The following is a 72089-nucleotide window of genomic DNA, read 5'->3' as shown; positions in this document are numbered from 1 at the left end:
AAAGGCCACTTACAGAGCTCGTCATGGCTCTCTTTTCTCCCTTCATTTCTGAAATAAAATGTTTGATAACCCAGTCTTCTGAATCAAAGAAACACACAAACAGAAACGGTTATCAGTCATGTCTGTAACCTCCACCTAGCTCAATTTCTTAATCACCGTTTTTTCAGTAGTCCTACTGCTTAACTTCCTTCCAGACACAGCGAATGAGTCATGAGGCGAAGGAGTCTTAGCTGGAGAAAGGGGACTGGGTTCTCCACCCATTCACTCTAAGCCTACAGGGTCCTCCACTAGAATTTATAAAGCCTCCGAAATCATCCCATCCACAAAACTCAGTGGGAGGCAGCACTTCCTCAGAACCTGGCCTAGTCATTTGTTGTTGCTTTGGCCCTCATCGAATGTACTGCCATAGTTGGGGAGAGCACATAGCAGGCACTCAGTTAAGATGGAACATTAAAGGATATGTGAAGTTTAATTTTAATTAGTTTTTAATGTATACTTTTTAGTAGTTTAAGTGGATAAAATCCTTTTTATTTTTCACTTTGCATTTAGACCCATATACTCACCAATGAAAGTCTCCATAACTGTTAATATTTTGATGCTAATGACTGAAAACTATTTTTAAATAAACATATGAAGTGCATTAAGTTTTGTTGGATATGATTTCCATGCTATTCACATACCAAGAAGTTTAAAAGGACAGGTTCTATAGTCAGAAAGCCTAGGATTGAATCCCAGATCTGCCACTTACGAGTTGTATGATCAGGAAAAGTTACTTCACCTACTTGTATTTATTTCCTCATGTGTAACAAATGGGGATGAAAAAAATAGTCTCTATTGATAGATAGCAAGTTGTCAATAAACTTGATTGTATATAGCAGAAGGCATCAAATGTGTAGAATGGAAACTCCGTTGCTGTACATGTGGAAAGAATTCCAATGTTATAATTAATCTCTGCATGTGAATGAGGCTTAGACTTTGGAATAAGTCTAATTCAGTTTTGCACAACCATATAGAACTAGGTAAAATGTCTTTAACTGGATTGCATCAAATAGTCTGATCATTCATTTGGCCTGCTGCAATGACATTACAATGTGAGTATAAAATTGTAGGATCAATCAAAAACCAAAATCAAACCCCCCAAAAACAAAAAAACAACAAAAACAAACAAAAAACCAAACCTTGCTATGCCAAGGACTGGTGACCTTCAATGTTATCCCCTTGTGAGATATTTCTATACATATTCTATGTTACTATCTGAATGTTCTTGTGTTCTTCTGATTGGGAAAGGCTGTCAATTTAGAGGCTATTGGAAAAAATTAATTGAGTCCATTTTAGTTTCCCATCACATCTGACACTGATTGGGACTATTCCCCCAAATCATATTTAGCTTTAAAAGAAATTCTTAACACTAATAGAAGTCCAAAGAATGAATATCTGGTCCTGAAAACCATGAATGAACTCATTCCTCATTCATCCATAAATATTTATTTCAATGCACTACTAAAGATGCTTTTACAATATCACTCTCATTGGCTTAAGTGAAATATTTCCTCAAATGATTTTTCTGAGAGAAATGTGTATAAATTCCATCATGTATTTCATTAAATAAAAGCTTATTGTGGTGATCATTTTGTAATGTATATAAATGTTGAATCCCTACGTTGTACAGCTAAAACTAATATAAATTGTTCTTAAAAAGCTACTCAAATTAGTTTGTAGATACACACCAAACTTGAAATAATCCACAAAGATGTTACAGCTGAGAATGCCACATCCTGATAAGCATACGACTTTTTTTAGTAGCAGTGAAGTTTTAGGTGTTATTGAAGTGGACATTATTTGAATTTATTATCATTTAGTGTTATTTTTAAGATCCCTTTTGGGTTAGTTTCCTAGGACTGTCATAAAAAAAAAAAAAAGCCATGAACCAGGTGGCTTAAAATAACAGAAATGTAATGTTTCTGCTTCTGGGGGAAGTCTATAATCAAGGTGTTGGCAAGTCCATGCTCCTTCTGAAAACTCTAAGGAAGGATTCTTCCTTGCCTCTTCCTACCTTCTGGTGTTTTTACACCAATTCTTGGTATTCCTTGTCTTCTAGGTACATCGCTTCAATGTTTGCTTCCATTATCACATGGCCTTCTCGCTATATTTCTGTGTCCAACTTTTTATTGTCTTACAAGGCACAAGTCTTATTCACTTAAGGACCCACCCTACTCCAATATGACCTCATCTTTATTTGATTACATCTTCAAAAACCCTGTTTCTAAACCAGGTCACATTCACCAGGGGTTAAGACTTCAATATTACTTTTTGAGGAACGCAATCCAAATCATAAAGTTTTATGTGTCAATTTAGCTAGGCTATCGTCCCCAGGTATTCAGTCAAGCACTAGTATAGATGTTGCTGTGAGGGTATTTTTGTAGGTCAGGACTAAAGTCTGTAATCAGTTGGCTTTATGTAATGAGGACTAGCCTAGATAATCTGAGCGAGCCTGACCCGATCAATTGAAGGGCCCAGAGAACAGAATTGATGCTTCCCTAAGGAAGAAGTTCTACCTATAGACCGCAGTGTCAGCTTCTGCTCCAGAATTTCTGGTCTGCCCTTCCTAATAGCTTGTCCTCCACAGTTCTGCTTTGCCCAGCCAGCCCCCACAATCACCTAAGCCAATTCCTTGCAATAAATCTCTTAATATATATATTTTTTACATATTTTATATTATTAATATAATTAATATGTATATGTATGTTGCTAGTTCTTTCTCTGTTGGAACCCTGACTGAGACAATACTTACAGGAGCAGTCACTTCTTGAAATCAACATTTCCTTATTCAGGACCAATTTGCCGAGCGCCTGCATTACCACTCGCAATACAGTGTAGGGGTTAAGTGTGTGGGCTCTGCTGTTCAGCTGCCAGGCTCAAAACCCGGCTCCACAGCTTACTGTTTCTTTCACCCTTGGCAAAGCAACATAACTTCTCAATGCCTCGGTTTCCTTATCTGTATTAGAGTGAATAACAACATATCACTTGATAGAGTAACTAACCCTTGTTAATACTTAAGGCAGTTAATACCAGTTAATACTTTTGGCCAGCAGGATGCTGGCTCAGGAAAGCCAGCTGTAGTCATCTCTTCTTTATTCCACATTTACTTTCAAGAACTTTGGTAGCTTGAACTTGACCTTGGGGGAATATTTACACCATGGAAATTGGCAAACACTGCAATCCGGGGCTTCTTTTTTCAGAGCCGTATTATAAGCACAACACTGCTTATACTAATATCTGATACAAAGTCAGAACCCAGTGAAATAGCCGTGATTACAGTAGGTAAAGTGCACTAAGAAAGTAGTTACTGCTAGTTCATATGGTCCTTTTCCACAAAACAGAAACAGGCACCCTTCCTTTAAGACACTTGACTGCCACTTTTCAGGAATCCTCAATTAAATTAAATCTATAGTGTGGATGGTGACACATAGAATTTTGTAACGTATAACTTAGAGAACTAACTACACTTGGTGTTCTGATAAGAAACCACACCTATAATGACAATTTCATTATTCTGTCATTGTTTTAAAGGTGATTCTTCTCACTCAGTAAGTATAGGAGTGGTTTCCTTATCTGCATTTTATCCTCAAATATACTTGAATGCTGATGAGGAAATTGCTTGAAAACAAAGATATTTCTTAAACAAACCAAAATATTTTCTATTCCAGGACATTTTGAAACATATTTGCTGTAGAGAGAAGGATCTCAACAGGAGCATCGGAAAGAGAAATAAACAGTCACCGGAAACAGTAATGCTGAAGGAAAGGGCATGTATAGAATACCATAACTAAAGCTGGCTAATGTGCAAGGACAGCAAAAAAAAACAAAACAAAACAACAGTGAGGATTTGGCCATGAAGGGCTCTTATGATGTTGTGAGAATTAATCTCTTTTGCTAGTGCCCACATCTGCATCAAGATGCCTGGGTTACCCCCCAACCCCAGCCGGGCTCCAGTTACACAGCCAGCAAGTTTTCACAGGCCCAAGGTGGCCATTCTTTCAGGGAACCACAAAGATAGCTTCCCTGGCACGTTCCTGCTGCACTCACAGCGTTGGCTGCTTCCCGAGTCTCAAAGATGTGAAATGAAACCCAAGGGCTGCATTAACAAAGGCCAAAAGCATGCACAGCCCAAGCCAGCGGTTATGGTGAAGCATCCTGGATTCCCATGAGAAACTCTCCGGATCTGGTTCATCTACGTCACATGAGTCTGCAAACAGGAGGCACAACAGTTTAAAAATACTGTGACTGCTGGAGACTTCCCTGGCCATATTTAGTTCACATGTCTCACAGTGGTAGGAAAGAGCTAGAAAGAGACAAAGGGAGTTGGAGGAAGAGAAAGAAGGCAAGTAGTGTTGCCTGCATTAAAGAATCGGGACATAATACCGGATCACCTTCTTTCTCCCCACCCCATCCCCCCACCCCAAGGCTCTCTTGAGTGCTTGTTTTCTGTCCAAGGAAGCTACAGCCCAAGTACTCCTCCGCCATCCCTGGACATCTGCTTGGCTTGTCTATTTTCTGCTACAGGCACAGGACAGGAAGGAAGAGTTTGTTTCCTGTAAATAGAGGGAGAGAAAATTACAGCTATTATTGTTTTGACAACGGAAGCCCTCCCTGAAGCTTGTACCACGGTTCATTCCTGACAAGCATCAGGTCTGAGTTGCCGGCTCTCTGCAGAAATTCCTCTAGAGGGGTCCCCGGGGAAAGCTGAAAGCCTAGATGGCTTTGCATTAGATGTCTAATGGCATAAAGATGTAATTCTGGGCAATCTTGATATTGGGCTGTGGAAATGGAATGCAGCCTGTGTTTTGATGAATGTTTTGATGCAAGCTTCTGCTACCCCAAATGAGCATGCTGGAGCTTGACCCTTAAGCACACACACACTAGTTTATGCAAACACACCCCAAGGTTGAAAATGCATGATAACACAAATTATTTATGCTATCTTTTAACTCTCTCCCCTGGTCCCTGCTCTCCCCAAATTCTTTTTTTTTTTTTTTTTTTTTTTGAGATTCCCGAGCCTTTTAAACTGTATCTAGCTACACACATATTTGATGAAAAGCTGTCAAACTACCAACTACATACTGGCATGCTGCGTTCTACCTTCCACGTTGGATGAGTCCACATGTTCTTGGGAATATATTGACCATGACAAATATGACAAAAAATAACAAAATGACATTTGTTATTTTTTAGATGTCTGGAATCAATCTTTTACCTAATCAGTGTTTGAAATCTAAAAGAAAGGAAGAAGGAACCAACCAAGGCTATGGATTAAGAGCTGGAGGAAATTCTACTACTGTGTCCACTAATTAATGAGAATGAGATCTGTTACTCAAAGGGAGTGATAATCTCCTATTGGTAGCAGAAATAAATTTAAGTTTGATAGTCAAAGTAGGATTCATATTTTGTCAAATACATTAAGAAGGGCCTGGTTAGATTTCTTTGCTGAACTTGCAACAGTAATAAAACACCCACAGCAGAATTCAGTTAATGGGGATCATTTTTACTCTTGGCTTTCTTGACCCCACACCTTTCGGTCTTCCTCTTTTCACGAGCAGCTCCTTTTAGCATTCTTTACCAGTCCTTTGCCCTTGGCTTCACCTCCAAATAATGTTATGTCCCAGAGCTCATTTCTAGTCCTTCATGTTTTATCTAGACATGTGGCTTTCATAAAATCTATAGTCTGATGGTTTCCCAATTTGTGACTCCCGAGACCTTTCAGCTAGATTCCAAACTCTTAGAAACCACGGCCAGCTTGACACATCACTTGGCCATCTAATATATATCTCAAATTTCACATGTCTGAAACAGAACTGTTGTATTCTCCATCTCCAAACCTGTTCCTTGTCAGCATCCCCTATCTCAATATTTGCTATCACCGTTCGGGTAGATGCTCCAGCAAAAAATCATCCCTGAGTTTTCTTTCCCCTTTATCTTCCATGTCCAATCCACCAGCAATTCCTCTTACCTCCACTTCCAATGAACATCCTCTGTTTATCTTTCTCTAACCCTGTAGCTACTCTCCTAGTCTGAGCCACCACCATCTTTCACCTGGACCATCACAGTAAGCCCCATCTGATGACTCTACTTAGATGTCTACACACCTGAAATCCTTCTACACACAGCAGCTATGGTGCTCTTCTGGAAATATAAATGGGAGGAAATAGTGTTATTGCTTAAAGCCCATAACTATCTTCCCATTACATTAGAAATTAAATGCAAACACTATAATTTGACCTGTATAATCCTCGCCCAGATTATCTCTTTGACATAACCTAATCCTCTTTATTCCCATACCCTAGTCATCTTTCTCTTCTCCAGAAATCTCTGGAATTTCATACTCGTGGCTTCTTCTTGACACTCACGTCTAAGTTTAGATGTCACCTTCTCAGAGAAGCCTGATGCCTTACTCAGTTTTATTTCTACCATTGAGCTGATCATTACCTGGTGTTTTCTTGTTCATTTACTTGTATATTATCTCTTCCTCCAACTAAATCATAAGCTTATGTGAGTAGAGACCTTATCTTCATGCCCAGTGATGAGCATAAGGGCCTAGTAGAGTGCCTGGCATCTAGTGATATTGACATCTGTTTAATGAATCAGAGAATCAATAAATATACTCTCAGGGGCCCTGATCTGTGGTGGGACATCAGGAAAGATTTTCCTGAAGAAGTGTTGTTTGAGTAGAATCCTGAATGATGAGTGGTAATTAACTGGAAGTATTCGAGGAAGGGAAGAAGGGAGAAAAACACTGCAGACAAGAGAAACTGTAGGTGTAGAAACCCAACATGGGAGGGACACAGCACATTTGTTACACCGTGAGAAGGGACCGTGTTTGCACTACAAGGAATCAGAAGGGGACTGTCAACTGAGACTTAAAAACTTCTAGACCAAGTTAGGAATTCCAGCCTTTACTCGAGGGCTCTGTGAAACCATGGTACACTCAAGCCGGCAGATAGCATCTTAAGATTGGCTTTCTAAAAAGATCATATGGGCTGCAATGTAAAGAAAGGCTGGGTGTACGTGACGTGGCTACTATCCTTCCTGCCAGTAGGAGGCTGCCTCAGTAAGCTACAGGAACGATCACGGTACCCAGACGAAACTGGCGGTAGAGGACGTGGCAAGATTGGAACAGACTCCAGAGATATTTAGGAGGTAAAATAAATAGTGCTGTTTAATTAGATAAAGCCAGAGTGATGGTGGTTGGGGAGAGATGGACATACTAAGCCTGAAGTGTAGGTTTTTGACTTGCAATGCATACTTGTTCGGGTGGTGGCACCAAAGGGATGAAAGAAATTAGCGTGACAAGAAATATCAAAAGCTTAGTTTCCTGTGTGTTGAATCTGAATTCCTTTAGATAGCCATGTGGAGATGTGGAAGTAGACAGCTAGACTCAGGAGCAGGAAGCTCAAAGGGAAAGTATGATGGTCAGGAGTACACTGTGGGGAGCACTAACTACAGCCTAGGAACACTCTGATGACAAGGACCACTTTGTATCATATATACTTGCCATAGAGTCTAACACGTACATATGAGCTCCTGCATTCATTGCAATTAGTAAATATATAAAGGCACTGTACAGGTTATCTTAAAGAAGCAAAGTAAATGTTCACTTGGAAAAGTTTTTAAGATATAGCAAAGAAACAGTGAATGACAGGGAAATCAGATATTCTAATTTTGCTCTGAATATTCACATTTTTCTCCTAGCATTTTAAACTGGTTACAATTTGCCACATTAGAAACTCCCCAAATGGCTACTTTCTTTACTGGCAAGTTTATTGGGGTTCCAAATCTAGGTTAGTAATGAGACAAACACATTCTAAGGACATTACTTTGTTAGTATTTTTCAACAGGCTCCTCACTCAATGTGGGGCTTGAACTCATGACCCTGAAATTAAGAGTTGCATGCTCTACCAACCGAGCCAGCCAGGCATCCCTGAGACAAATATTTTTAAATGAATATTTGTAATATAATTCTAACACCATTGTTTTCTGAGACGAAGAATCATAATGAAAAGGGTACCTTTTCCTTACTTCCGGAGTAGTTCACAAAGTTCAGAAGGTGCCCTCCCTGCAATTCTAAACTCACCTTTCATCTTACAACTGGACAGGCTGACAAGATTGATTGGACTAGGAGTGCATAAGCTTATTGCATTTTAGTTTAAATTGCCTTACATGAGACATAGACATAAGTGTGGAAGTGTATCTGAAGATGCACACGTGAAGTACTGTGAGTGTGAAGGTGTCCGTTTTCTAGAAGTCAGTATTAGTTTCCTAGGGTTGTCATAACGAAATACACAAACTGGTATCTTAAAACAACAGAAATTTATTGTCTCACACTTCTGGAGGCCAGGAGTCTGAACTCCAGGTGTTGGCAGGGCCATGTTCCCTCCAACCACCGCCCCACCCCCACCCAAGGCTTCTCCCTTGCCTCCTGCTATGCCCCCAAGCACTCCTTGGTTTGTGGCAGGATAACTGTAATTTCTGCCCTTCTCAGCACCTGGCCATCTTCCCTGTAGGTCTGCGTGGCATTTTCCTCTCTGAGCCTCTTTTTTTTCCTTCCTGTAATGACCCCAGCCATATTGGATTAGGGTCCACTCAAATTGAGTATGACCTCATCTTAACTTATTACATTCGCAGACAGCCTATTTCCAAATAAGTTCACGTTCATACGCATTGGGAGTTAAAACTTCAACATATCTTTGAGGGGGCACACAATTCAAAGGACAGAGTGAACTATGGGAGGTAGTGAAAATGCATGCACAAATGTGCAAGAGAGGGCTCAGTGTGTGTGTGTGTGTGTGTGTTGTGTGTGTAAGTGTGCATGCACATAGTAAAGAACTATGACCAAGTAACCAATTCGTTGATCTCTATTCTGCTTCCTGGTCCTTGCTTTCACTGGTTCCTTGGATAGCTTTTATGCTGTCCCATGACTCCATTCACAATGAGTAATGGATTGTTTCCGGGCTCTCACTCCCACTTTTAATGAATACCAACACTAATTAACTGACAGTAACATGTAGCTGCTCTTGGCTGCACGCATTTCTCACTGAGGTCATAACGGCTGTTGGTAATGTAATTTATTACTCTGTAAGGCACACTCTGGGACTCTCAGTGTGAAGACCGTTTTGGCAAGTGTGCCAAAGCAGTATAAGGCAGGCCTTTCTCGGTAAGGTAATATGTTCCATAGCTCTGGGCCTTGGTATAGTGACGCATCAAAGGCATAATGGTTCCACTGGAATGCTGTAAAGATTTCCAACCACAGTACCATCTGCTGGGAGGGACAGAGGACTACTGTTTGAACAAGGATTGCTGCTTATATCAGGATATCAGGATCAGCAACAGAACCCCCGAAATTATCAGAACACAGTATATTTTGCTATTATTAGTATTGTTAGCTTTAGAATTGTTCTGGGAGTGAGTGACAAAATGCCATCGCAGAAAGAAAACACCATACAAGCAATATCAAGGATTTCTGATTAGGAGAATGGCAGACACCCAAGCCCTTGTGTGCCCTGCAGGGAGGTCACCTGGACAGCCTACTTTAGGTCCCAACTCTGTGCTCCCCATGAACTCCACCAAATTAGCTTTACACGAGGAAGCCACCTTGCTTCTCTAGAGGATCAAAGTAGCTGGACCCATTCCCAGAGTTCTGCAGATAACCAGGTCACAGGGTACATTTGCACCCTGTTCTGCTCCTACTACACCATGCTGCAGATTCCTCTGTATTTCCCAGTTTATATCCATAGAGGGGAACTTGGGTTCACATGCTTCCTTCTATTATCGGCACTAATCTGGTAACCTGAGATCATTTATGTACCCTCCACTCTCGTTACAATGCTTCTGGAACTGTGTTACATTTTTCTCTCATGTATGGGGCTACTGTTCCCAACGAAGTACTTTTATCCTTCCTATAATAACCTTTGTAATAGTAACAGCACCTCCTTGTAACACTTAAAATGCTTGTCTCACAAGGGCAGCATGATAAGGGAAACTATGCCAATATAGTTTTTTTTAAGTGACATCTGAATAGTGAAAAATCAAAAGACTGTCTAGCCAAAGTAATAAATGACAGTGAAAAAGATGCATTAATAGGACTAAAATTAATATGATGAATAAAGAATGGAAGAGAATGATGTAAATTAGGATGAATTTTAGCTGTCCCATGGTGGGTGTTATTGGTCAATACACCACATTTGCATTCATTCTTTTTCTGCTGCTCAATTCACATATAGAAAGACCGCTCTCAACATACATCCATATATACAAATACATAGTAAATGTGACCATAGAGTGTTGAGACTGACTTTTAAAAAAAATGTTCAGAACTTATATTCCAAATTATTATTTTTCTTAACCCTGGAAGTACTACTGGAACAGTCTTATGGAACTAGGCTTTGTTTTTGTTTTTGTTTTTTTTTAGAAATACCATTGAATTTAATTTCTGAAAACTAAAAACAAAAACACATGCATTATTTTGTAGTTACATCTTAATTTAAAAAAAAAACTTAACATTTATTTATTCTTTTTTTTTTTTAAATTTTTTTTTTCAACGTTTATTTATTTTTGGGACAGAGAGAGACAGAGCATGAACGGGGGAGGGGCAGAGAGAGAGGGAGACACAGAATCGGAAGCAGGCTCCAGGCTCTGAGCCATCAGCCCAGAGTCTGACGCGGGGCTCGAACTCACGGACCGTGAGATCGTGACCTGGCTGAAGTCGGACGTTTAACCGACTGCGCCACCCAGGTGCCCCAACATTTATTTATTCTTGAGACAGGGAGAGACAGAGCATGAATAGGAGGGTCAAGAGAGGGAGACACAGAATCTGAAACAGGCTCCAGGCTCTGAGCTGTCAGTACAGAGCCCAATGCGGGGCTCGAACTCACGAACTGTGAGATCATGACCTGAGCCAAAGTTGGACGCTTAACCGACTGAGCCACCCAGGCGCCCGTTACATCTTAATTTTTGATTGAGATATAATTGACATACATTATATTAGTTTCAGGTGTACATCACAATGGCTCAACACTTGTATTCACTATGAAATGATCACCACAATAAGTCTAGTCACCATCCATCACCATAAAAAGTTACAAGAAATATGGTTTCTTTCCTCAGGATGAGAATTTTTAAGATCACTCTCTCACAACCTTCAAATATGTACTACTATTATACCATTGACTATGGTAACCACTCTACACACCACATCCCCATAACCTATTCATTTCACAACTGGAAGTCTGTATCTTTTTTGCCCATTTCACCCACCACACAACCTCCTCCCTGCTGGCAACCACTACTCTGTCATCATATCCAAGAGTTTTCTTTTGGTTTGTTTGCTTTTTAGATTCCATATATAAGTGAGATCATATCAACTTTCTCTGTCTGAATTATTTCATTTTAGTATAATACCTTCAAAGTCCATCCATGTTGTTGCAAATGGCAAGATTCCATTCTTTTTTATGGCTGAGTAGAATGCCATTATATATCGCATCTTTTTTATCCATCCATCTATCAGTGAACACTTAGGTTATCTCCATATCTTGGTTATTATAAATAATGCTGCAATGAACACAGGGGTGCACCTATCTTTTCAAATTAGTGTTTTTGTTTTCACGGATAAATACCAAGAAGTAGAATTGCTAGATCATATTGTAGTTCTTTTTATTTTTTGAAAAACCTCCATACTGTTTTCCATAGTAAGAAGGATACTCACTCTTACCACTTTTATTCAACATAGTATTGAAAATCCTAGCTTGTGCAATGAAAATCCTAGCTTCTGCAATTAGGCAAGAAAAAGAAATAAAAGTTATCCAAACTGGAAAGGCAGAAGTAAAATTGTTACTGCTTGCAGGCAACATGATTTTATAGAGAAAACCCTAAAGACTCTACCAAAAACCTGTTTGAACTAATGAATAAATTCAGTAAATTGTGGAGTACAAAAGCAACATAAAAACACTTGTTGCATTTCTATAAACTAATAACAAACTATCAGAAAGAGAAAATAACAAAACAATCCCACTTATAATTGCATAAAAATAATAAAATACCAGGAATAAATTTAACCAAGGAGGTGAGAGACCAGTACACTGAAAAACATAACACATTGATGAAAGAAATTGAAGATACAAAAAAAAAATGGGAAGATTCTCCATGCTCATGGATTAGAAGAATTATATTGTTCAAATGTCATATTATCCAAAACAATTTACAGATTCAATGCAATCCCTAAGAAAATTCCAATGGCATTTTTCACAGAAATAGAACAACAATCCTAAAATTTGTGTGTAACCACAAAGGACCCTGAATAGCCAAAGTAATCCTGAGAAACAAGGGGCAAAGCTGGAGGCATCATGCTTCCTCATTTTAAACTATATTACAAAGCTATTAATCAAAACAGCACGGTACTGGCATTAAAAACAGACAGATATGCCAATGGAACAGACTAGAGAACCCAGAAATAAACCCACCTATGTATGGTCAATTAATTTATGACAAAGGAGCCAAGAATATACAATGACTAAAGGACAATATATTCAATAAATGGTGTTGGGGAAACTGGAAAGCCACTGGAAAAAGAATGAAACTAGACCACTATCTTATACCATACACAAAAACTAACTCAAAATGGACTAATGACTTGAATGTAAAACCCAAACCATAAAACTCATAAAAAAAACATAGGTAGTTCCATGATATCTGTCTTGGGGATTTTTTTTTTTTGGATCTGACTGCAAAAGCAAAGGTCACACCCTAAAATTGTCATCAAACTGTTTCATCATCTTTGAATATTCATCATATTCAGAGACTTAGTTCTAAAACTCTTTGTCTTTAAACCAGCCTCCTTGAATGAACATTTACCATCACATTTTAAACTCTATATTCTTAACAATAAAAGTGATAATGTTCATTATAACAAGTCAAAGATATATAAAAGAAAAGAATAATAAACAGCTGTGTGTATTAACCTGAAGAGATGCCCAAGGTATATTGTAATTAAGAAAGAAAAAGAAGGATATGTATCATATAACTCTGTTCTTAATTTTGTCTATAAATGTATATATCTGTAGTGTGGATATACCATATTTTGTATAAACGCTGCTCTGCAGATGGACGGTTTGCGGTGAATACAAGCAATGTTCCAGGAAATTTCCTTAACCATGAGGCTTTGTAGAGAGGCACCTTTATATCTGTAGAAGAAATTACCTTAAGCTAGAATTTCTGGGTCAAAATGTATGTATCATATTTCTCATTACTCCTGGAAAGAGGAAAAAATCCATAGAATTGGTAAGGTATCATTGAAAACCAGTTCATAGAAAAATTCAAAGTCCTATCTGTTTCCCTGTGCCAATGGCCACATAAAACTAGCCAGATGATTGTTTTGATATTTGGTCAGAACATAGTTATATTGTGCAACAAATCCATCACAGTGGTAGGCAGCTATGTTTGTTCAAGCTGTCATACTTGAATTATTTCTCATTCTCCAAGGATCTAAAGCCAAATTTCAAGATGAAATGATGGTGATACAGGCATTAAAAAAATACCATAGTTATAATATTAGATATAACCTGAAACAAAAAAATATCCAGGAAATAAGATGTGGATTTGGTCATCCTATTTTACGACCACAGTGGATACAATAATCCAAGCCTAACATATTATTAAACCATTGTAAACTCTGCCTGAAAAAAGCAATAATTTCATCCATTTGTGACATTCTTTAGAGTCACATGATACCTACCATAGCAACGTCTATGTTTCACTGCTGAGTCATTCCCCTAGCCTTATCACCTTCATAATGTCATCACAGTGACTTGTCAGCACGTAACATGCACACTGATAAAAAATGCTGCGTGCCAGTCTACAGAGTACCTTCTACAAAGACCATCAAATAATGTCCCCAACAGTCATGAAATATCTTCTTTTATCTGTATATGTTTATTATACTTTAGTGTCTTCAATGTTCATGATATTCTAGTGTTCAGGAGAGAGGAAATACATACTCTTTGTAATGTATAAAATAATAAAAATCAAGGTCATGACTGAAGAAAAGTTCTAGTGTGTTCTATAAAGTTTAAATTGTTATTTCACTTGACAAATATTTATTGAGTGCCTCCTTTCTACCAGATATAGTCCTAGGCATAGGTGACTTAGAAATGGACACACTGGTGACTGACCTCAAGGAGGCGAGAGACAAACCAATTACCACATTTGCACAGTGTGCGAGGAACTATGACGTAGATGTATGTAAGTTGCACTAGGAACCCAGATGTCAGTCACCTATCATACTTATCTAAAATACCCGGAGAACCACCACATGTGGCAAGCTGAATATTCAGTTTGCTAAATAGTACTGAAAGCTCAATAATTTTTTTAATGTTTATTTATTTTTGAAAGAGGAGCGTGAGTCTGTCTGGGCAATAAATCATACAATAACTGACCATCTACAAGGTTTATATCTAAGCTCTTCACTTTGAAAAACTAAAGGACAGACACATATATTTATAGTGGAACCTTAGGATAATGTTCATTGGGATTAGGAAGAAACAAACTTTCTAACTTATGAAATCAATTTATCAAATAAAATGATTCTTTGGCCACCAAGGTATCCAAATCCATGTAAGGATAAGCCATTACACAATGAGATTTGACTATATTTATACAATCTTAATAAACAAAAGTCATTGAAAATAAAAATCTTATCTTTTGATTTAGTGTTTGTTGACAGGAACAGAGTTCTGTGTGACACAGCCATTACAGCTTAAATCAGCTTTCAAAGATGAGCTATAAAATAAAGGAATCCCAGGGAATCTATAAAATAAAGGAATCCCAGGAAAGGTTTTTAAATTGAAGATGTGTTAGCTTTAGAAACATCTGCATAATCCACTTAAAAGGAAATAGTAAACTTCATAAAATATTTCCATCAATGTTTACTTTTAATCTAAAAACACGGTAGTCTATAAAAGCACAATTTTATAGACTTTCTTCTGAAAAAGCTGGTTTTCTCAGTTTTTCCTCCACAGCAGAGGGTTATTTGCTGATTTTGCATTTGTTTGTATACCATGAGAGTTCTTAAGTCGTTTGCTTAAATAAAATATTGCTACCTTCATTTAGTGTTTTCCTGCAAGGGAATAAAAAAATAGGTTATTAATTTTTTTCCTTAAGGCCATTTTGCAAGGACTCCAGTACATCATCACTTAGCACTCATCTATATACCAGTAAATAAGAACTCCTTCCTCCCTCTCTTCCTTCCTTCCTTCCTTGGTCTCTCTTCCTTCAACAGTATTGACCAGCAACAATTACATGCTTATCATGGCATTATCTACACAGATTCCAAGATCAACTTTACAATTATATCGCAACTATTCCATTAAAGGGTTTCATAAAACAGTGTAGTATTAAATTGCAAATATATATGGTTAAGTTTAGAAAATTGAACACTTCTGATTCAGCATTGTGTAATAACTTCATCAGCAGGATGATTGAATATTTGAATATAAGCCTGCGTATCAATCCATAGGGCCCCAAACCATTTTTTTACTGCCTTTGAGGATGAGCTCTGAATTCCAAGTGATCATGGTAACTTAGGAATGCGGTCAGATAGAAACTGATTAAAATCACGGAGAAAAATTGCATGCTAATTTAGAAGTAGAAAAAATGCATCGTGCAAATAAAATTATTGAGAATGATTTCTTATGTGAAAGAATGACAGAAAAATATCACCCAGTCTGGAACTCGGAGTGAATAGAAAATGGCTGTTACAGCAGTGCAGAAATGTCATTTCTCGAAGTGTGCATAATAGGCTCTAGAAACCCGAAGGTTAATTCTTGCTTGACACTCACATAGTATTACCAAAGCATACCATTCAGTTGGGATACACCCACTGAAAGAAACATTGACGCTGATAGCAACATTGACATACATGTCTGTATTTTGTGACATTAAGATTATTAAGTCTCTTAGAAATGACTGACAAGAGGCCTATTCACAGCATGACTCCAAAGCACCATCCTCCACTTCCACTGAGGATGGATTCAAGTACACATGGGTGAGGAAAAGCAGATGAGTGAGGGAAATGGGCAAGAAATGGTTTGAGATCAGACCAAAGTCTCATCTTCTGGAAATATTGGCAGTGTTGTCCTCCCTAGAAATATGGAGGAGCAAAAAACCAAAATACTGTCTTTCAAGAGCTAATTAATACGCAAGCAGCTTCTCAGAAATTGCAACAGCAGGGGCGCCTGGGTGGCGCAGTCGGTTAAGCGTCCGACTTCAGCCAGGTCACGATCTCACGGTCCGTGGGTTCGAGCCCCGCGTCGGGCTCTGGGCTGATGGCTCAGAGCCTGGAACCTGTTTCCGATTCTGTGTCTCCCTCTCTCTCTGCCCCTCCCCCGTTCATGCTCTATCTCGCTCTGTCCCAAAAATAAATAAAAAACGTTGAAAAAAAAAAAAAAAGAAATTGCAACAGCAGAATTACATTTCTCTTTTGACTACAGTATATCTGTATGTATGAATTACTTACATGTAACATAGGAGTTTATGAAGTATATGAAGAACTTTGTGTTTTGTTTATTTGCTTCTTTTATAACCTGCTTCACATCCAAAAGGATTGTTAAGCGGCTGGCAATGACTCTGTGAAGATGGCAGTTGCAGAAGCATGGTATTTAAATATTCCTGAATCCCCTCATAAAGAACTGGCAGAGCAACTATAACAACAAAACCCAAAAACCGACGGGCAACATGTGCGGCAACCTAGGTGCCAAGATATCTCCACAAAATACGAGGTGCCAGAGCTCCCATAGTTACGAGACCCATGTGGGACCGTATTTAGTGCGGAAGGAAGCAAAAGAAAGTCAGCAAGACATCTGGCCACCCTGAGAATGGGAGAACGCCAACAGGCTCTCAATGAAGGCCCCACAGTCATCTCAGAGAGGGGCTTAGGCTGGAGGTCTCACCAAAGCACTCCTTCAGGACAAAGCCTCACAATGAGAAGAAATTGCTAGGATAAAATCTAATTTGAGCAGGCAGGGGCACAGAAAGGAAAGAAAGAGAAGGTCCTGATAAGTGTCATGAAAAAAACAAGGGGGAGCATAAGATTCATGAAACTAGAAAAGATATCCCAAACTGCTACCACCACTCTAAAATACTAGAAAATTCATTTCCCTTAAAAATTAGCATCAGAAAAATATCAGGGTTTGATCCCAAGCAAAGTTGTGAAATGAGAGAGAAGAGAGAGAGAGGGAGAGAGAAGAGGGGGGAGCAAAATAAGGTCCTTACAAACAATAAAAATAATGGAAAAGAGATGCCCACCAAAAGATGAAAAATGTAACCTAATATTTAGAAGTGATATAGTGATATGAACAAAATGATAGAAGATAAAAGAATAACAAGTGAGAACAGGAAAAACTCAACAATGAAGTGACTGGAGACAAGTAACGTTTGAAAAGAAAGGTGACAAAAGTTGTTAAATAATAAGAAGTAAAGTAAAAATGATATAATTTAAGACTAAACCAGGATGAATGCAAGAGCAAGTAAACACAACAGATAAGATCCTTGATGAATCAGATGACTCATAAAACTAGAAACTTCCTCAACCTGATGAAGGGCATCTATGAAAACTCACAGCTAAGATCATACTTAATGGGAAAGACTGACTGGTTTTCCTCTAAAGTGAAAAACAAGGTAAGGATACCTGCTCTCACCATTTCTGTTCAAGACTGTGCACAGGGTCTAGCCATGGCAAGTAGGCAAGAAAATGAACTAAAAGCCCTCCAGACTGGAAATGCAGAAACACTATCTCTATTTGCTGATGACATGATCTTTTCTTTTTAATGCATATTTATTTTTGAGAGAGATAGAGAGAGAGAAAAGCACACATGTGCATGCACATGAGCACAAGCTGGGCAGGGGCACAGACAGAGGAAGAGAGAGAATCCCAAGCAGGCTCCAAGCTGTCAGCACAGAGCCCGACACAGGACCCAGTCTCACCAACCATGAGATCATGACTTGAGCCGAAATCAAGAGCTGGACACTTAACTGACTGAGCCACCCAGGTGCGCCGACATGATCTTGTATAGAGAAATCCTAAGCAATCCACTTAAAAACCATCAGAACTAATAAACAAGTTCACCAAGGTTTCATGATATAAATCAATATGCAAAAGTCAATAGTATCTCTGTACATTTGCGAGGGACAATCTGAAAATGAAATTAAGAAAACAATTCCATTTACAATAGCATCAAAAGAAATAAATAATTGGGAATAAATTCAACAAAAGTCCAAATTATATACTTTGAAAACTACAAAACACTGATGAAAAAATCAAGGAATACAGACATTAAAATCCCAGATGGTTTCTTTAGAGAACTTGACAAGCTGATTCTAAAATCTTTATGGAAATTCAAGGAGCCCAGGATGGAAAAAATTAAAAAAACAAAACTAAAAAACCTTGAAAAGGAAGAGTATGGAAGACTCATACTTTCTGATTCCAGGAAGCTACAATAATCATAAAAACATAGAATCATAAAAACATATATATAGAATCATAATAAAGAGCAATCGAATAGAATAGAGTCCAGAAATAGATCCTCCATTCAGTCCATTGATTTTCAATCAGGTACTAAAAGAATTCAATGGCAGAAAGAATAGATTTTTCAAAAAGTGATGTTGGGACAACTAGATGTCTGCACTGCAGAAGAATAAAGTTGGACATTCCCTAACTCAATATACAAAAATTAACTCAAAATTGATCAAAGATTTAAATGTAAGAGCTAATATTATAAAACCCTTAGGAGAAAACTTAGATATAAATCTTGAAGACCCTGGATTAGGCAATGGTTTCTTAGATATGATGCCAAAAGCAAAAACATCAAAAGAAAAACAGATAAATTAAATTTCATCAAAATTAAAACCCATTGTGTTTTAAAGGACACTAGCAAGGAAGTGAAAAGATAGCCACAGAATAAAAGATAATTTGCAAATCATAGATCTGATAAGGAATTTGTATCTAGAATATAAAAGAACTTTTCCAACTCAACACGAAAAGACAAACAACTCAATTTAAAAATAGCAAAGGATCTGAATATGCATTTTCAGTAGATATACAAATGGCAAAAAAAAAAAAAGCAGACACATGAAAAGATGCTCAGCATCATTAACCATCAGGGAAATGAAAATCAAAACCACAATGACGTATCATTTTGTACCTACTGATATTGCTATAGTCAGAAAGATAATAAAAGTGTAAATTAAATGAGGATGTGGGGAAATTGGAATCCTCATACACTGCTGGTTAGAATGTAAAATGTTGCAGCTACTTTGGAATAACAACTTCGCAAAAGGTTTTACAAATTTACCATACGACCCAGAAATTCTAGTCCTAGGTATACACCCTAGAATAACAAAACTATATATTTATACAAAAACTAGTACACAGATATTCATAGCAACATTATACATAATGGGAAAAAAATGGAGTAAACCCAAATGTTCATCAATTGATGAATGAATGGATCAGCAAAATGTGGTATATCCATACAATGGCTTATTCAGCAATAAAACTAATTGAACTGATACCCATTACAACATTATGCTAAGTGAAAGAAGCCAGTGTCAAACAGCACATATTTTATTATTCCATTTACATGATATGTCCATAATAAGCAAATCTGTAGAAATGGAGAGTAGATTAATGGTTGCCCAGGGGTTAGGTGGGTTGGGGGGATTAAGGAAATTGGGAGGTGACTGCAAATAGCCACTGGGTTTCTTTTTGGGGTGATGGAATGTTCCAAAATTGATTGTGATGTTAATGGCACAACTCTGTAGATATATTTTAAAAATGATTGTACACTTTAAACAGGTGAATTGTGTGGTATATGAATTATATGCCAATAAAACCACTACAAAATATTTTAAGAGTATTAGATTTTAAGAAGTATTTCAAAATTTAAAAGTAAATGATGGGATAAAAAAAACTCATGAAAATATAATAGGTCTATTATACCTAGATAGAAGCCCCCAAGGGGGAAAAAAATCAAGTCATGGGATAGGACAAATGCTAAATTCTATAAGTCAAGAAAGATTTCCCAATAAAAAGAAACTTGAAACTATATATTGAATCATCAGCATTGATAATTACTACTGACTTAAAGAAAATGTCTGAATGGAGATTACCTATGGGATGGAGATGAAAATGAGTGAGATCTGAAAGGAACAATCAAGGGCCACCCTGGAATTTAGTAATATTCTGTCTCCAAAGCTTGGTCGTGGAGATACAGATGTTTGTGTTGTCGTTCGTCTTTATGCCTCTCAAATATGCTATTGTGTGTTTGATATTTAGTAAGAGCAATCAAACTGACTAGTATCACAAGGCAGGATCTAATAAGTGCCTCATAAGGGCAGAATTATCCTGCAATGAGTGTGTGAGCTTTTAAATCGAGTCACATGGTGATATCTAACATCTGTAGAGCTCTTATATACAACAGGCATAAAACACTTTATATTCATTGGTTAATTTGGTCTTGTGAACTGCCCTAAGAGGCAGGCACTATTCTTTCCCCATTTGACAGATGAGGAACCTAAGGTACAAAGTTCAGTAACTTGTTTAAAGTTTGCCCAGTGAGTCGGTGGCAGAGCTGGAATCTGAACCCAGGAAGCCTGGCTTGAGGGGCCATAGCCTTCATTTACAATGCTCCACTCTCTGTGGGTTTGCTTAGGCAGAAGTGGTGTGGTTTAAGATATTGGGAGTCATGCCAGCTATTCACGAGGACAAGAGAGGGAAGGGCAGGCAGCTTCTGAGATTAGTCAGAAGGCTAAAGTGGGGTCAGCTCCAGAAATACCCTTAATGCCATGCAAATCATATATCTGATATCTAGTCTTTATTCTTTAATCAGTGGTAGGTCTTAAACATTCTTGAGCAAGCAGTAGTAAGTGGAAGTCATGTTTAAGAAATGATAGTAAGCTAGACTGGAAAGTGGAGGAAAGAACCAAATGAAGATAGAAGATCTGTTTGGAGATTCAGGGGGTGGGAGGGATGGATGAATTTAAAGGGGATGACTTTGAGCCAGGAACCAGAATCCTCAAATACTATTTTTGACCACAGTACCGAGCAGTTCCCAAGTGAAATTGTGTGCAGGGGACCAAGCCAGCAAAAGCACGTCCTTTAATACTTTGGAGTCCTGACTCCCAGCAAAGCATGTCTCCTGCTTGAAGCCTGACAAATGAATTGTATAGAGAACTCTGTCTGCCTGACTAGGGGCAGGACAAGAGCTTAGACCAAAAAGTGTCAAGAAGTCACATAATTCTTCACCCTAAGCAGCCTACCATTCTCATGGTGAAACAAGAGTAGTCTGAGAAGGGCAGCTCAGACAGGTGAGAGCAAGCAGCTGGGAGAGCAAGAGGGCCCAGAGCATCTCCTGGGATGGGATTAACGCATGCCCACATTCGACAATCCCACCCCTGCTACTGGCGCTCCTCACACTCTCATGGATAGGGACTGGAGAGAGAAGGGTTTCCCGCTGCACCTGCAGGCAGAAAGCACTCCTGCAATAGTCAAGCATAAGTGATCTAAGCACCACTAACGGTGGTGGATACGGGAGCAGAAAGAAGCGATTTGCCATGAGATCACGATGACTGGTTGGTTATGAGATGAAGGGGCGGAGTCATTAAAAATGAGACTTTTGAGCCAAAACAATGACAATAGTGGTACTGAGAGAGCTGTGGGAACCACATCTCTTTCTAGAGATGGTTGCTCAGAGTAGACAATTGTTCTCCCTCTTTCTGAGGCATCACAGTGTAGTGAAACACAAAACTTAAATGAAATTTCAAATTCCTGCTACACTACCTTCACTGCTTGAGTGAAGGCTAAAAATTCAATAGTAACTTCTCCTCAGGTTCATGTTTTTTTAATTTAGAGAGACCTTTTTTTTAGGGTAATGTACATACATCTATTCATATTCCTTTTTATTAAGCATAACAGAAAATGTTATGGGTTTCTTAATAAGAATGTTTCTATTTCTTGAGTACTTATTTTGTTCCAAGCATTATGCTAAGCATTTTATACACATTGCAGTAATAAACCCTCACAATAATGCTATGAAGACTGTTACTGTCCTCATTTTGCTGATTAGGAAATTTAAGCACTGAGGAGTTTAGAAAGCTAAGAAACTTATTGCAAAGTACGTGGCTAGTAAATAGTCAACCCATACTTCAAACCGGGTTCTAACTTCAACTTGTTTTATCCGTGGTTACAAATGGTGTTCATACTGGCTCTGATTTCTTTTCCTAGCGTCTAGCATTCTCCTGTCAAAAGTTTTGCTCATGTGGGGGTTCTACAAAATTAACAGGTTTTTTTTTTTAACTAGACCCTAATCATTGGTTGTTTAACTGAATTGCTAGTCAGTTTACTCAGCATCTTTAATTCCTTCTTTATTTGTTAAAGCATGAAGTTGACTGAACTCTGCCATGTGCCCAGCACATCAGTCTGCCACACAAAGTGAACACAGAGACTTTCCTTCTCTGTCTGAAGTTTATCATATGTGCAGAGACATACCCTGAGAAATAAGGTATAGCGTTCCAAAACTATTCAGGGCAACGTTATTCAGAGTCCCAATTAGACTGGCACGATAATAAAGAATTCTATTCTGGAGTCACCAATTTGAGTCCGGTTTGGAGAAAAGTCTATACCTAGTAGGCAAATAACAGCAATAATTGGTATAATAATCTAATGTAAATTATTTCCATTGCCAGTGCTTGCAAAGTGACTAAGGCAATAAATAACTTGAAAAACTTAAAAAAAAAAACTATACCTTGATAGATACAAACTGAAATACAAATAATTGAGATCATTTTTCAGAATCAGATGAAACAGCTATCTTTCACTGAATCATTCAGATACTTCCTTTTCCAAAATGTTACCTGGGCCTGAACGATTTGTAAATTGCTTCAATGATCTGTTTTGCTTTAGCAGCGGAGACTTAGAATGAGAAAAACACTTCAGGCTGAAGGTTTAGAAGATAAGGCCAGAAGGGAAACATCACAGAACTGAGTGACCTCTGCCTGAAGCAGGGGCAATAATAACAAGTCCACAAGTACAGGAGAGATTGATGACCACTGTTGTCTCCTTGCACTGAGCACAGCATGGTGACAGCACAGTGCCTGGAGCACCGCAGCCGTGTAAATAAGTCCTGAGGCATGAACTCCTACTTCATAACAAGATCCCTTCCCAACAGGCGCAGTGCAGGAAAGGGTAACTCTCTTAGTGAGAGTTGTCTCTTTCGTGAAGTCTCAAAACCAAGTTCAGTCCCCCCCTCCCCGACTCTGTGTAAGGAGAGCATCCCCATTAAAACTCTTGTAAGTTGAAATGACATAAAGTTGAAAAGTACTTCTAGTTAACTTCTAGGGAAAAGATTTTAAGTGTTCCAGGCCCAATAAAGAATCTCTCTTAGGCTTTCTGGTACCTTAATATATATCTTGCTAATAGATGCACAGAATGAATCAAGATAAAGCACAGATGCTCACAGACACAATTCACAGGCCTGGCCTGCTGAGTAGAGTTCCTGGGGGTGGGAGGAGCGGGACCCTCTCGCTGCTGAGCTGTGTGCTGCTTTGTAACAACCTTTGTAACAACAATTATTCAGGATAAAAAACAAATGCTGAAGGCTACTTTTGCTTTTCACTTTTTTCCCTAAACACTGAAACCCTCTTCAGACTTCTTTTGGTTATCGAAAGCAGGTACTAAAGTAGGTCTTTTGCTAAAGCAAAGTAGCATACTGCAGCCTTCCGGATCGTGGGGGACACCTGTATTTAGAATGGTTTAGATTGAGGGACGACCTTTCTTGGGACCTTTCTCAAAGAAGAGCCTGTTGTGTTCTCAGCCGTGAGTCCTACACTGCTCGTTCCTCATGAACACTGGCCAGTGTGACATAGCCACCCCCCACCCGCTTCATGCTCTGTGGTCTCAGGAGATGAAGCTCTCCTTCCTAAATCAAACACTAACAGAGGATTGTAAACCTAGGTGGTACTAAACTCAGGGGAAAGGAGAGAAAGAGGACAGTGATTCTTAACGATCTCCAATATTTTTCTCTAGTTTTACCAGTTTTCTCTCCAGTTTTATCTTAAAATCACCTCTCTGATGGGGTGCCTGGGTGACTCAGTCGGTTAAGCATCCAACTTCAGCTCAGGTCATGATCTCGCAGTCTGTGGGTTCAAGCCCCCATCGGGCTTGGTGCTGACAGCTCAGAGCTTGGAGCCTGCTTCAGATTCTGTGTCTCCCTTCCTCCTGCCCCTCTCCCACTCGCACTCTGTCTGTCTCCATCTCAAAAATAAATAAACATTATTTTTTTTTTAAATCACCTCTCTGAATTATTCAGGATAAAAGTAGAACACCTGGTAAGCCATTTCATGACTGCTGAGGCCTCTGACATTAAAAAAGTCAAATAGATGAATAAATGACTTGCTTACAAATGCAGTGACTTACAGGTGGACTCAATAGCTTACATCTGCTTAGTCTCAACCCAAATAATGCTTTAAAAAAGTGTTTCATATTAAGTCACTAGGAGAAGGTATCTTGTGACAATGCTCCATTTATTTATTTATTTATTTTTACATTTATTTATTTATTTTTTGAGAGACATAGAGAGGCAAAGCACAAGTTGGGGAGGGGCAGAGAGAGAAGGAGACAGAATCCGAAGCAGGCTCCAGGCCCTGAGCCGTCAGCACAGAGCCTGATGCGGGGCTCGAACTCACAAACCATGAGATCATGACCTGAGCCAAAGTCGGATGCTTAACCGACTGAGCCACCCAGGACCCTACAATGCTCCACTTAAATGGGAATTTATCATTATTCAGATGCATCACTAATTAAACTCACATATCACTGTAATATATCCCAATGCAGCCCTCAGATTAGTCACACAGAGAAATACAGTATGTATTGAAATGCAACCATTTTTTGCCTGTGTGGTAGGATACAGAAGCTATCTTGTTTCACAAGTATAACATGATGGTTTTTATGGAGGAAGTAAAGGATAATTTATCCAGTGGGGGAGGAATGTAATTAGCTTGAATATAGAGTATTGGAATTGGGCCAGCACAATAGGCAAGTTACTGAAAAAAGATTCCATTTTGGATACCAAAAATTAAAATAGTGTCCCCCTAGGGACGCCTAGGTGGCTCAGTCGGTTAAGCATCCACTTTGGCTCAGGACATGATCTCATGGTTCGTGGGTTCAAGCCCCAAGTCGGGGTCTGTGCTGACAGCCCAGAGCCTGAAGCCTGCTTCAGATTCTGTGTGTGTGTGTGTGCCTCTCTCTTTCCCTCCCCTGCTTGCTCTCTCTCTCTTTCAAAAATAAACATCAAAAAATAATAATAAAATAAATAGTGTCCCCCCTATAGAAGCTTTATTCTCATGGTTATTTTCTTTTTCTCTCTCTCTCTCTCAAAGCAGAAAATATCACGTAATAAGATACTAAGGGATTTGTCAAAATAACATTTGTCAAGCATCCACTGCATGGTAGGCACTGTGTTAAATAGTTTCCATTTTCACAATGACTCTGTGCCAGTCTGTGCAGCCAAACTCCTTCCACATCCCCCGCCCCCAAATGTCTGTCCTTTGCCCCTCTCTGAGCCTGAGAGTGATCCCCTAGTGATATAATGCACTTTCAGAGAAAAGGACCTGGGAAGAGGCCTGAGCAGACTGGAATTAGGCTTGGGCCCTGAGGCAGAAAATTCTAGGGTCCCTGGAACCTGGATGATGGCCTAAAAGGCAGGGTGGCCACAAAGAGCACAGGTTCTACAGGAACGCGCCCCTTGACCGTGCATACTCCTCAATCCCAACCCCAGCAGCCAGAACAGGTACGTGGAGCCTGGTACGGACCCCCCACGTACTATTCCACCTCCTGCCTGGGTCTGAGGCTAGTGCTACCAAACTGGGTCTGACTCCAAAGCTTATGCTCTTAACCACGAGGCTACATAGCTTCATAGAACACAAAAGGTGTTTGAAATTTGCTAGTTGAATGAGTGATTGTATCGAGAGACCCAGTACCTGGAGTTCAATGAGTAAGACTTGAATATTACCTATGAAACAAATTGAAAAAATGCTGGGCTATAAAAGCAAAAGAACTCTGATCATCACCAGTTTTCAAACCTGTGACATTCGGTTAGACTTTCCGTGAGGGGTATCTTGCAGCTTAGCTGTCCATGAAGGCAGTTATTTCCTAGCGCACAGGTTCCAGCATGCTGGATTTTGATCAGAGTTCAGGACTCCACATTCTCCCCATGAAGCCTCAAACAAGCCCAGAGGCAATACTGGGGTAATAGGAGAAGAATAACCCCAGGTTATGTTGCTTAACCTGCTGTATTTTTACGGGGGGGGGGGAGGTTTCAAGAAGTAAATAAAGGAAGTGAAAGTCAATCTAATCAGCACCAAAAATAGTCTCAGCAGGACTTCCTGGTAACACGTCGAGGTATTGATTCATTTATATTGTTTTTAAGTAAAATAACCCTTAGATGGATATTTAGAGGTTTTTATTAGTCTTTTTACAACAGAAGAAATTTTTTTAAAAATAAACTTTTTAATGATTCCGAAATATGGCATATGCTCTTTGTCAATAATTTTGAAAATGTGGAAATGTACATTGAAAAATCAACCATAACCCCACCAACAAGACAACAATCATTAGTGTTTATTGCACTTTTCTATGCTATAACCATAACCAGTCACTCAATGACAGCTTCTCTTTTCTCCTAACGTTTATAAGCATTCTCCCATACTATTAAGAATCTTTGGGTACATCAATTTTATTTTTTTTAAGTTTACGTATTTATTTTTGAGTGTGAGAAAGAGAGAGAGAAAGAGAAAGAAAGAGCATGCCCAAACAGGGGAGAGGCAGAGAAAGAAGAGAGAAACCCAAGCAGGCTCCTTGCTGTCAGCATGGACCCTTATGCAGGGCTCTATTCCACAAACCATGAGTTCATGACCTGACCTAAAATCAAGAGTTGGACACTTAACCGCTGAACCGAGGGAGCCACCCAGGTGCCCCTGGATACATCAATATTTAATAGCTACATAGTATCCTATCATGTAGATTTATTTAGGGTTAACAAGGTAACTCTATTTTCATTTTGTTTGGGGGCTTTGTTTCTTTCTGTTTTTGCTTTTATTTTCCCCTTGATGAATAATACTGTATTTGCCTTATTTTGCCTTCAGGACAATATTTTTCACATACGTATGTAATATATAAACACATAAATATATTTTAAGAAGTAGGATAACTGAGTCAAAGGGACAGAGTACTACTAAGATTCTGCTAAATTGCTGTGCAAATCTGTGGATCCAATTTACACACCATATTCTCCTTCTACCTCCACCGTCAGCATGGAGCACACTGTCATTTGTCTGAATATTTGAAAATTGATACGTAAATATGGCATCCCGTGACTGGAATCTGTACTTATTTTTAAAAAGGCAAGTTAAATAGATAAAATTATGCCACATTGACCATTGAAACATATTAAAAGATCATTTTATCTAATTGTTAAAATACTTCCTGACCTTTAATCAGTAATAAATACATGATACATATCTTTGAATTTACATGGTTCTAAAAAATTTTATTTCACTTATTGCTATTTTTAAAACCAGAGTTGGAGATGTTCTTGGCTTGGTCTACACAAAGGGCAGACTTTGGGGCACATATTCAAAATTCAAAATTGAGTTAAAATGATTCCACTTTATACCTGAAAACCATATTCTTCTATCTCCAAATTCAACTGCATAAGATTCACAGTGGCTTGTACCACTAGTTTCTTAACTCAGCAGCAGCCTACCTCAATTTATCTTCTTTACATTTATGACATTTTATTTTTGTTACACTTCCCATTTTCCATATTACTGTGTGCCATATGCTCATTTATCAAAAGTCGAACCTAATTTTTTTGGTAGGCATCAGTGAGAATTATGTTATCACCATTTCAGCTAAATATACTTAAACACAAACAAACAAAAAAGAAAAAGGAAACAGGTATGAGCATCACCAGCCTGGAGGGAGACTCACTCGCTAGAAAAGCATCTGCACAGCAACTTAGCAGGATGTGGGATTTTTGCCACTGACTTTTTTTTTTTTCCATTCATGGTCTCACTTGTGAACAGTAGGAGTGAAGGGAGCTGGTTGGTGGTCTGTGCCTGTCCAGTCAATGCTGGGAAACTGTCAGGATTACAATGCTCCTTTGTTGGCTGGCTTGGCAACTATGCCAAGAGCTGAATGGGCCACAGAGACTGAACTAGTTATGACGACTGCTTGGTCCTCTCAAATGACCAGAGGCCCTCCCACCTCTTTGCCCGGCCACCCTGGGATGACAGTATGGATGTGGAGATGCTCTGATTCCTCCCACAAGTTGGCTAATGGAAAATTTTGACTTCCTCACAATCAATTTCTATCTAATTCAGTTAAGAGTTCCGATCTCACTTTTAACTTACAAAAAGGAAGGAAGGAAGGAAGGAAGGAAGGAAGGAAGGAAGGAAGGAGAAGGAAAGGAGGGGGAGGGAGGAAGGAAGAAAGAAAAGCAGATTAATAATATAGAAAATGGTATGGTATAATGATGTGCTAATCTCTCTCACTGAAATTGTGTGGTGATGGTTGGCAATGGAGAGTAAAGGATAAAAAAAAATAAACTCAGAACAAAACAGAAAAAGAAGCTCCCCAGGATGATATTCATGGGAAAAATCTGATTTGACCGATTTAGGTCATCATGACTTTTCATGCTTATTTTTGTCATATCGTATTTCCTGGAGCCCCAATTTTCAGATTTAGGTGCAGCCCTCTCCCCCAAGAACACAAAGAAGGAAACTGAAGATTATGAAGCAGGTAGGACAAAAAGATTACTAAACTAAACTAAAAGTGAGTTGTTTTTAACAGCTTTCTGCAACCCAGACTCCTGGTTTTATTTAAGAAACCCACTGCCTTTGAAAATACACAGGGTCTTTTCAATAGCAAAAGATCAAATGATGTTAATCAGGCAGTGGGGCCTAATCCTTTAATGCAGCTGTCTCTTTACATTATAAACATTCCAGCTATATAAGTGGGAATGATTTTTATCTTAGCTTGTCTTTTCTTCTTCTTCTTCTTCCTCTTTCCCCCCCCTCTCTCTGTCTTTCCCTGCTTCTCTGTAGCTGTCTCTAAATCTTAACTTGCTCACGGTACAGAATATGCTTTCTTCTACCTGGTTTCTAACCCCCATCAAGGAACAATCTGTTGTGCCTCAGAACGAAAGAAGAAAAGAAGATGGGGAACTAAGTGCATCCACTTGCCTTTTCTTCTCCGTGCTCCCCACACTTTTGGTTGGTCACTGTGGACGATGTTCTTCTGGAAAGACCACATCTACAGGGCATCACACAAAGCTCAGGCTTCTCCCTGCTGGTCACCTCTCTTATTCCTCGGCTGTTGCTTTGGCCTGATGGATTCAGGTTCACTTCTCACAGATTTCTTCTGCCTTTAGAGCTGCTCTCAACAGCTTTTTTTGAGGCCATCTTTCCTTCAGAATAAAATAATCATAGTTTGAATTCTGTGGCATGTTTAACTGGAAGAAATGATGATGGAGGGAAGAAAGAAATATGACAGTTTTCTTCAGATATTTGATCTGACATCCTGCTGGAGTAAGATTGGACTTCTGGAGGAATATAAAAGCATTAGAACAATGACTCTTAAACAGGGCTGTGGTGGTAAATAGAGTCACTTAGGGACCCCTTCAGGTTATAGCCCCTTTCTCTACTGAGATGCTGATGTACCTACAGTAGAGTACCACTGTTGTCCACAGGAGCATGACCTATTTTCTAGAAGAATTAGGATGGAAAAAATGGAGAGATCCATCCAATTGGATTATAAATCCCACAAGATCAGCTAAACCATATATAATTTTCTCATCTTTTTATTCCTAAGGACTAACAGGGCCTGACATGTAGCAGATACTACGAAATGCTTCTTGAATTATTGTTTCGTTGATGGATTAAAAAAAAAGAACTTCGGGTAAGCAAATTTAATTTTAACATAAGTACAACGATTTAATAAGAAGTACTGTCCAAGGTGGGTCATCATGAGAGACAGTGAGTTCTCCATCTTTGGAGGAATTCAAGCATAAAACGTGGACACTGGTACATAAGCTAGACAGTTGACCATACCTGGGAGGTTAACACAGGGGCAGCCAACTCGGCTAGGAGGCCAAGGAAAATTCCAACGCCTTCTATTTCATGAACACAAAGACATTCATTACTTGAAAGGTATAAAAAGATGCATCCTGTGATACCATCAGTTCAAACCAGGGGACCAAATACTTGTGCCTTGCTTTCTGGGAGATGTGTGTTACATTTGAACCATAGTTTATTAAATCCTAAGTTTTTAATTTCTATTTGCAATCCTTCAGGTTTTTTTTTTTTTTTTTTTTTTCTAACTAAGAATAGCATTTACACCTTTGAAAGTCTGCAAGAATTTGGTCTGGTACATACAAGCTCAATGCTGTGGCTTAGGGGTCCTAAAAACCCAATTCCTTCTACCTGCAGAATCAAACCTAAGCCTACCTCGTTGGCGCACTAATTTGCAACCCAAATTTTTAAATTAGTTTACAGGTGGCCCACAAGAGAATGCAAACATTTCTTGAAACATTGGAAGTTTTTTCAAGATTTCTCTCCCCTCCCCCACTCTCACCCTTCTTCTTTTTACCCTTTTTCTTCTTTCAGTGCTGAACGAAGTTTATCATCCAAAGGAATGCGATGCCTTGATAATCACTTTTGGATATTCATGCATTCCACATTCATATATACTGAACATCTGCAGCCCATTACAATGAGGAATAAAGTGGTAGCCTCCGCCCAACCGTCAGGTTGTGGTGATGATCTTTTGTGAAGTGCGCCATCTGTCATCAGAAACAGTATGGCCTCTCTGTGGGCCAGAGTCAAAGGAACTGTCAACCAGAGGAATGAATCTGTGTTCATAGCATTTCCTCTTTGCACAGCATTTGACCACTTTTTCTACCAACAATGGCAAAGGACCTGAGACTATACATCCATCCTGCCTGTTGCGGTGGAAGCAGCCAGGTGGGTGCTTTGAAAATAAAACCTGAGCTTCACCACGTCAAAATGTTTTTTCACCACCTGTGAATTCACTGGTAAAAAAGAGTAATGGGTGCTCGCTTTGGCGGCACATATATTAACATTGGAACAACACAAAGAAGATGAGCATCACCTCGGCCCAAGGAAGACATGCAATTCATGAAGCATTCCATATTTTTAGGAAGCACCTAGAATTTTTCAATTAAAAGAATATATCCTCTGGGTTCTGCTGTGGCCCCGACAGTGTTAACTTTTTTTTTTTCTGTTTGGGTTTTGATTTTTCTCCCCCAGAAACTGGTTTTATTTGATGTGCCCAAGTCTTAAGTTTTTCAATAAAGAAAAAAAATCTCCGTAAAAATGAATAATAATAATAAAAAATAATTTTAAAAGAATAATGGAAAGTCCACAATCTATTTCTCAGCCTGGACCATTCTTAAAAGTTCTGGGTCTTCTGCTGAATAACACAAATCTCAAAATATGATTCAGATTAAGAACTATTCTTTAGAAGTATAGGGATCTTAGAGGTCTTCTGGGGTTCTCCTGTTACAGACGAGGAGCCTGGGGTCCAGAGTGGTGTAGTGACTACATCATACACTTCCTTTGTTGACTCCACACCCAACTGATGACTACCCTAGGGTCCTTTCCTTTGGACCACTCTTCCCTCACTTGAGTTCACAGAATTTTGCAGCTTAGAGGGTATTGGAAATATTGGGACTGTATAAAAACTTACTGTAATATCTTAGGCTGTAACTGAACAGCTTTCTTACCTTAAACTCTACTATGTTCTGTTGGATTAATAAAGTACAGACCTCTCTATTTATAACACATAAAAACACAGATGTTGATTGCAAATAGTTTTATAAATCACTGCATATGTCTCCAAAATCATTCATGTAAAATATTTGGAAAAGCATTTCCGATTCTTCTTCCTTTGCAGGGAGTTTTAAGTAATTTAAAATATATACCATTATGTATTATTTGATATTCATGCAGTATTTCCTACATAGCTCTGTTTGACTTTTAACAGAAACTCTTGGAGATAATGTATTCTCAGTGCCAATGGCAGAAAATTTTACCTAATAATACATTATTTACTATAAAGGGGTGCTGCTATTGGAGGAGAAAGGCAATGGGTAAGGATGAGAATTTTGGTTTCAAGTATCTGCCACTTAGTAGCTCTGTGACTTAACCTAAGTTACTAACTCTTTGTTGGAGGCATGTGTATCCATCAGCAGGGGCAGGAAGGACAGTGGAAGGGAAGGGAAGCGGTAAGAAATCTAAACTGTCTTTCTCACTGGATTTCTGCTAGCCTCAAATCCAATAACATCCTTGAAGCTCTTTCAATCTTATAAATCAAAATCAAGTTAGTATTACGATGGCCAGAGCATTTGCTCACTGCCATGTAGCATGCATGTTAAATGGAAGCACTGTATTTAAAGGTTAAAAGCTGGGTTCTTTGATCTGCCAATTTGGATGAAATCTCGGCCTCATCACTCACTAGCTGTGCGCTCTTTGGTGAGTTACATAACCTGCCTAAGCTCGACATTCTGAGGGAATACTAATTTAATAAACATTTTATGGAGTTGGGTTAAGTTCAGTGATGCATGCAAGGTACCAGGTGGGATGCCCAGCCTCCAGCAAATAAACATTCATTTATTTTAGTATTATGATATTCCTGGCTCTTGCTGTTCTTATGGTTCTACAGGATAAAGAATCTGGAATAGTTGGGTTTCTTAACCCTCAAAATGTTTTCCTTAGGTCTCTTCATCTGTGTATAGAGCTCTAGCTGAGATATCACCTCCAAGGGCATAGAGAAAATCTGAGTGTCATGAAAAAAGAAACCCACCATTAACAATAAAGATTCCTGGGTTTGAGAGCTAAACCCAAGAATATCTGCTCTTTTTCTGCCTTTATCACTCCTGTCTTCAGAACTGTCCCCACAGAAAATTCTACTCCAAGAGAAGAATCGACTTCAGGACGTCTTCTTGACTCCACACCTAGTGTTACCAACACTCACACTCCTTATAAATTTATGGTCTTATAAATGTCATATATATACATATACATATTTCTTTCATTTGTATTACAAATAATTTGCTCTATTTCCCTTATTTTTACTTTATATCCTCTTTTAGATTATGAACTTCACAAAGGCTAGACTCCTGTTTTATCTCATTGCAACCAATATTCAACTTCTGTGAATGACCCAAGGATCATTAATACCTTGGCAATTACATAAACTGGATTCATGCTGTGCCTCTTTACCTCCTTGTGGGTATCTTTGGGAAATTTGCTTCAGTTCTCTGAACCTTAGTTTCTTTGTTCATAAAACGAAGGCAACCTTGCAGAGTTTCTGTGAGTCTTGGAATCAATACCTAGAAATACATCATAAGTCTTCAATAAAAGGTCACTATCAGTGTCTCTAAGTCATCTGTCATGATTATCACTACCATGGTGGCCATCAACTCTATGCCTATCCCTAGGTTTTGACCCAGATTCCCAAGAACCAAAATAAAATACAGGAAAGTAGAAAGATAGAAAAAGTCACAGAAGTGTGGAGAGAGGTGAAAGCTTTCTGTAAGTCCAAATTAACACAGAATAATAAATTATTTCATGATTCAGAAAGGCCCAGCAGGCTTCAGTCGGCTGATGAAAAGGAACCCTGATTACATGTGCCACCTAGTGGGAATCTTCTAATACTACAGGCGGTGTCTGTAAACGGCCGGGAAATAATTGCCAAAGGAGCCAAACTCCAAGAAGTTTGTGTTTCTTCTTGTCTTTACTGAGAAGGCGAGAACGCACTGCTTATTCTCACACCCTCCTCTCTCACCCATCCTGAACAGGGATGTGGACAGTATACACAGATCTGTTCAACAGCACTTTACTTCTTCATTAATAGATCCTCTCTGAACTTATAGATCAACTCAGTAGCAACTAGTTGGCAATGGACCAACATTAATCACAAAGTAACAAAGGATGATGGATTAATTTTTCATTAACTGAGTTAAACTGAGACCTTGATACCCATTCAGAATTTTTTTCTCATCTAAAAAGAAGGAAGAAAATGCTCATTAATAAGGAACGTTTAAAGAATAATATTTTATCTGATAGTGCAGCCTGCAATTATTTACTGACAATTATTATCTTTTAAACACCAATGATAAGTAAAAGAAAAAATAACTAAGGGGGCGCCTAGGTGGCTCAGTCAATTGGGCAGTCAACTCTTGATTTTGGCTCAGGTCATGATCCCAGATGGGGATCCCAGATGTGGGATTGAGCCCTGCGTCAGGGTCCACACTGAGTGTGGAGCCTGTTTAAGATCTCTCTTCCCTCTGCCCCTTTCCCCGGCTCACACTCTCTATCACATAAAAAAAATGTATATTTAAACGCAATGTGGAGTCCTATATAGACATTCAATCCTGAATCTCTGGCACAGAGAAAAGGAGCAGATTCAATTATCCCTTTATCATTCATTCACTTGTTTATAGTAGAATCTGTGAAGACAAGCTAACTCCGCTAACAGGGGAGTGTTCCAACCACCCAAGCACAAAACAACATATACCTCGACTTTGAGGAAATGTTGTTTTATAGGTTAGAATTTTAGAATTGGAAGGCACTTTAAAAATTAGATGGTCCAGCTCCTTCTTTTATAGATGAAATTGTATTTATCTTACTCCTATTATATGATTTTGTGTTTTAACCTTGATTACTGTGCTAGGTTTTGTTACAGAACTGTCTGGCTCTATTAACAAGTGGAGCTATAAAACACCTTCTACAATGTGTCATTTACTGGGAGAGAGTGGGCCTGGAAGAGAATTAGAAACAGCTGAAGGCACATACAGGCTCATAGCTGCTCCCATTTGAAAGCAGTTTACAAGCTCAAAAGACAGAATAGGAAGCAGCAGAAGGAGCAGAACAGATGTGGCTGCTGCCGTGGCTGCGGTGGTAGGTGGACCGTGCTTGGGCTTGGAGACAGGAAGGATCTCCTGGAAGTCTGACAGCTTCCTCCCCAACTCCTTGCCACCCCAGCCTCACCCGGGCACAGGAGAAGAGGGGCACACGTGTCTCCCAACCCAGGGTACTCTTGCTTCACACAAAATCTGGAGTCTTTAGATCAATGGCATCTCCTCTGGTAGAAGTTGGCAACCATCTCCCAGAGACTGGTTTTGTTCATCAAATTAACATTTTAAGCTCCTGATTTGTGCTGCTCTACGAATGCCTTTGGGCAAGAGGATTCTATCCCCAAATGGGTCTCCCTTCTACGTTCCCTTCCCACTCGCCATTTTCTTGTCACCGTATCTAGGGGAATGTCAGGCTAGGCTTTAGGTTCTGTGGATAAAAGATGGTTTGGACAGTGTCTACCTACAAGAATCTTTCTGTCTAGTGTCAGCCGTCATGATAAAACGAAGAAATATTCCATGAGCTCAGATATGGACTTCTTTTTTTTTTTTTTTTAACGTTTATTTATTTTTGGGACAGAGAGAGACAGAGCATGAATGGGGGAGGCGCAGAGAGAGAGGGAAACACAGAATCGGAAGCAGGCTCCAGGCTCTGAGCCATCAGCCCAGAGCCTGACGCGGGGCTCGAACTCACGGACCGCGAGATCGTGACCTAGATATGGACTTCTTAAGTTAAAGAACTCTTAAAGTCAGGAGACTGTTCCTTATGATAAAGATGGGGTGACAGAGCAGCTAAAGGTACCTGTACAACTATGACTATATTTTAGTCTCTGAAGATGGACACCTACAGAGAAGACGTGAGGGCTTACCAGAAAACTGATGCAAAGGAATTATTTACTCAGCTAATTTAAAATAAAACAAAACAGTAATGTTGTCTTTGTACACGTAGGAATCCTTCACCCTGTAATCCAGATACGTGCAAAGGTGACTATCACACCTTTTGATGGCGGTTGGCCTGGAGCCAAACCGTCCTTGCTCTGCTTAAGGTTAGCTGGAAGAAGGCACCTCGTTCCTGGCAATGTGTTTGCCATCACCCTCAGCCACCACAGGCTTGGAGAGCTCAGCTGCTGCCCATCTCAGCAGAAGTCTTCCCGAGCTCTTTAGTTACAGTCTGGTTTTACAGGGGAGGTACACGCTCTGACTTCTCTCCTGCACTGCAGTCCTACGCTGCAGGCAAGAGAAGTGGCAAAAGAGAACAGAGCCCCATCTCCTTCTCGCGAAAAAGCATTCCTCTTGTACTGTTCCTTCGCTCCCACACTTACTATCCCACAGTGACGGTCTGTGAGAGGAGTTGCTCTGCTTTTACCTAGTTACAGAAATGATCAAAACCTTCCTCCAATTTCCCTGATCTCTGCACGGCGTCCGTAAGGAGCTTTTCTGTGCCGCTGAAGAAAGAGGGGTTACATGTGAAACTTGTCTGTTTTCTTTATTCCCTTACCCATTTTATTTTTTTTTCAAAGTTTATTTATGTTTGAGGGGGGAGGGGCAGAGAGAGAGAGAGAGAGGGAGAGAGAGACAGAGAATCACAAGCAGGCTCCATGCTGTCAGCGCAGAGCCCAATGCAGGGCTCGAACTCACAAACCACGAGCCAGATCATGACCTAAGTCGAAATCAAGAGTTGGATGCTTAATTGACTGAGCCACCCAGGCACCTCTATTTCCTTCTTCATTTTAATATAAACCTAATATCAGTTTTCTGCCTCTTATAATTCACCAACAACATAAGGAATTTAATTGTAAGCATTTTCTCCTTGGCCCCACAGACTGTGGCACTGGTGACATTTTGTGCCAGGTAATTCTTTGTTGTGGGAGGTTGTCGTATGCCCGTAGGAATTTTAGCAGCAGCCCTGGCCTCTGCCCACTAGGTGCAACCCCCACTTTATGACAACACAAAATGTCTCCAAACATTGCAAGTTTTCCCTTGGGGCAAAATCACCTTGAGGTTGAGAACCACTGATGTAGATCAACTATTAACTTTTTTTTTTTAATCTATGAAGATACAGGAGGCAGAAGCAATATTTCTTCCTTGAATATCTTAAGGGGGAAAAAAAGAACTTGGATCTCAGCAGACTTGGTCTCTACTCTGTTCAGTCAGTTGCTAAAGCATACTTATGATTGTTTTCAAGGTAGATTGTCTCAATTGATCTACTGCTCTCTATTCTCTCCCCCAATTCTTTACCTAAGTAATTACAAAATCTATTTCATGCATAGAGTCTCATTTAATACTTACAATAATAAGAAACAGGTACGGACAGGCAGCTGGCTGGGGAGCAGCAGGCTATCATGTAAAGAAAGAGGTGGAGGAAGGTGGCACCACCGTTCCCTGGCTACAAAACTGAGGCCAGTTCGTCAGCTTCTGTGCAACACAATTTTCTCATGTGAAACGGGGGATTACTAATAGCTAGGATTATTAATAGCTAGGAGGGAGGCTGGGAGGGTTACAGTGCTGTGTGACAGCTGTGAGCTGTGTGACAACACACGTCATAGCAGAGGCTCCATCAGTTGTAGCTTTTTTTTTTACTGTAACACCAAGACCACAGCATTGTGTGCGACACCACAGCTGCATAGCTAGCAACTTTCTCTTTCTGGTCACAGATCTCTGGAAGGATCTGTTCACCAGAAAAGTCCTCAGAAGCAACTCAACTTGTAGACCATTTCAGGATATTCACAGATTCACCTGAAATGTATAGTGAGCCCAAGGGAAGAAGCCGTCTAGAGAGAGCCTATGAATTTCATCTTTTCTTCCAACTGACTCAAGTAAATGGTGCCAAATAGTTTTCCTTGCCATTGCTTAACACGGGCGATCCTTCTGGAGAGACAAGTTGATTCAGATTTCCTCCAACACTACTGATTGACCAACAGGTCCTTGAAATAAGTCACTGGTTTGGTAGTGACTTGGTAGGGACCAAGGTTTGGGATTGCCAATTTCCCTTCTTTGGGGGAAGGAAAAAGGGTCAAGGTCGGTTGTCCAATATGATTAGTCACTCTATTAGCTTCCTATTGCTGCTTTACCACATTACACTTTAGAACACACTTCATCCAGCAAAAATTTATTATCTAACAGTCCTGGGAGTCAGAAGTCCAAAACAGGTCTTACTGGGCCAACAGAAAGATGTTGGCCAGGCTGCATTCCTTTCTGGAGGTTTGAGAGGAAAATCTAATTTTCTTGCCTTTTCTACCTTTTAGAGATTGCCATTTTCCCTGGCTCATGACCCCCTTCCATCTTCAAAGCCAGCAATGGCCAGTTGAATCTTTTTCACATGGCATCACTATGATACTTACTCTTGTGTCCACTTCTTCAACCTTCAAGGCCTGTCTAGATAATTCAACATAATCTCCCTATTTTACACTTGATCTTAGCCAAAAGGCCGAGAAGCGATAATCTCCCTATTTTAAATCCAGCTGATTAGCAAACTAAATTTCATGTGCTGCCATTCCCCTTGGCCATGAACTATAACATATGCACAGGCTCTGGAGATTAGCAGACAGACGTCCTTGGGAGGCCATTACTCTATGCACCATAGTCACTTCTTGTTGGTATTTTTGATGACAAGGAAGCAATAAAGCCCTGTTACAAGCCCTGACCAATCTTTACAGTTTAGAAAAGTAATAAGGTGACAGTACTTTTTGAATTGTCATAACAATTTATTTTTGGATAATAAAATCCTCTCAGATCCATTATCATCTTTAAAATAGGGCCTCTCAAAAATAATATATGCCCAATTTCTTGTCAACTTAATGTCTTCTGACTCCTGATAATTTAGGCAACTGGAGAAAGTCTTTATAGCTTGCTACACAAAGTAAAGAGAGTTCACATGTATTTTGTAAAGCAAGTTGCAAATACATGTAGAGGTACCCATGAAGACTAAATGAACCCTGTGTGAGTAAGGAAATCAAAAGGAAATCAAGGCACTGTTGGCAAAAGAAGCGGGCAGGGCCGCTCAAAAAGAGAACTTACAGGTTGCACTGCACATCCACCATCTGGCTTGCAGTCCCATTGCTTCCCGGCACCCATCTCTAGAATGTTCCTCATTATGTACTTCTGCAAATCAAACATCCTCCTCTTTTTCATTCTACTGGACCTTTTGTTTGTTTAGTTTTGTTTTCCTCCACGGGACCTGACCACTTTATCTCTGATCCTTCCTTCATCTGGCACCACCTAGCCCATCACCCTAACCGGTTTTAACATATGCCCGCCCCCCACCCCGTCCTTGGCATTCATTCAGTCCTTAGTCATATTTACACCTGTTATCCCACTCTCCAAAACATTATTTTATGCCTTCACTCTCCATAATCATCCAAACCTCCTCTTCCACTCACATATGTTCTGGTTTCCTTTCCTTCCAGAAGCATAGTAAGACTGCACCCATGGCCCCACTTTGAATTAGATATGGCAGTGTTGCTTATTTTGGCCAATGACACGTAGAAGGGTGATATAACACTTCCAGACAGAGGCTCTAAGTGGCAGTATGCCACTCTTCTCTTTTCAGTGTCAGCCACAGAGGAGCACAGAGAGCCCTCTAGCCCCATGGATGAGTCAGAGCAGCATTCCCAGGCTGATCAGCAATAGACATTTAGCAAGAGAGAAACACGCCTTTGATGTGTTGAACTGCTGCAATACAGAGGGAGGTTGTTTGTTACTACAACATAACCTAGTCTAGATCTTGCTTTTTATTTCAGTGAGAAAACAGAAGCAATCAGAAGAGAACTCTACAATCTCCGATGCCCACATCTGCCATAAATTAGTTACCGTTCACTTTCCTTCTTCTTGTATTATGGATGAATTCTCCATATTCCTAAGGTTAATCTTTCAACTTATACACTAGATTGCGTCCTCTTTTACCTACTCAAGGCCATATCATTACAGCATTTCTCTCCTTTGTCTCTTATATCATGATTTTTTTTCCCTTGCTACTTACTAGATTACCTCTATCAGTAAACATACTATAATATCTCTAGTCTTAAAAAAAAAATCCTCCAGTAGCCCCACTCTATTTGAAATGAGTTGAAATACTCACTCCTGTTTTCTCTGGAACGATCTCCAGTTAGGGTTCTGTTTGCCTCTCTACAGTGAAACTCCTCTTACTACCATCACGAATGACATTGAATCTATTAAGTCCAGTAATCAAATCTCAATCCTTATCCGACATAACATTGACTTGGCTGACCACGGTTTTTTGGGGGGAGGCAAATTAATCCTCAGAGACTGAGTTTGTCTGTCCCAGGAATTTATTTTTCACAGGTTCGCTGTAGGAATTTTATAAACCAATGGCATACAGGATAATGTCTCTTAATAACCCAGTAAAGAATAACATACTCCAAACCAATGACAGATTAATCACACTATTGTTCCAGGCAAGGGAAGATGAAAGAAAGACCATATTTAGTTGAAGTGTTCCTTTATACCAGTTGATACTCAGGAGAGCCAGCTTAGCCAATCAACCGCTGGCAGCGCAAAACTAAAAATCCCCTGTTGCTAGTAGCATGTTACTGCTGATCAGCAAGGTCTCCTTGGTCTGCCATTACTTGGGTTTTGCACTGAGGGTAAGAATTGTCTTTACAGCAGCAGGCGTTAATTGCCCCAAGGTCTTCCAGGAACTGTGGTCAGCGGAGACAGTCACCTTGCACAGGGCAAACACCCTCTGATAGTCCTTACAAACTCTTCGTATTTAGAGTCTTAATGTCCCCCTTGCCATAGCTGCTTCTTCCTTCATACGTTTTTACTGCTAAGCCCCCAGCACCTGAGCTCCTAAGTGCTTATAAACAACAACAGACCCGATGTCCTTAGCCCGTCGCAGCTTACTTCATTCTTAATCAAAACTTTACTCTTAAAAACAATCTCATTTTTGTCATAAATGCGGAGATTTGGAAATCACAACAAACCAATACACAACAACCACATTCCTTCCTTCTTGAAATATTTTCTTCATTCAGCTTCTAGAACACATCTCTTAGTTCTCTTTCTACTTCACTGATTGCTTCTTCTCCGTCTCCCAAACTCTAAATGTTGGGTACCTTAGGTACCAAACCTCTGATTCCTACCCTTCCCCACAACATACTCTTCTTGCAGTTTTCTCCAGCTCCCTAAATATCAACTCCATCCTTCCAGTTGGTCAGGCCAAATTTTGTGGAGTCATCCTTCTCTTTCTCTCATACTCCAGGTCGAGTCTGTCACAAATCTTATTAGTTAGTCCTACCTTCAACTTGTATACAAAATTAACAACCTCTCATCACCTGCATTGCCACTCTGGACCAAACCAAAATTATCTCCTCAAAGAATTATTTCAATAGTCTCCTAAATGATCTCCCTACTTCCTCCCTGCCCCATATAGTCTATTCTCCACATTAGCCTCTCCCTGAGTCCTTCTGTATGCATGCCCATTAAATGTCTTTAAAAACTAGTATCATTGGTTGTTGAGGAAATTAAGACAGTTGAGACAGACAGACAGACAACTTTTTGGAGTAGGGGATTCTTCACATGTTAGGGAGGCTGTAATTGCATCATGGGATTGCTTTCACTCCCTAGCCTTTTGTGGCTAGTCCCAAATTCTCCCAGTGTTTTTTTGTGTCTCCTAGTTTACTTCTCCCTTCCAGACTACTTTCCTTGTGCCTCTGTTAAAATGTTCATAGACTGCCCACCTTTTAGTAGAACTCTTATTTCTTCCCCCAATCGGACACTGAGTTGCTAATTTGGGTAAGATTTTCCTGCAATATTGCCTAGCCCTCCTGCTCCAAAGGCACACTACCCTCTGCCTCTCCCCTACCCAACTGCAATCCATTTAACAATTTGACAGAGTTCAGTTGAGTGGAGATTAGCAAACAAGTAGTAAGTGACTAGTATGCACCAAACACTTTGCCTGCCACGGATGGTTCAGTGCCTGAGGCACAGCCATCAAGGCCAGGAAGGTGGAACACTTCTTTTCCATAAGGGTCTGGGAAAACCTGGGTGAGGAGGAAGAGGAGGGCGAGGGAGGTGAAGGAGTCTGGAGAGAAAGAGGAGGATGGGGAGGGAGGAGGAGGGGGCGAAGAGGAGGAGGAAGGAGGAGGCGGAGGAGGGGGAGGAGCTTCAGGAGGCGGCCTCGCGGCCTGCTCGGACCTGCCAGACCGGTGGCCGCATGGCTTCGGCCTCCGCTGCGGCGCTATCGGGCCGGGGGGCCCAGAACCTGCTGCAGTTCCTGCGGCTGGTAGGGCAGCTCAAGGTGAACGGGCTCCGGGCCGGGCAGGGCCGTTTGGGGCCGGGCGGGCGGCGCGCGGGGAGAGGCCGGGGTGGCCGCGGGGGCCCTGGAGCTCCTGCTCGCCGCGGGCCGGGGCCTTCACCCTCCCTCCGCCCTCCCGCCTCGCAGGGTTGGGCCCAGAAACTGCCCTGGGAGCGGGGACGCGTCCGGACGGCGGGCGGAGGAGGCGCGGCCGGGCTGCCAGGCCCAGCCCAGGCCCGGCGGAGTCTGAACCGCGAGAGCCCCGTGTGGGGAGGCAGGCCTGGTGCTCGGCCGGGGACCGGCCCGGGCAGCCACTCGAGCGGTTCCCGGCGAACCGCCGGCGCGCGGATGTTCGGGACCCTACCCGCTGGCCCGAGGCCGCCCAGAGTACAGGCGGGGCTCACTACCGCTCAGCTGCGCGGTTAAGCGTGGCCCTCCGAGCAGCAGGTGGGAAGAACGGAACTGCCCCTCAGTCCGGCAGATTTGAAGCGGGGTGCCTTCAATCTCTTAGCTCCTTCTAGAGATAAAAATACTTTTTTTTTAACAGAATATTTTCTGTAGTACATACTGGAGTTGTATCCTGTGCGTCCTCCCCACTCCATAATTTCTGCAGAATTTCTACAAGTTAAAGGCAGATTATGTTTCCTGCCACCATTGCTACTGTTTATATACAGTCCTTTTAAAATGTGGACTTTTGGGGAGAAAATGCAGTCTCACAAGATCACATCCTGATCTGAACAAAAGGAAGAATTATGACAGGTGGTAGCAGCAAGGATTAGAAATGCCTTACTCCTTTCTGCTCCAGAATTTGGAAGTCTGTCACTTGTTCAAGTTGAAAGCTTTCACCACAAGAGTTTCTAGCTTGTGGAATGGTATTGTCTGAAGGCAGAAAGTCCCAACTCTTGTAGTTAGGAAAAACACAGTAATTTACAGCTTTATTTTTCTGTCCAAAGGACTTGTATAAGTTCCTTAATTTACACATTAGTAACACAGAGTAATTTGACTATTGGAATTTTGCATGGTATGCTTGTGAATTATTTCTCCCTCTCTCTCTTTCTCATTCTCTGACCTCCCTGGTTTATTTGAGGTTAGTTGAGAATTTTTTACTACTTTCTGAAACCATGACCCTGCTTCTATACCCTATTCCCTGGGCTTGTCTTGAAGAGCATAACAGTTTAAATATTTATTTTTATAAACTTCTTTCTTTTCTTCATTTTCATTAGAGAGTCCCAAGGACTGGCTGGGTATACAGAAATGTTCAGAGTCCAGAGAGCGTATCAGATCACATGTACAGAATGGCAATTATGGCTCTGGTGACCAAGGATGAGCATCTTAACAAAGACCGGTAAGCTGATGTGAACATTGATGCTGGTTAAGATCTCTGGTCTGTGCATATGCACCACTTCCCTTGACTGAGGCCTGTGTCTAATTCTTGCAGGTTAGTTTATCTGTCAAGAGATAAACCATACAGATTCAGGATGTAGGAAGGGGAATTATGGGTGCTGATTGCTTCAATTGTAAACTGCATTCTGGGTTTTCTCTGGCAAGTGATAGAGCCTGCCTTGGTCTCAAGAAAACAAGTGTGATATTAGGATTTCCAGGGCTGGAGAGTGCGTGTGGCATGTCTAAAATTCTATTATTGTATTAGTACACCATGTGCTTTAATTTAGCCCCTTTCATAAATACTAGCACCTGTTTGTGAGGTGACTTTTTAGAGAGGTAATGTGCAGGATGTAGCTAAGAAAGGGATATCTTGTCCTTCAGTCAGCAAGTGTTTTAAAATGCTTTTTGAACACAGGACAAAGTTTCGTAGCTAAGACAGTAAAATAAGTCTCCCATGAGTTACATGGGTCCCAACTGGCTTCTATAAAAGGAACAAAATAAGTTATGCTAAAAAATTAGCAAGGTTGGGGCCCCTGGCGCTGGCTCAGTTGGCAGAACATGTGACTCTTGATCTTGGGGTCATGAGTTTGAGCCCCACGTCGGGTGTAGGGATTACTTTAAAAATAAATAAATACAAAGTTTAAGAAAAAACTAGCAAGTTATTCTAACAGACGAGATCATGTGTTCTTGGGGAATTGGAAGAAGTGGAATGTGAGGTGAGCTCTGAAGAGTTGATGAGGTAGAGGAGTAGAAGGCACAGCGTGCAGAGAGAACAGCTTAGCAACCGAGGCCCTGATGGTAAGAAAGTAAAGGTATATTTTGGAAACAATAAGTAAATCAATGTGTAGCAAAGGTCCATTAGAGAGCGTTCATTAGCCCTGTTATTCTGTCGATGGTGTGGAAGTGGGATTTTCTGGCAAAAAGTACAAGATGAACATGGTGTCGAATAGAGATAAACCTAAGTGTAGTCTGAGAGTTGAACTGGATGACAGAGAGAGACTGTGGATGGGACACCCCTGAGGAGGTTGTTAGGCCTTGTGCCACCTTGGAGATAGTGGGTACGTGAAACAGATGGCCCTCCGGGGCGTTTATATTATGACCTGCCTTCATTATTTTGACAGTGATTATCTTCATCACTGATCATTATCAGGAACATAAATTATCAAATTTAGTTTTTAGACCAACCTTATGATGTATTATTATCCTTTTGTGCAGATGATAAAATGAAGGCTGACAGAATTGAGCATCTAAAGAAATTAAGTAATTTGGCAAAGGTCACATAGCTAATAAATGATTGCTGGATTTGAACCTAGATCTGTCCAACTCCACCATTTCTTTATAAAGCAACTCATTTTGACATCTAACTAGTATATTAGGGGATGATTGTTTCTGAATTTTGTATCAGTAAGTAAATACTGTAACCAGATCATCTCCTCTTGGCGTTGTATTCTGAAGTTATCAACCTTTTAAAGTGAAATTTGAAAAACCAGCCATTAAAAAAAAAATCCATGTTAACCGTTTCCTCTGCAATCATGTATTATTATGTTGAATATTAGCTAGCAGTTTTGAATCAGAACTGTTGTGGGCTGGTAGAATATAATTACCTTAGAAAATACTGCATTAAAATGCCCTGTGAGGGTGGAGAAAAAAAAAATATGCAACTTCAAAATAGTATAGAGAAGGAACTTGTAGTGAATCTAATTTTGTGTAACTATTCACCATTTTTTGCCTGGTCAGATGTATTCGTCTAGCCCTGGTTCACGATATGGCAGAATGCATCGTTGGGGACATAGCACCAGCAGATAACATCCCCAAAGAAGAAAAACATAGGCGAGAAGAGGTCAGTGTTGACTGTTGACTCCACAAGAGACTACCAGAGAAACCTGTTGCTGAAGCAAAGCTAAGTTTATTAGACCTGTTGCAGTAAGGGAGAGTACCTGGGCAGAGTTTTAGTAGTGTCTCAGGAAAGGGAAGTCAGGAGAGAATATTTATCGAGTTTTAGGGCCGGGGCTGGAGGATGCTTAGATGGATCTTAACGAGATGGGCAGCTAGTTAGATTGCACAAGGTTTAGGGCAAAACAGCCTTGGACTGGTAGGACTGGTGTGGCAAAGTCTTAAATTCTTGAGGAGTAAGCTGTTAGTGTTTACTCTGTTTTGGGTGGTTTACAGTCTTCTCTTCCAGAAGCAAGGATTCCGTGGAATAAGCAGTGCATTGGTTTTTCGTTGTTCTCAACCTTGTTTAACACAAGATCAGAAAAGTATGCCTATTCCCAGCCTTGTTTAACACAGGGACAGGAAACTGTTGGTTTCTGTTCTCATTAGTATGTGGACATAGATGGTATGGCTTTCATTAGAACAATGGAAGTAGCTAGATCTTGAAGGAATTCTCCATGCTGGTTAAGCTCTTTGGAGAAAAGTTCTATAAATCACAAATATAATCAATATTATAGTAATTTGTGAATTTTCCATTAGTATTTTAATTTATTGGTCAGAAGTGAAGAAAAATACTTGGCAATAGTGAGAAATGAACAGCAATAAAATATTAAATCTGTGTTAATTTGGACTCTAAATCCAAAGTCCAGGACCAAAGAAGGACACATATTTGAGGCAAAGGTTGGAAAATCCAGGATTTTTTTTTATTTTTTATTATTTTTTTTATTGAACAGCTGTTTCTCCATTCAGGGATTACTGCAAGCTATTTTTATTACAGGAGTTTGGTCATAAATTCCTAAGTGAATGGATCCTCATCAACATGGTTTAACAGAGTAGGTGGGCCTGAATATCTGTTCTCAGAGCTGAGGGAGACTGGAGTTCAGTAGCCAACAGTATTTTTATCCCTCCAGAAACAAGAAGATCCACAAGGAATCCTAGTTTAGGAGTTCTAACATTATGGGAACAAGGAAAATCACGTAAGGAATGTTTTCTTCCTGCCAAAATACAGATCCAGAATACAGGCTCAGCATCATGACAGCTTGTGAAAAAGGGAGGAAACTGAGGAGATGTCTCTCTGTAGGAGTCTAGACTGTTGGGAATAAAGAATTCCTAGATCGATTGGCAGAATTTATAGAAAAAGAAACCAGTTAGTTCAAGAGACAGAGTCGCAGAGAGGAATGAACCCTGAACCAGATCATGTTGAGTAATGACATAAAGGGGAGAGGATAGGGAAAAATCTCCGTAATTATGCAGCTCATTTCAGGATGATAAATTTGGACTTTGTGGAGGAGAAATGGTATATTGAAGTACCAGAGGGTCATCAGAGACTATAAAGTGACACAGAACAAGGAGAAAAGACAAACTGTCCCCATGAAGGTACATAATGAATTTGAGGCTTCCTCCACAGAGGAGCAAACCAGAGCCTTTTGGAAGAAAAAAAGACCCATCAGAGGCTCTCTAGCCACTGAAGATGAGAGAAAACGTGCTACTGTTTTGACAAGAGTGAGGCCTCGCTGGTGACACCTTGTGGAGGGGCCTGGTGGAGATGTGAACTGTCAGTGCCGCTGCCTTTCTGGACGTCCTGTCCTGGCAGTGATGAGAATTTTTCTGGTTTCCTTGTACTTCCTGGCTGCTGCCACTCCAATGTTCTCCAGGGGACTCAGTGCCATAATCAGAAGGGACAGGGGAAGCATCTTGAAGAACCACAAGTTCTTGGACAAGAAACCAAAGGCTTGGAAGAGTGCTGATATTCCATTACCTCTTCCTGCTGCTGGTTAGGATTTGGGAACAGAGAGAAAGATCTGGAAGGTGAACAATTCTTTATGCAGATGGTGTTTCTGAACAAGATTTAGATGTCTGAACCATGCATTAAGATAATTAAATGAGGGTTTCTTGGCTCAAGGTGGAATGCACATAATGAGAAGCAGGCAGTGTTATTTGCCTAGAGGCTAGCCAACTGCATCAGGAAGGCTTAAACTGAAGTAGGAGGGAGGGAACATATTTGATAAACTTGGAAGGCTGATTGCTTTGAGGGAGAGTAGGTATTAAGATGAAAAGGAAAATGAGGGCATGGAAGAGAAAATTTAGGGCCAAAAGCAATATGTGTTGTCTGATCCCCTTCCTAAACAAGATAAAACAGACTTTATTTCATAACCCCAGTTGGTGAATGATGCCTAGTAAGGATCATCGGGAACTGGTGGGATGGAAATTGAGGCTGGAATACAGCAATAGCAGGTTATATTCTTTTGCAAAGAGAAAACATTAAGTTAGAAGGCAGAATCATGGTATGTATGTATCTTCTAGGGTTAAAGTTGCTAAAAGTTGCTTGAGAATGAGGACGTTCAAAGGGGGAAGAACCAAACTTTATGATGGAAGTGAACACGGCAAAATAGTGAAACTGAGAAGTAGTGAACGTTTTATAGAGTGCTCATTATGTGCCAGATACTTGAAGCTTTACATATATTACCTACTTAATCGTCACAACGATTAAGGTGGATGCCGTTATTAACCCCCATTTTACAGGTGAGAAACCTGAAGGACAAAGAGGTTAATAACCTTTAACCTCAGGGTTCTACAGTCAGTGATGGGCGAGTTAAGTGTCAAACCCCGTTCGAACCCCAGTGAACTTTTGTACTGTTCAGCCTTACCAGTGATGTGTGAAGATGCGTAATGCTTTCTAGGTACGGTCACAAAACTGACCTAAGACATTTGCTAGGAGCTTATTCGGCTCAGGACTTTAGGCAAATTCTTTTGACATGCTTTACTCACAGGAAGAAGCATGTCAAGTTAGGACAAATATCACTCTAGGGGCACCTGGGTGGCTCAGTCAGTTAAGTGTCTGACTGGCTCAGGTCATGATCTCACAGCTTGTGAGTTCGAGCCCTGCATCGGGCTCTGTGCTGACAGCTCAGAGCCTGGAGCCTGCTTCAGATTTTGTGACTCCGTCTCTCTCTGCCCCTTCTCTGCTCGCGCTGTCTCTCTCTCTCAAAAATAAATAAACATTAAAAAAAAAAAAAGGAGGAAAATTATCACTCTAAATCTGTGTGTGAACAAGGCAAAACTCAGTATAGAAGTGGGAGTGGCAGAGCTCACCACTGAGAGGGTAAGTCTGGCCTTTGGAGCCATGTACCCTTTGAGTTTAGCAAAGTTGGTTTTGGAGGGTTCATTTAAAAAGTTAGGCACGATTCTTTGGCATATGTTGCCGAACAAGGAATATTGACCACCTAAAAGGTCTCAAAATGCAGATTTTGATTGTGTAATAACATGATATCAATGAGTTTTAGATCCAGAAAATCTTTGTTCAATTTCAAGAAGAGAGCAACAACATATTTGTTATCTGTTTTGTTTTTTATTTTTTTTTATTTTATTTTTTTATTTTTTTATTTTTATTTTTTTTTTTGTTTTTTTTTTTTTTGTTTTATTTATTGTTGGGACAGAGAGAGACAGAGCATGAACGGGGGAGGGGCAGAGAGAGAGGGAGACACAGAATCGGAAACAGGCTCCAGGCTCCGAGCCATCAGCCCAGAGCCTGACGCGGGGCTCGAACTCACGGACCGCGAGATCGTGACCTGGCTGAAGTCGGACGCTTAACCGACTGCGCCACCCAGGCGCCCCTGTTTTGTTTTTTAAAGGACAGGGCGATTTTAATCAACTGGAAGTTTATTGGATTTGATCTCCAAAAAGCTGATTCAGTCTCAGGCTACCTTTATAGAAATACAGCGTCCAGCATGATGGAGGCAATGGCCCCTTTCTCTCCCACCTTGGTCAGACCACACCTCATTCACTATGTTCGGTGCTGGGTACGTCACCATAAAAGGAATATATTAATCCAAGAGTTTAGATATTTATATACCTGTAAATACATATTACTCAGTTCATTCTTTTCAAACAAAGGCAGTGGACAAACGTGTGTTTTTGGAATAGTGTAGAGAAAGGCGATCTATTTGTAAAGACGCCTTTAATTTTTGAAAATGCAAAGATTTTTCAGGCATTTTCTGCAGTTTATGAAAAAGAAACAAGTGAGGATGCAGATATACAATACCCTAAATTTGATACCACTGAGGGTGCTATGACGCTACGGGCCGTTCAAGATGGTGATGTTACTTACGAGAGCACACTGTTGACACTGGCACATGCCGTTCGCTCTGCCAGTGGTTGTGTTCTGTAACATTTTCCTCCCATTTTTATTTTCAGTGCTTTTTCCCAGCTCACTATTCGATTTTATATGGGGCCTTTGCCACTTGCCAAGGACCCTCACCTCCGGTTAGAAAAACTGAAGCAAATTAAGAGGTGTAGGATGAGGAGGGTGAAGGGATCTGAAGCCATTTGAGAGTAAGTTGCAGACCTCATTCCCCCCAAGATGTGATATTTAAAAAAAATTTTTTTTTTATTTTTTAGAGAGAGCGTGAGTGGGGGAGAGGGGCAAAGGGAGAGAGCAAGAGAGATCATCTTAAAGTGGGTGTCATGCTCAGCCTGGAGCCCAACAGAGGGCTTGATCCCACGATCCTGGGATCATGACCTGAGCCCAGATCAAGAGTCGGCTGCCCCACTGACTCAGCCACCCAGGTGTCCCAAGACATGATGTTTTAGAAAGACACTGGAGCAACACAGAAATGAAGGAGGAAGGAATGAGGGTGGCTCCGGGGACTTCAGAGAGTAGGGCCTTCTCTCTCCTACCCTCTGCTGGACAGATCATGCAGATGTCCCTCAAGTGGCTGGTTTGGGTACATGGCCTTCCCTTGGACCGGTCACTGTGGCCGCAGTGATTCTGGCCCAGCTGGGTCACTGCCCACGTATTCGATGCTGTGTTTGCGAGGGGTGAGGTGAGGCCTGGTGGAAGACCTGCAGGGATAGCTTCCAACTTGGTACAAGAAGGTATTTTCTGTCAGTGCTGCCTAAAGCCCATTTGGGCAGCCTCTGGAGGAGCTAGAGTCCCAGGCCTGGACATGTTTATGAAGGGAGGGCAAGAAGTGATTGGTGATGCTGTCGAATGGCTCAGATACTACATGGATGTATGGCTGATTATGCTTTAATATCCCTTTCTTTCATCCTGTGCGTATGACCCCACAAAATACTATCCTGTAGTTTCCTTTATGTTAATGACAATAACTGCCCATGTGTGTAGTGCTTTATGTTATGCAATAAAAATATTAACAGTGGGAAATGAATATAATAATACACAGGAAATTTCTTTGAGCTTTGTTATTCAGCGTTACTTTCCTGTTCTTGTTCTCAGGTTAGTTTTGAACTCCAGGATGCTTATGATTGAAATCACAAGATGTGATTCCTCCACAAGATGTAAAACCTTGGCCTCACTTCTGATATCTCTGTAGTTATCTCACACCTTCCTTATTGTCTTTTTTTTTTTTTTTTTTTGGTCTCTGGTGTGCTTCAGGCCACAAAATAAGTGCTTGCTGAACCCCATATGAATAAGTACGCATGTTTCTTTAAAGTATACAACTGCCCTCCTTGTAATCTATAAATATTGTCCAACATTTGGCTGTCCTTTGGGGAGTTGTTTGTAAGAGTTTGAGCCCACTATTTGGCTTTTGTAGTTGAATTGTTAATTAGATAAATGTGATCATGAGTAAAATAACAGTTTGGTATTGCAGGAAGCTATGAAGCAGCTAACACAGCTCCTCCCAGAAGATCTCAGGAAGGAACTTTATGGGCTTTGGGAAGTAAGTATATATGATGAGTTGCTTTTTGTTTACTGTGATTGAGTTTATATGGATCTTCAATGTTGTAGTTGCCTTAGATTATCTTAACAAGCTGTCTCTAACTTATTATTTTCTCGTTTGTGTCTGTTTCTCACCTCCTGGTTGCTGCAGGGGTTTCTCATGGCTAATAGAAGTTTTTCTTCCCTCCAATCTCCCCATTTCCCTTGACACCATGATGCCTGGTGCAGATTTTGACTCATCCCCTGGATTTCCTCTTGCGCTGCTCTCACCCCCACCCTGCCAGCCTGCACTCGCCCAGCCTTCTGGTCCTTGAAAAGAATGTGGGCCCTCACCACCTCCTGCCTCTGACCTTGGGCTTCTTCCCCTCCCTGAGCCTGTTGCCCACCTGTGAAACCTTGAAGGGCTGTTAAGGGCTGAGTGAGGTCAAAGTGAAGTGGTGCCATGATGCCCGGCACAGAACAGAGGCCCTGTAGGTGCTCACTGCCTTCCCCGGTGCTTGATGGCAAGGTGGGAGGCAGAATGGCTGGCAGCATAGGGCAGGAAGAGTGGAAAGAGCAAAGAAAGCCCACGCGCTCCTGTTTCTCCCCCCTCCTAGTGCTGGTTTTCATTTGTGAAGAGAAAACAACAGCAGACAAATCCTTGCCTACTGCAGTTTCTCACTTCCCTGCAGTCTGTACTGGCCTTTCTTTGCGTGAGCCCTGAGACGCCCCCCTCCCCTCTCCCACTGTCAGAGGACGATCTTCCCCCTTTCACAACCACAGCCCCCCCCCCCGCCCCCGCCCCCCCCCCCCCGCTCTCCCAGGAGCCTCAGGGCTGGCAGACTTCCCTTCCCACTGCCCACTGCCCACTGCCTAGCGTGCTGGGTCAGGTCTTTCCTTGACTTGGGAAGACTAGGGGTCGGGTTGGGAAGTGACCAGGTTGAACCCTGACTAGATGTTTCTCCTATAAATGCCATTTTCCTCAGCGGTCTGGTTCTGTAGTATGATGTCATTTCTGTGGGTTAGCTGGATTATGGGATGAAATGAGCATCCTTCCCTTGTGAGGCAGTACACTATGATGCAGAGAGCAAGGCTTGCCTCCAGAGACCTGGATTTGAGTCCCACCTCCCTTGGGTGAGTTACTTGGTTCTAGTTGGCCTATTTCTCCTAGAACATGAGAGTAATACAGCTCCACAGGCCCTAAATCCTCAGTTAGGAAATCTACAAAGTTCAGAGAGCCCGTTTTTAAAAAACCTGACCTAACTTCACCTCATACGGCAAAATTTACCTGAATCAACATGAGGCTGTTTAGAGTCCTCACTCATTCCCCTTGATGTGAAAATTAATATGCTTTGATGTAGGAATATTCATTCATCTGTTTAGCAGCTGAGTCTGCCCTGGACCCCACTAGAGGTTTTCTGTAATGTGTACTATATATACCATATTGTTTTCTAAGTTAAAAATATGCTGAAAACTGAAACAGTTTTGTCGTCGGGATTGAAGGTGAAAGATTGTGGTTGTTAATGCCTACCTTGCCAAATAATTGTGAAAATTCAATCTGGCAAAATATGCATGGTATGTAGCCGGAGCCTGGCTCAGGTGGTATCTGTCACTAGGTGTAACAGGGTTTCTTTAGGAAAAAGAGTCCCTTGTGCCAGAGTAGGTCCTTTCAAGTGAACTTCTGGAACACTGTGAGTTGAGGAATAATGGAATAGAGTTCATTATAGAAAGAGATTTCATACATAGAAAGAGAAAAAAAGTGGCCCCTGAGCTTATGAAACTAATCTCAAGTATTGTTTTTACAAAGGAAAGACTCCTTTAATTTAAAACTTTTCTACTTCTAAAATCGTTGTTGCACTATATGCTAACTAATTTGGATGTAAATTAAAAAACAAAAACAAAAAACAAACAACAACAAAAAAACCCAAAAAACTTTTCATAAGAATTGGTACCCTTGTGTCTCCTAGTTATTATAAACACAGTGGCAGTATCTGTTAAATTATTTTCTCAGTTAGCCATCAGCGACTGGCTAAAAAAAAGCTTACAGCAAAATTTACTTACAAAAATTACTTTACATTTACTGGAAAATTTCCTTTTATTTAAGTAGGTTCCAAATGAAAACATCACAATAAAGACTTTGGGTTTGGAAAAATATAAAATACAGAGCATAAAGGACTTGATAACCCCTAAATAGGTGACAGTTTTATGATCTCATGAAAGTCAGTGGTTGAATCAATTAAGCTTGTTAAAGAAGGTCCCAGGACAGGTACACAGTGGCCACCTTGGAATGTGACAGTCCTTCTTTAGAATTGTTGGAGCTGTGCTGGCAGACAGCTTAAAAGAAGAGAACATGGGATTCGGTTACTTTGTTGGTGACACTGTGGGATATTGATGGATGTGGACGAGGAACATTTGCACTTTCTTACTTTCTGACATGAACCCCATCTTTGCATGCTATGAAAGGGTTGGGCTCGTTTTTCTGTTAAGAGCCCGAGGGGGGAAAAATGAGGACCATATAAATAGGCAGCAACAAATTTTTCAGACAGAATTGTAGAACTGTATTTATAGAGAATATTATTCATGGCTCTTAAACTTTCCTTAACCAATTCATACACCCCTATGAATGAAGTAGCTGCTTCAGGTCAAGAGAGGCCCCTGAGGTACAGGCTGGGCATACATGTTTAAGTCTCAGTGTTTATTCTCTGTGCAAGGGGGCGAGTGTGTGTGTATGTGCTGATGCTGGGGGGCACAGATACATTTAAGTTTATTTAAATATCATGAAAACAAAGCAGGAAAACGTACCTCTCTAGTATCTAGTATTATTCTTTAAAGAGAGTTTTAGACATTAGATTGTTCCTAATTTCTTTGACTATTTCTCCCCATCCTGTGTCTATGAAAGCCTGTATTTCAGGAACTAGAGTATCACTGTCCTTCCGCACACATGTTTCTTCACAGCTCACAGGATCTTATGACAAAAAACCTAGCTCTAGGCGGTACATCAGAAGAAGATATTCCTCTCCCCTCTTCTCTTTCTGATATGGATTGAATTGTGTCCCACTAAAATTCAGAGGTATCTCCAAATAAGACGTTACTTGGAGATACGATTTTCTTTCTCCTCCATTCAGTAGTTTGTTCTCAGTGCCTAGTAAAATATAAAATAGATGGTGGGCAATGAATATTTGAATATTTGTTGAATGAATTGATAAGACTTTTTATTGTTAGTATGAAGGAGGTCTTTTTTTTTTATAATTGTATTTCAGATTTTTATTGTTCATGTCAAAATATAATTATATCATTTCAGGTGTTCTTCAAAGAGGAAGTGATCACTGGAGGATTTTTTTTTTCCCTTGAGATAGGATTTAAAAACTGTTTTTGGAGATGGAATTTTTATAGATGTAATCAAATTAATATGGGGTTATTCAGGTGGGTCCTCATGCAATATGACTGTTATCCTTACACAAAGGGGAACTTGGACACAAAGATACATATTGGGGAAGTGCTATGTGAACATGAGAGAGGCCATCTATAAGCCCAGGAGAAGGGCCTGGAGTGGATTCTTCCTCACAGCCCTCCAAAGGAACCAGTCCTGCCAACAGCTAGCTTTCCAACTTCTAGCTCCAGAGTTATGAGACCATAAATTTCTGTAACCTAAGCCCCAGTTTGTGGTTCTTTTTATAGCAGCCCTAGAAAACTAATTCATTCCTTCTCTCTCTCTTTTTCTCTCTTTCTCTGTATCTCTCTGTGTTTTTCCTCCTTCTGAGACCTTTGGTACTATGTAGTGGCTACTTTACCATATTCTTACGTATTTTAAAATTATTTCTGGATCCCATCTCTATGACTCTTTACTGTACATGTTAGAATTTTGTAAATTTAAAACTGGAAGAAAATCCATGCCCAACTCCTTTATTTTACGCATAACAAAACGGGGCTGAGGAGCAGTATGTTGCCCAGGGTCTCTTAGCTAGTGGGTGACAAAGCCTGCCTCCTAGTTCAGCATTGTCTTTAGGTTATGATGCAGCACAGGGATTGATTGAACAAGCATTTATAGTTTTGTTGTATTTAGGACACCATGTCAGTTACTTACTAGTAATAAGATACTCTGTTACTGTCCTAGGGCTGCTGTAACAAATTGCCGGAAATTTGGATGGCTTTAAACAACAGAAATGTATTGTTTCATGGTTCTGGAGGCTGGAAGTCCAAAATCAAGGTGTTGGCAGGGCTGTGCTCTGAAGGCTCCAGGGCAGGATCCTTTCTTACCTCTGCCTGGCTTCTGATAGATGCTGCTTCTAGCTTTTGGCATCCCTTGCCTTACAGACACATCACTCCAATGTAGGCCTCCGTAGTCAGATGCTGTTCTCCCTGGGTCTGTATCTGTGCCCAAATCTCCCTCTTCTTGTAAGGACACCAGCCATTGGACTAGGGTCCATCCCAATCCAGTGTGACTTTATCTCAATTTGATTACATCGGCAATCTTCCAGATATTCCATTATTTGGAAATAAGGTCACATCCACAGGTTCCAGGTAGACTTGAATTTTTGGAAAACACTATGCAACCCATATACACTCTCATGTTAACTTAAGCATTTTTATAATTCATGTCCTGTGTTAGTACATGGATTTCGATATCCAATTTCCAGGGTTCAGATGCCCTGTTTACTAGCATTGTGATCTTGGGCAACTCATTGAACAGAGTCTGTGTGCTTCAATATCCTTATTTATAAAATGGCAATAGCAGTAGAATGCCTATCTTATAGTGTTGTATGGCAATCAGATTAGTTACTATATGTAAAGTGCTTGGAATATTGCCTGGCACATGGTAAGCTCTATCTTTCTTCTGTCTCCATTCCATATGTTCTGATATGGTTTAAGAAGATACGGTCATTCTGTACCCAGGGAACTTAGAGTAGTACAGTTACATAGAAAATGCCAGTTGAGGGGCACCTGGGTGGCCCAATCTATTAAGTGTCAGACTTCAGCTCAGGTCATGATCTCATGATTCACGGGTTTGAGCCCCTCATTGGGTTCTGTGCTGACAGCTCAGAGCCTGGATCCTGCTTCGGATTCTGTGTCTCCCTCTGTCTCTGCCTCTCTCTTTCTCTCAAAAATAAATTAAACATTAAAAAAATTTTTTTAATTAAAAAAAGAAAATGCCAGTTGATTGATTTCTGAAATGTTAATCATAGCTGCTCACCACTATAAATAGCTGTGAACCCAGAGGGTCACATCTATTTAATGCAGTTCAATATCCTTGATTATAATTTATCTTTGCCATAGAAGTGTGAAACCAAATATCAGTAAGTCAAGAGCAAACATTTTCATTTTTCTCAAAGCATCACCGAAAGATGTTCACCCCACCACCTGCCTTTCACTTTAAAGAAATATCCCCATGAATCCCAAGGCGCATAGCAGGAGCTGCCCCTCATGCAGTTGCCATTGCCGGAAGTCCAATCAGTTGGAGACATGGTGGGTTAATGGGTACCCTTTGAAAAGTCTCCCTACAAAGGATACTTTGTAGTTCAGGTGCAGTATTTTATTGGGAAGTTTGATGCAGAGCAACATGAGTGTGCTGGGTCCCAGAGGGAGAGTCACAGAAAGTAGGGAGTGAGAGGTGCAAGAGAGAGACTTCATGTAACTCTTCAGTCGGGGCCGACCCCTCCACAAGGAAGAGGGAGGAGACTTGTGGCCTCGTCCCCTTTCGTCCCCTTCTCTTCCCTTTCACGACCTAGACTTGTATCTCTTTGCAGCTTGAACTCCTTCTTGAACTTCTTCTGTTGCTCCACAGAACCCCAGTCTGAGTCATTTCAGTCAACTTGTCTTCCCGAGTCCTACCTGGAGGCTGCAGAGTGCTGATGCAGGGACCTTCCCACCCCCCTGCCTTGGGGACCGGAATCACTCACGACCCATCTAGGTCTCCAGGCTCTGCTGAGCCTCAGGGCTGCAGGACTCCTCGTTGGCAACAGTCTCTCTGTCTCTGGCCCCACATCAGCTGTCCATCCCTCTCTTTGCTCACCTGCTTTGCACTTCTCTCCCAACTTTATAGCAAATAATCTTGCCTCCTTCACCGAGAACATAGAAGTTTCCAGATGGGAACTTTTTCAGGTTTTTGTAAGCCTTGTAAATAATGTTTACACATCATATTTTGAAATAAACTTCCTAGATACTACATCTCTCTACTTCCCTTCACCACCAAATAGGTCGGACATGGTCCCCACTCCCTGCCTCTGCCTTCCCACAGCCCGCCAGTGTGACTCCGCCCCACCATGCGCTGCTCTTGCAGCGACCACAGACTGCCTCTGTGTGACTCTGTCTGGCAAGTCCTGCTCTGCCCAGGTGCCACCTGACACCTTGGCTGCCTAGAAGATGTTGCCTCTCGTCCCTCAGGTCTGCAACATGGCTCCCTCCTGATTTTCTTTGTACCTTTCTGGCTCTTTCTGAGTTTCTTCAGGTGTTCCTCTTCTTCAGCCGACTTTGTCAGAGCCGATGTTGTCTTCCCAGGGCTGTGTCCTTGGCCTGTCCTTTCTGCACACTCCTCCAAGGCTTCAGTGGTCACATTCTGATTATTCCATATATTCTGAAAATCTTCCTTCGAAGCTCCAAACATACAACAGCCTAATGGAGCTCCACTTAAGTATCCTGTTCAGCAGGTTCACAGCATCCTCCTTTTCTTCAGCCATTTTTGTTACTTTAAAAACTATTGTATTGAAAAACAAAACGGAAAAAAATTCAAAAACCTTTGTATAGCATGAGTTCCTGGAGGGATGACATCCTTGTAACTACCACCTACATCAAGATTTGGAACTTGACCATTTCACCGCAAGAAGCCCCTTCCTAGGCCCTGACCAAAGCCAGCCCCTCCCTTCCTCCAAAAGAACCCACTGTCCTGATTTTCAGTGATCACCCGAATTTCTTTATGGTTTTTTCACCAAAGTGTTCATCCTTAGACATTTTAGCTTAATCTTGCACATTTTTTAAGGCTTAATATGTCTTTTAAATCTCCTTTAATCTATAGTTTGTCTCTGACCCCCACCCCGTCTCTTTCTTTTTCTTGCAAGTTATCTGTTGAAGAATTCAGACCATGTGGCTTACAGAGTTTTCCATAGTTTTGCCATGGGTTTTGCCAGTTGCACACTCATGATGCAGTTCATGTTCCTCTGTTCTCCTGTTTTCTGCAGAGTGGCAGCTGGATCCAGAGGCTGGATCAGACTTACGTTGGATCTTTTTGGCAAAACTGTAGGTGGTATTGGATTCTTTCATCATGAGGCACATGATGTCTGGGTTTTCTTTTTCTTCTTCTTCAAAATTCTATTTAAATTCTAGTCAGTTAACAGATAGTGTAATAATGGTTTCAGGAGTAGAATTTAGTGATTCATTGCTTACCTATAACACCCAGTGCTTATCATCACAAGTGCCCCCCTTAAGTCACCCATCTAGCCCTTCCTCCATCCTTTTTCTTGATGCTTCTATCCCTTAATCCCTTTGGGTTGCAGAATCGTAAGACACTATTGCTTTTATTTTATTTTCATTTAGTAGTTGAAGTAATCATAGTAGCAGAGGTTTCTTCCTCATCTGCTCTTTGGTTGCAGTTCACAAAGGAAAGGTGGGTTAACACTTGACTTTGGTTGTTTCCTTGATGGCAGGAATGGCAGGATATTGTAGCCTCACTTGAACACGCTTCAGCTAGACCTCCTGTTTTTTGTTTGTTTGGTTGGTTTTGTTTAAATGGGTTATGTTGTTTCAGGACCACAATATGTGCACTGGGGTGCTTCCTGCTACTGAGTTGGTTATGGTTTTCATGTTTTTAAATGGACAGGGCTAGGATATATATGTGTGTGTGCCTCCTGAGTTCATGGTGATGTTTTCAATTCAGATACAGTACTGTACGGTTTTCACGTAACCTCTTATGTTATGTCTTAACCTCTTCTATATTATACTTTCTTCCACACAAGGAACCCTGATTATACAGGCTTTTTCCTTCTCTATACATGTACCTGTCTCAGAATAACAATTGTATGTCCCACCATCGTCAATTCCGATTATTAAAAACAGTTTAAAAAATTGTTTTGCCTATGCTGTTTTTATTTTCCCTTTATTTTTTTATAGTTGAATTCCATCTAGACTGTCAAAACATTTAACCATTACATGCTGTCTCTCACACCTCATTTAATCTTAGTTCTGGGACGCCTGGGTGGCTCAGTCCGTTAAGTGTCTGACTCTTGATCTCAGCTCAGATCTTGATCTCAGGGTCCTGAGTCTGAGCCCCATGTTAGGCTCCACGAGCAGTATGGAACCTACTTAAAAAAAAAAAAAAAAAAAAAAGTTCTATGAGTCCCTGTTGATGCTCACCACCAGTCCTTATGTCAATTTCTCCTGGTCATTTTGTGTGTCTGAAACTTGTTCTCTTGTAAGTTCTCCAACAAGGACTCACAGGAGCAATATTCTCTAAATCTTGCCTGTTTTTAATTGTTCCTCTGTGTTCTTTACTCTGGAAGGTCCGTTTTGCTTGATATAAAAATCCCATGGTTCCCAGTTTCTTTCCTTGAATATCTTAAATACATTCCTCCATTCTCTTTGGTCGTAAAGCATTGTTGTTAGATAATAATTTTATTTTCCTTATGTGTCAGATGCTCCTTTTGCATAGGTGTACAAATGATTTTTTTAAATATATATGGTAATTTCATTAGAATGTGCTTTGGTATTGGTCCTTCTGGGTCAATATCCTTAGCTATTTAGTATGGGCTTTTAATTTCAAGAAAGTTTTTTTGAATATAGTGTTTCTTTTACTTTAGTTTCCTTCCCCCGCCCCCCCCCCCAAGACTCCTACGTATCTGTCTGTTGATTCTTCTTCAACTCAGTATTTGTCACCTTCTCTCTCAGATCCTTTACATCATGTTCATTTCTTTTTGACTTTTAAGCCTAACTTCCTTTTCAATTTCTGTTTCTCTTAAGGCGTTATTTATCGTGTTAAAATATCCCAGTGTTCCTGTTTGCTGCTTAGCCTTTGCTGAGAAAATGACTTTTTCTTTCATCTCTATCTCTAATTTTTTTAATGTGGCTCTTTCATGTCTTACCATTTTCTTAGCATCTTTTAATTCTTTTTGAAGTAGTTTCTTACAGATTTGATCCTTTAAAAAAATGAAGAATGTCTTTCTGAGGTGAATTTTCTGTAGAGATGTCATTTCGCTCCTTGCTCTCTGTATCTTCTGGTCGCCTTGTAGGGGATTTGATCTCTGTGTTTTTTACATTGCTCATTTTGATATGCACTTCATTTTCCTTAACTTTTGGAAGGAAACTTGGTCCAGATAACTTTTTTTTTGACTTCACAGAACTTCCTCTTCTGTTTCGGTTTGTGTTTTAATGGGATGTTAAAATGTTCGGTGGCTTATGTTCAGATATTCCCTGGCTTTGTGCTCTTTCCCCACTTTTATCTGGACTTTTTCTTTGCTTCATCTTGTTATCTTACCCAACTCAATTGTATTATTTTTTTAAGTTTATTTATTTTAAGGGGGGGGTGGGGCGCAGAGAGAATCCCAAACAGGCTCTGCACTGTCCACACAGAGCCCGATGTGGGGCTCGAACCCAGGAACCGTGAGATTATGACCTGAGCCAAAATCATGAGTCAGAGGCTTAACTGACTGAGCCACCCAGGTGCCCCATTTTACCTCACTCGGTTTTAATTCCACCCCAGCAGCTTCTGTTTATGTGGGGTCCTGTCCTGGAGGAGCCCCAGGAGGTCAGACTGGTGAATCCACCTTGGCTGGGATTGTGTCAGGTGCTGTTGGAGCACACCTGTTGGCTGTCCTGAGCTTCTCCAGCTCTCAGGTGCATCAGATGCCCTGTTGCTCCTGCTGATTGAAAGTAGGGCTTATGGCCCCGTACTGATCGAAAGTAGGGTGGCTCAGTCGGTTAAGTGTCCGGCTTCGGTTCAGGTCATGATCTCGCGGTCGGTGAGTTCGAGTCCTGCGTCGGGCTCTGTGCTGACAGCTCAGAGCCCAGAGCCTGTTTCAGATTCTGTGTCTCCCTCTGTCTCTGACCCTCCCCCCCGTTCATGCTCTGTCTCAAAAATAAATAAACGTTAAAAAATGTAAAAAGAAAGTGGGGCTTATGGCTGGGGGCGGTTTGTCTGTCCCCACTTATGTATATTTTGTGATACATGGTAATGCTATGTACCTTAGTTTTTTTATAAATGTTGCTCATTAGGTTTCGGTTTTGCTGTTTCTTTGTTCTGTCAGTCTTTTGGGTCTGTTTCTTCTCTTTTGCTCCCTCTTGAGTTACGCATGCCAGGAACTAGGAAGTCATTCTCAGTTCTGTCTTTTGTTCACATTCATATTTTGGTTCCCTTCTTCATCCTTAGCATTTCTCAAATTTGCACTCTTGTCCCATCTTCGTTGCCATGAGATTAAGCCAGACCAGATTGTCCAAACTTCTCTGCTGGTGCTACAGTCTCAGAGCCTGATTTCTCTGCTTCCCATCTAGCTATTTTCCACACCGAAGGGAGAATGATCTTTCTAAAACGCAAATCTGATCGTGACCCTTCTGGCCTGAAATCTCTCGGTGATGTCCAGTAGCTTCAGGGTAAGCCGAAACCACTTCTCACAACCACAAGGCCTTTTGGGAGTTGGCCCTCCTCCTCCTTCAGCGTCTTCTCTCCCTTCCTCCTGCAATTAATTCTGCATTCTGTCGTGAGAAACTACGTTCCCAAAGATGCCTTGTCTTACTTCTAGAGCTTTGTGGCCACACTGTTCTTACCCTGCCTCCTTGTTGGAAAGTGAAATTGAAGAATGTCTGTACCATTACTTTTTGACCAAAAAAACTCAACAGTTTACATTTTTAAGAGAAATGGAATTTCACCAGAATTTGTTATACAGTATGTGGTATTTCCTAGTGGTCTCGAAATCTTTTTCTTCTCACTTTCAATAGAGAAAAATCCTGGACTGCTATACTTTGAGTATATTCCATTTCTTTTTCATTAAATAATGAACTTGAATTTGTTAAATATATATATATTATATTTTATAATATTTTATAATTATTTATAATTATATTTATATATAATTGTAAATGTGAATCAGCATTAAGTAAAAGTTATTTTTAAGTGCTTTTGAATTAAAACAAAATGTATTTGGTCTCGTATTAAAATGGTTTTTCCGTGTACAATTTTCAGCTCTATCAAAATCCAAATAGCTGCCTTTATAAGAATAAGGCATCTGATAGAAACTGAGAAACCTTAAGTGATTCACATCACATCACCCTGCCAAGAAGGCATGACAGGTTCATTATCCAGACACATCTGAGGTGGAGTTACAAATGAGAACTTTGCAGGGAAATCAGTTGGGAACACTTTGGTCTTAATAGAAGAACGATTCTATACAGTATTAATTAGGACTTGTGTGGCATGTGTCATGCTATAAGAGGCAGCCCTCCTGTAGCTTTTTGGTTCAGTTTCGCAGTAAGGAGGGAGACAGACCCAAGGGAGGAAGATAGAAAAAAAAAACCAAAAACAAAACCCTGCTCCCCATCCGCTGCCTTCACCACCTCCTTGTCACCAATACCACACACACACCATTGCATGAAGAACTCCCAGACCCTGATTGTATCCTCAGGAGTTATAACCCAGGGGGACTCGATTGAATCCTCCCTGTATGGATAGCAAGGACAGAGATTTCCACTGGAAAGGGACAGCGAAAATTAAACGAGAAAGCCAGAAATTCACTTAAAAAGGAAAAGGAAGGGGCGCCTGGGTGGCTTGGTCGGTTAAGCATCCGACTTTGGCTCAGGTCATGATCTCACAGTCCCTGAGTTTGAACCCCGCATCAGGCTCTGTGCTGACAGCTCAGAGCCCGGAGCCTGTTTCAGATTCTGTGTCTCCCTCTCTCTCTGCTCCTCCCCTGTTCATGCTCTGTCTCTGTCTCAAAAATAAATAAACATTAAAAAAATTTTTTTAAAGGAAAAGGAAGCTGACTGTTTTTTAAATGGGCAGGGAAATCATTTGAGAAACGTGAGATGAAATATTAGCTTGAAGTTAAAAAGACCTCCAGCACTCGGGTGGGTTAAAGAGTAACGATCTTGGGGCGCCTGGGTGGCTCAGTCGGTTGAGCGTCCGACTTCGGCTCAGGTCACGATCTCGCAGTCCGTGAGTTCGAGCCCCACGTCGGGCTCTGGGCTGATGGCTCAGAGCCTAGAGCCTGCTTCTGATTCTGTGTCTCCCTCTCTCTCTGCCCCTCCCCCATTCATGCTCTGTCTCTCTCTGTCTCAAAAATAAATAAATGTTAAAAAAAAAAATTAAAAAAAAAAAAAAAAGTAACGATCTTGACATGCAGACAGGGTACCAGACAGGAAGAGAAATGCTTGGAGCGTCGATGTGAACGAATGGGCCTCCTGAGGCCTCCGGTGCAATGCATGGACTGGCACACACACCCTTCTCGAAAGCAGTGCTGATAGTGAGCCGTGAAATTACAGCCGAAGCCTCTCTGGGAAGGGTTTGTACGTGGTCGAGAAGGGCGGCCAGTACACAGTGTGCTTTTACATGTGGCTCTGATGTCAGTACCAGAGTCTGAATTTTCCTGGAGGACCCTGTCCTGCGGCTCTCATCACGCTGCTTTAATTGTCCATTCACTTAGGAGTATGAGACCCAGTCTAGTGCAGAAGCCAAATTTGTGAAGCAGCTGGACCAGTGTGAGATGATTCTTCAGGCATCCGAGTATGAAGACCTTGAGAACACACCGGGGAGGCTGCAGGACTTCTATGATTCCACAGCAGGTACTCGGTGCTCTTTTCAGTAAACACCATTTTAGTTTGGCTTTTACCCCTCGCGTAGTGACTGACATGACGTTAGCGAAATCTGCTGTTGTTACCTTCTTCTGACACTTTCACCTGGGGCACGTAAATAGGAAAGGGTGGGATTCATGGTGAGAGGTGGTCTGTTGTGGGAGAGCATTGGCGCCTTGGATCTGAGCACCAAGCCAGGTTCACGTCCACACCTGCCTGTGTGCCCCCCCCCCCCGCCCCCGGGCAGTCTCCTGGCTTTTCTGTGTCCTCCCAGAAAAATGGAAAGCACAGAATTGACCCTGCTTGAGTCATAGGTGGGTTTTGAGATTCAAGAGAGAGAATATATGTGAAAGTATATTATAATCTGAAGGTCTTCATAGGAGTAAAGTCATATGAGATGAAGGTAGAAAAAGAGATGTAAAAATAGGAAACCCAAGACAGTTGAAGTCACCAGTGTCATTATAGTGCTCCATTGCACAGGCCGGGAGCTTGATTTGTTCTGGTTCTGCCACCTACAGTCCATGTAACCTCCAGCAAATTACTCAATGTAGCTCTGGGCCTTAGTTTCTGTATTTTTAAAATAAGGATAATTATAGAAGCGCCTGGCTGACTCAGTAGAGTGTGCAGCTCTTGATCTCAGAGTTGTGAGTTTGAGCCCCACGTTGGGTATAGAGATTACTTAAATCTTTAAAATCAACTTTATAGGGCTACTTGAAGACATGGCAGGTTAGTTCACGTGAAGTGCTTAGAATGATAACCTGGCAAGAAGCCTTCACTATCTTCATTTTGATAACAGTGTTTAGTGAAGCTGCATACGCTATGGAGGTGCTGGCTGGTGTTCATGAGGTTGGTTCCTCTTTTCCAGCCCCACTCTCTCTGCCTGTCTCTCTGCCTCTCTCTGCTTGTTATTTCTGTATCATAGCCTCCTCACTCGGCCAGCCAGGCTCACTAGTTCATCCTGCAGGTCTCAACGTTTTCTTCCTTTGTAGACCTAGATACTATCGCATCTTCCTTTTTGAAACTTTTGTGGCTTTCCTCTTCCTAAAAAGTAAGATCTTAACACTTTGGAGTGGCCTAATGAGCTCTGCAGTCTGAGGCCACTTATATCCCTAGTCTCCTTTCTGAATCCTCCCTGTCAACATGAGGTATTCCCTTCTTTTTGCTCAGTCTGCATTTGCCATAATGTTGTGACCGTGTGATTTGCGTTTTCCTTAAGGATGTTTCTTACTGGGTCTTGTCCCAAAACCCCCAGTTGCTCAGCCTATCCCGTACTAAGCTGTGTGAGGGCCAAGACCAGGTTTGTCTCATCTATCTTTGATATAGACGGTGCTCGGAAATGTTTGACTTCAGCTAAATAGCATTGTAAACTAGGGATCAGCAAACTCTGGCTCATCGGCCAAGCTGGACTGGTGCTGGTTTGTATAAATAAATTTTATTGAAACAGCCACACTCATTCTCTATGTATTGTCTATACTGCTTTTACACCACAGTGGCAGAATTGAGTAGTCGGCAAGAAGCCACATAGTTCACAAAGCCTAAAGTATGTACTGTCTCACTCTTTATGGGAAAGGTTTGCCAGCCCGTTGTGAGCAATGATCGGTCTCCAAGATAGCCTGCGTCATCAATAACGTAACTCTAAAATACAAGTCATGTTTAGGTGGTGCTTTGCATTTTCACACTATCATCTTCTATTTTGATACACTCACAATGAAAAGTAGAAAATGAAACATCAGACTACTAGTAGAATCAAAAAATGTGGGAACTGGAAGGGTCATCTAGTTTAAACTCCAGATTTCAAACGTTTTTTTTTTTTTTTTTTATTTATTTTTGGGACAGAGAGAGACAGAGCATGAACGGGGGAGGGGCAGAGAGAGAGGGAGACACAGAATCGGAATCAGGCTCCAGGCCCTGAGCCATCAGCCCAGAGCCTGACGCGGGGCTCGAACTCACGGACCGCGAGATCGTGACCTGGCTGAAGTCGGACGCTTAACCGACTGCGCCACCCAGGTGCCCCTAAACTCCAGATTTCATTGAGGAAGAAATGAGGTGAGAAAGAGGGTGACATGCCCGCAGCTGAGTTGAGATTAAAATTCACTTCACTTTCCACTCTGGTGCACTACGCTTAAAAAAGTTAAGAATTTTAAGTAATATAAGTGATGTAAGGAGTGGTTGCTTTTCTCAAAAATGCTTAAAGAAAACAACAGGCTTAGTTCGGGAGCAATGAAGATGTACATGGCAAACCTCATGAGGATTTTAAGTAAAGTGTACCCCGAATGTGGGGCTTGAATTCATGACCCCAAGATCAAGGGTCTCATGCTTACCAACTGAGCCAGCCGGGTGCCACTCCCCCCTTTATTAGGATTTTGAAGGGGACTTAAAGGCTTTAGTTTGATAACATTTACAATTTTATTTCTCTAATTCAGTCAATACTTAGGGCTCTCTTTTTCTCTTTTCTTTTTGAAAAGAGAGGAGCAGCATGAAGGCCATTGTGGCTCGTGGGGGTGGATGAGAGGAGAGGGTGGCGGGTGAGGCCCACCGAGCAGCCTAAGAGGTTGGCTTGTGCTCTGAGCAAGATGGGGACCCCTTCGCGGAGGTGGATCGCGGGGCGAGTGGGATCTGTCTTGGGTTTTGAAAGGGGCACTTGGGCTGGAAGCAGGGAGACCAGCTGGCGGCTATTGCAGTATCCGAATGAGAAATGATAGTGGTTTGAGCCAGGTTGGTAGCGATAGAAAAAGAAAGGAACGGCCAGATTCTGGATATATTCTGAATATAAAGGCCAACAGAATTTGTGTAGGGGTATTTATGAGAGAAATCCAAGGACTTTGGTCTAAGCAACTATAGAAGAATGGAGTTGCCACTAGATGGGGAAGGTGGGGAAAAGATAGGTTTCAAAGGAGAAAGTCAGGAGTCCCAGAAGCCACGGGAAGAAAATGCTTCAGGAGGGGTAGTGATCAGATTCAGCAACGTGTTGCTAATTGGTGAGTCCTAAGTAAGAGCCATTTTGGTGGAATTGCAGTAATAGTGTGACAGCGTGACCTTTACACAGTGGGGCAGACGGTGGCCTGGAGGCAACGGGGAGTGTAGAGGGCAGACCCAGGCCCAGTGAAAAGAGCCATGTGAGAGAGAAAACATCCACCATGTGACAAGGCTGCAGGGAAAGCCATATCCTCAGGACAAGCCAGACATCAGGGCCAGAAAGTGAAGGGAACGTTCAGAGAAGAGGTTGATGATAGGGAATAAATGGAATCAGATTTGGACTGAACAGTAAACAACAAAGGCACTGGCAAGAAAAAAACAGGGAAGAAGTGATGGGTTTGATAATCCTGCACGCCAGCCACCTTCAACTAAGAAAGCTTATAGGTAGGTTGCTGCCCAGGGCAGAAGTCTGGGAGGGTTGAGGAGCAGGGAAGACAGATCAGTGGGTTTTAGTGTAGTTGTGTACAAGAGACACATTTGCATCCTGGGACTGCCTAGACCTTCTGCTCTTCCTATTAGTCTTTTTATATGTATGTGCTTTGTGCCCGTGAGTTCCGGTTTCAGAATGGGCAGAGATTGTGTCCAGCTCTCTACCTGGTGAAGTTTTCCCTAGCTCTGCCTGATGAACAGTTCTTTGCCCGACTGTCATCCCCAATGCTTGGTGGCATCCAGGGTGATGGAGGATAAGCTCCAAGTGGTCCTCTGTCCGGGACCTGGAGTTGTATTCTGTCTTGGAGTCGATCACAGAACCCAGGCCCTGACAAGCCTAGCATCAACCTGGAGAAACTGATGTATCCTCTTGTCAACCTCTTTCCCGGTCTTCTTGCCTTGCAGGAAAATTCAGTCACCCGGAGATAGTCCAACTTGTGTCTGAACTTGAGGCAGAAAGAAACGCTAACATAGCTGCCGCCACCAGTGAGCCCCGCTCCTGATGTGCTCTCTGGGTTGCTGCACTCCTGTGACAGACATTGTGTTTTTCCCTTTCATGGTGTTGTTTGGCCACTGTTGCTTTGTTGATTCCCCAGATGCAAGTCTGTTTATTTTCCGTTGCCTGGACTCCAGTAAGAAACCTGATACAATCTGGATAATAAAAGGAGCTACAGAACAGGATGTGGTCCTGAAAATGCCATGGATGAAGCCTGAGGGTAGTGGGGGGAGTTTTTTAATGAACTAACTAAATAAATTTTTAAAACCTTAAACTTTGGACTATTTATTGGAGATTTTGAATCATTTTATTCTAAATTAATAACCTATAGCCCTGAAGGCCAGATTCATGCAATGATGGAAAATTAAGTTACGATTGCTTTTAAGAACAGATTCTTCAGCCGACTTAGTGGTGAGGATCCAAGAAAAGGAATGTATTATAATGCATTTATGAAATGCTGCTTTGTTCAGATGATCACTCCGTGGAGCCACATTGTTCATTTCACTGTGACCTGCCTTAGGCCCCTGATCATAGACTTGTAAACAGGCTAACAGGTTCTGCCTCTCCCCCTAATCCTTTTTGTCATTTGGGGATATAAATTCAGGCATACGGTTTCAAATGCCATCTTGTCTTCCTCTGTGTATTTTTCGCTGTCTGATTTATAAATATTCAGACCTTGATTATGAGAACATTTATCACCAGGTAAGAAATCTGTAATCAGAGGAATGTTACTGAGGGCACTGCACCTTATGTTGGGAACACATCAGACCAGGTTTCTTCCCCCGTTTCCTTTCATTGGACAAGTAACCTACCCTGCTTGCCTCTGAATGAGGCACAACCATGGAATGGTCAGGAAAAGAAGACCATCTGTGCAAACTTGCCCAGTATTTTGGCGTGAAGCAATGATGCCTGCCCCTTTAATTCAAACGTCAGTTTCCATTTGAAGAAGGCCCGTTACTCTGGCATGATGAGAGTATTCTAGGAAGCGTTTCTTTGGAAACTCTTGGCAGTATCCATGGATACCCAGTCTGCAGGAAGCAAAGTGCATGATCTCTTCAGAAGCAACACACGTGTACATATAACTGCTCCGCGTTGAAAAGAGCAACGCGGTTTGCTTCAAAATACTGATGCATCATAGCAACGGTATTTAAAAAGTGGTAAATGGTTGAAAATTCCAAGTCTACTCGTTACTAGAGATCATGAACTCCATCTATCAGTAGGAAAACAGAACTCCATCTATCAGTATTTTGGAGTTTTTTCTCCTGGCATGAAAATATGCACATAAAATAATCACAGATAAAAGTTCAAATATTTATAACCAGAAGATTTTCTGTGGTCGTGAAGTTTTACTTGTGATGTTTTTTGCCTGCTGCAATTTTCATAAATCCAGCCTGTATTGGGTCAGACTTAATACTGGTCACCTAATCATTATCTCAGTTTCCCATCTACCTACCAAGTTCACACTTGTCCTAAACCTTACTCGCTGGAGTAACAGGCTTAAAAAGAGAGCTATAAATATCATTTAATAAAGAACACAACGAAGATCAATAGGAAGAGATAGCTATTGAATTCATCAGCCAACTCCAAATATTTGAGCATCATTGCTTAAATTCTTTTTTTTTTTTCTCTTAGAAGATACCTGCTACTTGCCTGGAATCGATCTTCTGAATAACAGAACCTATAATTAAAATGTGGTACCAAAAAATTATTGTTGAGTTGAATTCAACAAAAGAGAATTTGTTACCTCCTTGTAATTAGGAAGAGAGACTACCCTACTCAAAAGGAGGACAGGGTGGAAAGGCAGGGCTACAGGGGAAGACAGACGGGGCTCCTCTCAGCCTGGCTCTCCCTACCTAGATCCTGGGGGCGTGGAGGCGTGGGTGAGGGGGCCCTTTTTCAAAAATAGTTCCTTTGTTTTTCCCTTGCGGACTGGAATTTCACCAGCTGTTACATAACTCTATTTGAAAACTGTCAGTTCTACCATAATGTCCAACCTGTTCATCTCAGTCTGAGATTGGGATGATTTCTGGGGGGAGATTTATGATTATGTTATTTTTGGATTGCCTTGATACCTACTCTTTATGGTATGAGCTAAAAGACATGTAAAGAATTTTTACCATTATTAGATATTATTAAAAGTAACCATAAGAGGGGCACCTGGGTGGCTCAGTTGGTCAAGCAACTGGCTCTTGATTTCGGCTCAGGGTTTGATCTCACAGTTCGGGGGTTTGAGCCCCGCGTTGGGCTCCGTGCTGACAGTGTGGAGCCTGCTTGCCATCCTCTCTCTCCCTCTCTCTGCTCCTCCCCTGCTTGTGCTTTCTCTCTCAAAAAATAAACTTAAAACACACACACAAGATTTTACCACATATGATAGTCTGAAGTTCTCTGAACACCAGGTTTGAAGCAGTCTTATTACATCTCATATTTAAATCCCTTTTTCATCTTCCCACCATCTTCCTTTCCCACACCCATCCACACTCCAACTTAAGTACACAAGCTTATGCACCGTTTTGTGGTAAAGTTCTACAAATTTCAAGCTGTCAGATACTTTTGGAACAATGAACGGTGGCAGAGCAGCAGTCTAGGCTTCCAGTGTTTTCTTCACATTGACCACCATGAATGGTGTGGCCTAAGACATTCCATAATAAAGCATGCAGCTCTGCTTTCTACAGTTCGAGAACAGCGTTATAAGAAAATGTATAATTTAGAGTAAGATGCAGATTGCTTTGCTGACATTATCTACCAATGGTCATAGTCTTTATGAGATGTGAGTTGTAAGATAAATTTGCACAGTAAATTCATGAATATTTTCCATCAAGCAACAGCATTTTAAAAAGTGGCAAATGGTTAGTTTATAGAACTGCATACTTTTTTGAAGAGCCAGTTTATTTTGTAACCACAACTCATATTGGAATTCCAGGCTATTGAGAATTTTTTTGTTGTACCATAATTTTGTATACATGGTGTTGACCTGAAGTCATTTTGATTTTTTAGTAAAAGATGACGTCCATCGTGTGTGAATACCTTTTAGCACTTGTGGAAACACTTTAAACTACCGCATGCGAACATAATAGGGAAACTCCAGGGCCAGCCAAGTCGGGATGACCTTGCACGTGCGAAGTGAGGCAGAAACAGGCAGCTCTTGAGTGATTAGGAAATGAAACCTCTACACTAAGACTACCCACCTACCAACAACTGGTTTGATTATTTCAGTTGGAGTGATGTGACTTATTCACACATCACAAAATGATACTCGTGTCATTGTCTCTTACATCACTCCCAGATCAGAGTGAATAATAAAACCTTTCAATTAGTAGACGTGACATGAATATAGTTTTTATAAAATGGGTGAAATCCAAAGTTTTGAAGAATGGTTTAAAAGAAGCAGCTAAAATATATTTGAAGCTTCCAGACATTAACACTAATTTTCTTGCTTTTCTATCCACTTTTAATACGGTTTTCAGATTTTAAGGCTGAGACCTGTGTGTGCAGAAATTAGTTGGTGAATGAAGATATTTGTTTATGCACCATAACTCTTGTTTTTTCTAATGCAGTGCAGTGTGCTGAATGCGGTCAAAGGGAGTATGGTCGAGAAGTGAGTTTATAAAAGGTGACCATTTCAAACACACCAGGCAACTGCACATTGAGCACAGGAAGACTGATACCCACATGCAGCAGTGGGTGAGCAAGTCACAAGCCAGCTGGACAGGGTTTAGTTTCAACCAACATGCTGGAAGCTTAAAATTAGGGAAAATGCCAATGATCCTACCGGCAGGGCTTCTTTGTCCACATTTGTCCACTCGGGTTCAAATTTATAGCCCCATACCTACCTCTGCTAATATTCCAAGTCTCAGAGATTATATGGCTTTGAACTAGCTTGATTTTCAGTTGGCTGTATGCATTGTCCTGCCCCATTCATTTGAATAGGATTTTTTAGACTGGCTTTATTTCCCTATGTCACATATATCCACTTCTCTCTAATAGTAAATTTAAAAATGAATAAACACAAATATTATATAATATATATTGCATGGATAATATATATATATATTGTGAATTTTTTTCTTAGTAGGTCAATTCTGTGTTCATTTAAAAATTGCATCTATAGCATGTGTGTCTACTTAGTAACAAATGTATGTTCCCATTTAGAAGGAAAGGGAA

The 72089-nt window shown here is 40.9% G+C and overlaps 1 protein-coding gene and 1 non-coding gene across 3 annotated transcripts; both read left to right on the top strand.

Moving 5' to 3' along the window:
* The first annotated feature begins 31207 nt into the window (after positions 1-31207).
* Positions 31208-31313, top strand: LOC115515102. Its single transcript, XR_003969166.1, has one exon. It is a non-coding gene; the product is annotated as a U6 spliceosomal RNA (small nuclear RNA).
* A 10860-nt stretch (positions 31314-42173) lies between these two features.
* Positions 42174-68202, top strand: HDDC2 (HD domain containing 2). Of its 2 annotated transcripts, none has more exons than XM_030316271.1 (6): positions 42174-42276; positions 43512-43633; positions 45409-45511; positions 51216-51284; positions 63880-64018; positions 67838-68202. In XM_030316271.1, the coding sequence occupies exons 1-6, from the start codon at positions 42208-42210 to the stop codon at positions 67933-67935; spliced, it is 600 nt and encodes a 199-aa protein (XP_030172131.1). In that variant the 5' UTR covers positions 42174-42207; the 3' UTR covers positions 67936-68202. The 2 variants fall into 2 exon arrangements, with proteins under 2 accessions (XP_030172131.1, XP_030172130.1); XM_030316270.1 differs by having other exon boundaries at positions 42174-42291.
* The last annotated feature ends 3887 nt before the right edge of the window (positions 68203-72089 follow it).

The sequence above is a fragment of the Lynx canadensis genome, chromosome B2 (genome assembly GCF_007474595.2).
Source record: "Lynx canadensis isolate LIC74 chromosome B2, mLynCan4.pri.v2, whole genome shotgun sequence".
NCBI classification, from domain to species: Eukaryota; Metazoa; Chordata; class Mammalia; order Carnivora; family Felidae; genus Lynx; species Lynx canadensis.
Note: the sequence above shows the minus strand (reverse complement) of the source record. Positions and strands in the feature narration are given on the sequence as shown.

Excerpts from the sequence above, each read along its gene's own strand:
- HDDC2 (XM_030316270.1), top strand. The coding sequence starts at position 42,208 with ATGGCTTCGGCCTCCGCTGCGGCGCTATCGGGCCGGGGGGCCCAGAAC. Across the intron at positions 51,285-63,879 it reads AACTTTATGGGCTTTGGGAA|GAGTATGAGACCCAGTCTAG; the intron begins GTAAGTATATAT and ends CCATTCACTTAG. Across the intron at positions 64,019-67,837 it reads CTTCTATGATTCCACAGCAG|GAAAATTCAGTCACCCGGAG; the intron begins GTACTCGGTGCT and ends CTTGCCTTGCAG.